Raw genomic sequence first — 72089 nt, 5'->3', positions numbered from 1 at the left:
AAACTGCGCAATGTGCAATTTTAGTCAACAATGACATGCAACTAGCAAATTGCATTGCGCAGTTTCTGGGGCCAATAGGACATTGCCTCCAAGAATCGCTCAATGCAAGCCTGGAGGTTGGTTCCTGGCTAGATTTGCACAATTTCTGGAGGGAAGGTAGAGCCTTTGGTTCCGGAATTGAATAGTGCTAACTGGGCAAGGCACAGTCCGAGCCAACGTAGCCTAGTCTGGGTGACGGGCGACTGAAAATATGAGAAATGTGAATGCATGAGGAGACGAGTGCAAACAAGAGTGAATGATCATTCGTGCAAACAAGAGTGGATGATTATTCATGCAAACAACATGAGTGATCAAGTGCAAAATTTAGGAAATGAGAAAGCATGTAAGTGTGTGAAGTGAGTCGCCGCAACGACGACCGTCCGTGAAAAAATAGTTCCGTGCATGCGACATCAGTGAGATGCAAACAAAAACTGAAAAGATGCTAGTACAAGCTAGTATGAATGTAAACAACAGTAAGCACTCACTGAACTCGAGCAGACAACACTAACACAAAGAAACACAAAAAGCGACAGAAACGCAGCGCAAGTAATGAACAACAAGCTTACCCCAAGAAAATTGAGTTGAATGTGCCGACGACTCCTAGATGCAATGTGGAATGCCAGAGCTACAAGGTCGATGTGAGGAATGAGCTTTGCAGAAACCAGTTGATGAGTTTTGATAAGACCGAGGTTGTGACGTGCATGCCACAAATCTAGAAAAATCGACACTTGGCGGGAGGTTTCTGAGATGATCCTTGCATGTAACCTCTATCTGCTAAAAATAGGTCCCAGAATTAAGGGATGCCTTTGCATGTTGCCTTGGGAGGAGCAGGCCATGCATGCAAATCAATTTTTCTCATTCCCGGGGGGAACCAATCAACTCAACTGCACATACAAGAGCCTTCTCAACTGCTGGGAGAAAATACGCATTTCTGGGAGGGAGTTGAGCTGGCTTCCTAGAAGATTTGCGTGATTTATGGGTAGAGCAACTGACTGCTGCCCAAGATTTGGAAATTCGTGTGCTGAACAACCCTGCTAGGAAGAATTGCACAATTTTCTCAATGAAGCTTGATTGGCATATTTGTGCAATTTTGGAGCCCAGCAGGCTACTAGACATAATTGCAGAATTTTTGGAGGGAAGGCTAGTTTCCCTCCAAAATTGCACAATTTCTTGAGGGAGTTGCTTAGCCTGTAGCTGGACCAAGTTTGGAAGAAAACCCTGTGAGGGGAATGGAACAAGCTTTGATGGATAGGCTATCAATCTGCAAGAAAATCATTGAAGTTTGTGTACTTGACCAAGCAAGACATGCTGTTGTGAAAGGTTGGTAGGGAGGCTCCAAAACAAATCTAAGGAAAAATTTTGGAGGGTGGTTATAGCCGCTACAACACTTGGCGACACACTGGTAGAACTCTAGTTCTCTGAATGGACCTTGTTTGTGAAAAACCTAACACCTTCGAAAGTATTGTTCAGTTCTTAGTTTGTCTTGGTTTCACACTAGCCTGATTGTAAGATGTAGCATCTACCAATATCTTGGCCTAATGAGACACATTCCAAGCAAAGGAAACATAGTTGTTTCGATTGGGGTTGAAGGGTATATTGGTGCACAAGCAGTATAGTCGTGAGAGTCTTAGTTTCATCTCTGGTGGTTCTCTACTACCAGCAGGCCTGAACAACACCCTGATAGAGTCACATAAGAACACAAGCATGGCTCCGGTGCCAGCGAGCCTGGTCAGTACCCCGACAGAGTTACTTGCATCACCTCTCTGCGTAGGATGCCTTTCTCTTCTTTTGCCTTATTCATTTTTCATTTTTTGAAATTTTCACTTTTCATTTTTTTTCATTTTTTCATTTTCACAACTATGCATAACACTTATTCATTTGAGAGGCAGAAGAGAGATCCAAACTTATTGAGAGCATAAGGGATTGTTCATGTAGAGAAGTAGTTTATTGTACCTCTAACATGCCTGTTAAGGTTTTCCCCCTCACCTTACTCTACTTGACTAAGCTGACAAGGGTTAACCCAAAAACAACCGACTAGAGTAGGTGACACTAGTTAGCGTGCAAGCGTTGTGTTTTCACCAAGGTTCACTTCGAACAGTACATATTTTCCATCGATGTATCATGGACTAAAAGTAATAAGTTCTTCATATAGAGGCAGAATGATAGATAACCAAGTAGTGATAGCTGTACAAGGCCTCTTGTACTTTACCTAGCTTGTTTCAAGAGTCATACATGGTTTCATGCGAAACTAACCTACGAACAAAACAAGCAAACAAACAACAAAGCAAAGTAGAAGCAGAAGAAAAAGCGAAAGCAAAGTGAGTAAGAAAACAAGCAAGAAGACAAACAAACAAATAAAACAAGTAAGAAAACAAGCATGCAAGCAAACCGATTGAAAGCAAACACTACTCCTACTCCTAAGCTAATGGTGCATGGGCCTGATCACATGAAGTGGTATTTCCAATGCAACCATCGGCACATTGGTTGACCCATGTTGGTGAAGTCTTGGTCCATGTGAAACCTGGTTGTGTGGACCAGCAAGCAAAAAAGATATAACAATGGATACAAACAAACTTCATGTTTAAAAGTGCCCACAGGATATAAGTGAGTGCAAGTACATGAAAAGCAGTCTGTGGACTTATCATGGTGCTGTGCGACACTGCGTGCAGCTGTGAAGCATACACACATTATTGATTATGACATGCAAGAAATGAAAGAAACAAAGACAACTTGCGTTGTGCACACGTGCTTGCAATGTAAGATTCCTCCAACGAATGAGCGATGGGATCATGCAGTTCGAGTGGAGGAAGCATGATTTGTGCGTGAGGTTGATCTTCAATGCATATATATGAGTGATTAGGAGCCTTGGGTGATTGAACAATTTCCTGATCAGAAGTGAAACTAACCCTAAGAGAATGAGGGCTTGACATAACCATCAGCTCGGGCTGAAGTGCCTCAACAGTCTTGGGTGTTTCGACTTCATCGTTAGATAGATCATCATAAATCGATGGCTTCGAAAAATCAACTACAATATAATCATGATCGTGATCGAATATGGAAGTAACTGGATCACGACAACCACGATCATAAAAATCAGTGTTTTCATCAGGATCCCCATGATCTGATGAATCAAACAGAAGGGTAGATGAGAAGTGAATAAATTCATCCTCTGTGTTTCTGGAAAAGGCATATGAAAAATCAAGTGGATTTTCAATGAATAACTTATCCTCTCCATTGTCAAATGTTAGACTGACATTCGACATGTCCTGCGAGTGACCAACAATGGGTGTAGCCATAGATGAAGATACACATGTGAAATCATGGATGGCAGGTTCAGCAAAGATGCCAGGGAAGAACATAGGAGGCTCAGATGGAAGGGAGTCATCCTTCACCGAGTGATGATGCTCAAGCTCCTAGTCATACTCTTCATAAATGACAACGCATGTTGGTTGTGAAACACCAACCCCGTCGATGGCTTGATCCTCATTCACAACAAGTGTAGAGTCTAGAATGGAAGAACACAAGACAATATCATCCATAGGATTATCCGAGTACGAAGACGGAGGTTGTGGAAAAAAATGCATGTGACAACTTGATGGACTCACAACCAAATCTACATGAAAATTAAGCGAATTGATGTTGGGAGGATGTGACAGCTAAACTGATGTGTGAGCATGATCTCCCACATCACTCTGTAGTGATGGAGTAGTTTGATGAGGGGATGATGGACAGTCACTTGTGACAGTAACCATATCCATCTGTGATTACGCAACTCCATCACTGAAGAATACTGAGCGAGGCTTGATTTCAAACTTCTTCTTGCGATGATCAGATTTCTTAAGGCAATACTCGAATTGGTCCCAACGATAGAAAAAACTTCATCTGGCTCTTCGGAGCTTGAAACTGCAAATCATGGAAGCACTGCCAAAAATCCATAGGCGATTCATGCGGAGCCTTCCATTGTTGTAGCATTTTTTGGTCAAGATGGTTTGGATCAAAATGATAGAAAGTGTCTTCAATAAGATCACATAAGTGCTCAAGCGAGTGCATGCTGTTAGCTGGTAGGCTGCACAACCATCGATGTGGAGATTCACGAAGTGTGTATGCAAGTAGAAAACTGGCATGTTCGTTAGAACATCCATCTTCCTCATGAAGCATGGAAAGAAAGTCATGTAGAAACTCAGGCCATGCCACTTCGCCTTCACCATCATAAATTTTAAGTGGACAAGTGATCAAAAAACTCCCTCGTGATGGTAACAGATTCAGAATTTGAAAAACATCACGGAGGGAGAAGAGTGCAAGAATCCATGATAGATATGAAAGGGTTCAAAGTGGGATGAGAGGATAGATCTTGTCATCTGGCCCTCCTTCTAGTGCCAGAAATGTTTACAATGATGGACCCGCCAACATGTCAGGGGATCTCCTCGGTAAGAAGTCCCAATTAGACCTCAGACCGTTTGGTGTAGGAGTCCCAGCAGTGGGTCGTACGGTAATCCCTTGACCGCGATTTCGCATAGAGGCAAGTAAGATAACTCTATTGGTAGAAAGGGAGTGACAGCTACAGTAAGACAAGGAAGATGCATGAACGATTCTAACACACGGAGAGTTGGGTGAGTGCACCCCTTGGAAACTTGTGGTAGCACGCAGCTTGGAAGGGAACACACGAGTGAAGATGCATCACAAACTGGAAAGCAAGTTAGCTAACAATCCAAAGTGATGGTTAAACCACTAAACACATTTCAGTAAGATTCATACATACTTATACAAAATAGTCCATACATGCATGTGTAAGAAAACATATACATATACCATTTAGAGTAAACAAGATAGCTTGAATACAATATGACATATGCATGAAACATTCTGGCTCTGTTATATTAAGAAGTGTAAGTTCCAGTCATAAAATACATCCATTTCCAACCACTAGTTTTGACAACGGAACGTTATGGACACAACCGCCTGCTCCTCCAAAGAGATGTACTAGCTCTGTGCAGTGGAGAAGCCAAGGCTCATTACAATACTGTCCAATCTCTCTCTAAAATAGTCTTATCAGAATCTTGGCTGACCAAAAGACTATACAATGAGTTATGAGGTGCTATTTATGGAAAAGGGTGGGGTGACCCTTGACATTCCCCTTTGAGACCGTTCAACTACCCACAAGACTCTTCAACTACTCTATGACTGTTACATTCAATGATGCTAGGATACTGACATCCTTTAAAAATCCCATGTGGACTTATGAGTTATGCCCACATAACCTCCAAAATGAAGCAAGGTTACACCCTTTCATAAATTCAGAATTAATACTAATTAAATCCCTGTTCACTTAATCTTAATAAACTCCCATCAAGTTATTGGAACCCAAAACAATAGAAAACCCGACTGTTCACCCTATCAATGAAAAACAAAGACATAACCTATCAACAAGTCCGATCCCACTTCGACCGCATCTGGCCGGATCTCAAATAGATTTAACCCACGTTGATAACATATTGGGTCTGACTTTTCCACCAACTTTGACCACTCTTACGGAGCCAATAAGTAATATAAATCCTTGATGTATAGATTTTCGGGTCTATTTTTGAAATTAAAGTTCGATCACTTTATGACACGATATTCATTGGATATGTTAGTGTCAGTATCTTCATCCCTCCATCAGTGATCAAAATTCTCTTTTTGCATGAATTTTTAGGTGTCTCATCTAATCAGATGCATTCCATTAGGATCATGGATCATCTAATGGTAGTGGCATATTATCACATTTCCCTCATGGTCTTTACTTGCTGGCCTATTTTCACAATTTCAGGTCATTTACAGTCAATTTTTATCTTTACATTTGCAAAAGCCATTTTTAGGGTTTTAAGTCTTATTAGGTCTAGGGTTTGTCATCATAGTCTTGTAAAAGCTCAATAATGGTCAACAGGCACATGAGGAGGTCTAATAAGGTCTGAACATCAAAATTTCAATAATGATATACTCAGTAATTGATTTATCCTCAAAACCCTTTTTTGAGGAAAAATAGAGTGTTATGTTATATGTATAAAAATTTCATGTAATTTTAATTTTCCTATATGTAATAAGTTCAGAGCCCTAGGTCACCTTGTCAAACTCCTGCACTCCAGATCCTGCAAAAGAGACAAGAAAATCTAAGCATTAGTCCATCAAATATAAAAAAGAGAGCCAAACTGCAAAATAGAGTTTTTAAAGAACAAAGTGAAAAAGAAAAGTTTAGAAAGTGGGTTTTCTAAATGAAAAATTAAAGTCAAAAGGTATATAAAGTGATCATTTGTGTTATAGGCTTCATTTGTGCCAAAATAAAGAGAGAACAAGAGAAAATCGCGATTTGAGGTGAAGAAAGGGAAATCGCATCAAAGTTTTGAAATTCCTGTTAGCGCGGCGCACCTAGGTGTTAGTGCGGTGCACCTGGGTGTTGGCGTGGCACACCTACTTATTGGTGCGATGCACCTGCTCAACGCGGCACACCAGGCGCAGAATTTACAAAGGGTTTTGAACTGGCACGACGCACCTTCTTAGCGCGACGCACATGGGTGTTGGTGCTTCGCACCAGTCTGCCAAGCTAAAAATCCATTCAAACGACTTTCTCAAGCTCCAAAATTTTGCAAACATCATTCCTCAAGTAAGTAAAACCTCCCATTTTGCCTTTGAAAAACATTTTATCCCCCTTGATGGTGTTTTAATAGGTGAAAAATCAAACCCTAATTTGCTGCACAGTTGCATTGCAAAACTGTCTAGAGTTTTGTAATTTTGTCATACTTGCTGTTTTTACTCCCCTGCATCATTTTCACATATCCCATTCCTCTCCATTGAATTTCCCTAATTTCATTTCCCTTTCCCTCTCTCATTGACACTTATCCTACCCTCTATCCCCAAAACCCTAAAACCCTAACACCTAATTCCCACTATTCCCAAAACCTAATCTTCATTCCCAAAACCCTATCACTCCCTAATAACCCTACAACCATCATCAAAATCTTCCACTCATTAGTCCCAATCCTCAAACTGTAGTCACCTATTCTTGAAATAAAATCTCTTCATACTCATCATTTTACACCATACAGTGGCAAATATGGAAACATATTCAGCTTATGAAAGGGATGTGGAAACTGTGAGTGATTCCTCCCAAGAGATTCATGCACCAATAAAACCACATAAGGGAGGAAAACACATCTGGGAGGAGCCCACTACACTCACAGAGTTACTAGCTTGCCCTCTTGTAGTAACATGCTTTAAACATCAGTCTTGCTACCAGCTTTGTGAGATGGTGGAAAGGGTGAAATATCACCATGAACTTCCTAGACTCTTTGCCCCTCATCTTCACAATGGCCAGGTCAACTTAGCAGGTGTTTCCTTCACTTTGACAGTTGAAACTATAACTGAAGCAACAGGGATTCCTAATGTGGGTGAACAGTGGAACAAAGGACAGCTTGTGGACAAAGAGCATTATGAGCCTTATATCAAGGCTAGTTATCAAAAGCAAATCAGTAGGGTCTTTCCTTTTAGATACCTACAAGACAATTATGCTCCATTCATGGAGCTCATTATCAAATACTTCAGCTGTGAAGGGAGATTTTCTCGCTTGTACACTTATCATGTTAGATTATTGATGCATTTCACTAGAGTGAGGATGATGAACCTCCCCTATTTCATATGCAGAAATATTGAGAAAATGACCACATTGGTGCAAAGAAAACCTCCTCATCAACAATACAACAACATTTATCACTTTGCATTGATCAAGATTGTTGTTTTGCATCAGCTGAGCTTGTTGAATGTTTCATGGGATGCTTTCATTTCACATGAGGTTTTCAAAAGCCCTCAAGTGACCCCATCAGTATTTCAAGAGGCAGGAGGGCCTTCAAATCAGCAAGAAGTTCATGAGACTCAAACTATAGGTGTGCCAGTATTTATCACTTATGAAAAGGGAACAAGGAGATCATTTGTAGCTGCTAAACGAGTACTATCTCCACCTGGGGTGGAAGGGGTCTCGTTTCCTTCATCAGACCATATGCAAATGGTATCTTCACCCAGAGTGAAAGGGGATTTTCCTCCTTCTTCAGCAAAGCAGGTACAGGATAAAGGGAAAAAACCATTGCATGATGAAGGGCCTTCTGAAGGTCAGGAGAGAGATTTCATTTTGATTCAGGATGAGGATACTGATTTAGGCTCCCAAAGCTCAAAACTCAAGGAGATCATAAAAGAACAAGAAGCTGGCATGCATGACTTATCTCTTAACCTTGAAAGAGCTAAGTGGATCATAAATTACCTTGAGCAATGGAACAAGCAGTTGGAGGATAAACAGACAATCATGGAGCTGCAAACCATAAGGGAAAACAAGCAAGCAACAAAAAGGAGGAAAGTCAAATTGACACCGCTTGAGCAAGAGATTGATGCTGACCAGGAATCTTGGCTAGAGAGGGAAAATATGCACTTGGAGAAGCTTCTTGAGAAAGCCAATAAGGAGAAAAAGATGTTGTGGCACATGGCTTATCACTATTTGGCACAAAACAAGATTTGCAAAGCAAGGATAAGGAGCCTAAAAGCCAAGTTGAGGAAAACTTTGAGGAGCAAGAAAGAGAAAGATAAGCTCAAGATCTTGGCTGAAGATTCATTGGCCCAACATAGTATTGATGCATATCACTCATGCTAAATTTCAAGAAATTTTGCACACTTTTGGGCAATTTTTAATTTTTCAAGGAAAAAACAGGTTTTTCCGGTAAGTGCATAGCGCCACCTTGCGCTCGCTTTTGATAGGGACCTCCTCTAGAGGAAAACTTTAAATTTTTGGATTCCTCATGAAAAATTATGCATAACCAGAAATTACTAGGAAGTTTTGACAAGTTTTGGGCCTCCAAAAGGGTCAAAAACACCTCAAAAATTCCCTCTCTGCCACTTTTTGGCCACACAGGAAGTAGTGTTGGGAGAATTGATTTTTGGAGGGGTAAATGGACACCAAATTCAAAAATTTTACTTGTCATAGAAATAAGACAGATAGACCTTTCCAACAAGCCTAGTTGGAGCAAATGTGGTGAAGGGGAAGGCCTCCAAAAGCATCCGGGAAAAAGTGCTACGCACAGAAAAAATGGTGCTACGCACAGGATGAAAAAGTGCCAATTTTGCTCAAAAAATTTGTTTTTCGCCTAGTTTTCTTCTAGTTTGACTTTTTATCTCTTATGGTCAAATTAATGAGCTGAAATGATGTAAATTGATGTACTATGATGTGAAAATGATGAAAATTGACTTGATAAGGTAGATACATCAGTTGTAGGTGGTTTAAAGTTGAATGAATCAGTTTCCTAGTTTTAGAGGCAAGTTATTCCATTGCCTATTTCTGTGTTCCTAGATTATATATGGTTGAAACCACCCCTTTTCTCATGGATTCGACCCCTGATGGATAGAAAAGGTGTTTTGGAGGTCTATGTCATGTGTTTTTCCAGTCATTTGTAAAGGTTGGACTCTTGTGAATGCTTTGAGCATTATTGTACATTCATCTATGCAGTTTGGCAAGGAAATAGACCAGGGTTGGCAGCATTTTGTGGGATTCTTGTGGCAAGGTGATTTAGTATTGTTTTTCCTTCTGTGATTCAAGTTATCATATGTTTATGTGTGCCATCATCTCTCTCTTTTTAGCTTAACTAAATGAATCAAGTATAAAGGAGGAATTCATTGATGTTGTAGTGCTCTACCTTAGGGTTTATTTGGTTTTACATGTTTTCAACTGTTTGAAGAGGATTCATGATACTTTCATGCCCTCTCCAACTCCTCACCAGTTTTAAAACTCTCCATTTCACTTAATTCAAAGTACTAAACCATTTTCCTACCTCGCCCCACAGAAACCTTTGCAAGACTAAGTCCATTTCCCGGACCCAAAACTGCCTTTCACTTTTGATCCAACAAATCAACCATTAAATTCAATCAAACTCCTCTGAGCATATACCTAGCCTAAAATTAGTCTTTACATCAGTCATCTCAAGCCTCACTTGATATATTTTCCTGAGATTGACAAGGATAGAGCCCTCTTCCGACCTGGTAGGGCTAGCTACCAGGCTAAGCATGGTTTGATGTTACCCTAGACCTACCTTCCTTTAGCCTGAGGTAGATCCAGGCCATAACATAGTGGCGACTCTGCTGGGGAAGAAAAGTTTGTTTGTTATTGTTGTTTGCTTTGTAGACTACAAATGGAGCCTAAAGTTAGCTAGGTAGCCTTCGAACTGCTCTTGCTTCGCAAGTGCATAAGTAGATGAATTCTGCGCCAGTCAATCTCTGGTTTAGTTTATAAACTGAACATATAAAACTAAAACTATTACCCCAATATCTTAAAGTGATTCTAGACTTTGGATGATGAGTTTAGATTTTTATAGGCTGAACAAATTGATAATGTCCATTTGATTTTTGGGAATAATTCAACACATTGGCTTCCAGACGATACACCAGGGCCAATCCTGATCCTGATCCTCCTCCTGTGTATGAAAACCCAAATATCATCCCAAGAATTCTCCGACAAGAAAGCTCTGTGATTCCCGTTTTCAGATCTCATTCATGTCCAATTGTTTTTGAATACCTTGAAGATCTTGAGTTTGATGAACATTTTGATCTATCGTTGTTTGAAACTAAATCTGAAAGTGCTGTTGGCTCTACTGTTCTAAATCCGGAGTTTGTCAAACATATTAAAACTGAAAAGGCTAATAGATCAATTGATGATTATATCTTGAATCTTCAAACTTCCATTGTGGCTACAGACATACCCGAGTTCTTAGAATATGCATCTGTAACTCTAGGTTCATCCGCTGTTGTGTTTGGTTTAGAAATTCCTACTGAAACTCCTTTCATTCCCACCATTCCCGTGCAGCCCACCATATCTTATCAGAGACCCCCTGTCTCTTCTCCCCCATCAACTCTTTCAACACCTCAAACATCTCATATTTCCTCCCCTCCTTCTACACCTCATACAACAATTACATCATTTTCTATTGTTGTTCTAACTCCTCCTACATCACCAAGCCTATTTTCAAATCCACCTAGAGCAATGGCTGCCCGATATGCACCTCTCGTTTTGCCACAGAACTTGGATGCTATGCCTGCTGATTACCAAAGAAAAATTCCATTGTTTGATGGTACCTGTTAGCTACCTATACCAATAGGTTTCATATTTCATGATTGGCAATGGAAAGGTCCAAATATGCTCTGCTTTGATGATGCAAAGATCACATATTTCCATAAGAATACAATCTATGCTTATAGCTTGATGGGGACTCAAATTTTGATGGATGGTCCAACAGTCTAAGCTGGATCATGTAATGTTTTAAATTTTCAGTTGTAGAATAGAGAAAGGAGTCTGTCCAAACTGTTTAATCTTGGCAGACAAGTAGTTCAGGTAGAGAAGAAAAGTCTCCCAACAGCTTAATCTGGGACCTTGGAAGAAATAAGGGTAGAAGTAGATAGAAAAACAAAAGAAAAAGCCAAAGAAAAGAAAAGGCAAGTAAGGGTCTGCAAGCCTAAATGCACCCTTCAAGAAGAAACAAAAAAAGCTAGGCAAAGTAGCTGGGTAAGTAGATGGGGTTGCAGAAGTGGTATTCATTTCAGATTTAACCTTGATGGTCAAGATGAGAAAAGAAAAACAAAGAAGCATGTCTAACTTCCCAATTATCCCTTTTCCCACTCATTACTAACATCCCCTCATCAATTGAATTGCTTAGAAAACTTGAGGTTTGATGGTGGTTTTATTCATTGAAAAGCCACATTTCTTGTCTAAAAATTCTTTTCATTTTGATCTACTCCCTAAAACTAAGTGAGTTTCAAATAAACTTAGTAATTCCCCCCCTCATTCACATTTCCCCCCATATTAACTCTAACTCTACTATGTAATTCCCCTATGTTACCTTTCCCCTACTATTATTAACACCATGGTGAATAAACCCCAAAATTTGTATAAATATCCCTCCCCTTGGCATTATAGCCAATAAATCCTCTGTCAGGGATCAAATTGGCATCTGGTCACTTTGATGAACCTAAACCTCACCCCTCTCCCTTCTTTGAAGTCATTCCACCCATTAAGCCTTTGTTTGTAAAGAAAAAACCTTGTAAAAAACCCTTCCTAGCCATAACCCCCTTTGAAATTATGAAATTACCCAAAAAACCCACCTTTTGGCACTTATCCAAAGTTTCGGGCGCTATATTGGTTTTATTGAAAATACATTGAAAAAACCTTACAAAGCACCATACCCCGATGGTCTTCCGCTAAGCGCGCATCCCAAAAAATATATTTTTTAAATCCCGCCCCCCTTCCGTATCGCTCGATCGTTTCATTAACCCGTCAACCGTCCGATCGAGCGCCTCTGATCGGACGGCCCTTATGCATATCGGGTTGGTCCCCACGCCCGACAGTTAGCGCCCGAGAAAATGACGAAGGGTTACGTCAGTCCTCGGCCACACGTCGCCTTCTCAAGTCTCTCGGAGCGGCCTCTGACAAAACCGGGGCCGTATTGTAAGCGGTCCGAGAAAACCATTACCACTATTGCACTTACCGCCCGGTTTGCTGGTCCCCTGTCACGCCCACGTCGGAGCCACGTCGCCGCCACCCCATCGTCGCATCACCTCATTCGTCCGTCCCTCCGCTGACATGTCCGCCACTTCAGCATATCCATGGACCAACCAGGACCTGCCACATCACCCGGTGACATCATGCTGACGTCATCCGACTCCGACCCCACCTGATGACGTCATGCTGACGTCATCCCAAAAACGCGCCAATATTGCCAAAAATCTATTTTAAGCCAAAATTTCGTGTTTTTTCTACTTTTGCCGAAAGAGACTGTTGTTGTTCCTGCATGAATTTAACGACCATACCAGCGCCAACCTGCACTGTTCGACTCCAAACCGCGGGCGCCTCCGTCGTACCTGCATCTGCAACTGTCAGTGGCAATCCGCAAGGTATTTCTCGAAATTATTCTCTGCACCTGGTTTTTATCCAAATTTCTGCAAACAAACTGTTAAGGGAGTGTTAAGACGCTGAATTCACCATCTAGTATCTAGTAACCTGCACCTATTTCCCTCTGGCAAGGCAACGAACAGTTTACGAAACCTGTATTTGACTGAAACAACCTGAATTCACAGGTAGCTCGCGCAATCGTGAGCTAGAAACCTCTGCTGGCTAAATTCACCTGAGAAAAGTTCTGGTCAGCCCTGCTATTTGTCTTTATCAATCTGTTAAACAGTATTTCAATTGCTGTATGCTCAATTAACCCTTTGGTCCCTAAAATTCATACTTTCATTGTAAGGAATCACCTCTGTGTTGTTCTGCTTATTTCAACCAGTTCACCTGCAAGTCAGAAGCTTGATAGACCATGGAAACTCCAATTGCACTGAACATCAAGCCTCTCAATACCCCTCACAGGGAGTTAGAATGGAAAGCTCTGGGGGATATGGATTATCAAATGTTAGACTATTTTCCATTAGGCTCCAAATATAATATTCAGTTGCTAAAATAAGTTGAAAGCCCAGCACCTTAGTGGAGCTGATATCCTAGGGATTTGGGACTCAAACTTGCCCATCTACAACCTCCCCCAGGTAAATCCTATGCCAGAATTGGTCCACAGATGCCAGGAGTGCTATGATCCATGCCAAAGAGCTGTCCTCAGCCCCACAGGCTCAATTCTGTTCCATATCACCCCAGAGAGCATAAATGAGATGCTGCATTTCCACACTGCAAAACCATTGACCCCCCTCTACATGCAGAACTTGATAAAGAAGGGGACTAAGTTGTCAAATGACCAGGTCATCAAAATCAATCAGCTGTTCATACAACCAGGCTCTGAAGCCATCAGAACTCCTCCTATTGGATATGCATACTTAAATGAATTGGGCAGAATGCTAGTGGATTTGATCAGCTATGTCCTAGGGTTCAGGGGAGTGGAGGATGTGGATGATAGTATAATGGCAATGCTGTCTATGTTCTCTCCTGGAAAGCCTCCAGCTGTACATTATGACTATGCCACATATATTGCAGATAGGATCCATGACCAGCTAATGAATCTGCAAAGGGAAAGACTGTTCAGATACACTTCGTACATTTACCATTTATTCTTGTTTTATCAACCAGGCAGCTTCCTCATTCCCCTGAAGCAAGTTAATGCCCAGGGGAATCCAAGGTCAGTTGTGTTTTGGACCTCTGTTTTTCATTGCACCTCTGTATCACCATACACATACTGTGAGTTCATAGACTTGTTCATTCATCCAGCTATGACATTATTGTATGGTGTTTCTCCTCCAAGGATAACTGATGACATGAGGAGAATTCTCCATCTAAACAAAACCTACAGCATTGGTAATTGGTACTTTTACCAACACCACACAGTGATCAGAGTTTATGGCTGTGAGTTGAAGCCTTATAGGCTGCCAAGGTATGTCCCCATGAGACTTTTTGCCCTAGAATACTTCAGGCAATTTGGGAATGCCGACTACCTCCACTTCCAAAGTAAGAACAAGAAGGCGCAGTTAAAGGTAAGGAGCCAGCTGGGCCGTTTCCTATATAACAAAAAAGAGGAGGGATGGAAAGAGGCAAATAGTATCCTAGAGGCCCTCAAACTGCAAACTAGTTTTGAGTGGATACCCTATGACCCCAATCATTTTGTTTCCCTCAGGAGGATAAAATACAAATTGGGTACCTATTCACATATGAGGCAGCCTGAGATTGAGCAGTATGCCAATGCATTGAGCTGGAAAAAGGGCACCCTAGAGGAGGAAATTACTAGTGAAGAGCTGCTAGAAAGAGAGGCTAGGAATATTCAAAAAGAAGCTGACTTGGAAACTTGTGGACAGGTCCCCCTCTCATATCAAAGACAACTTGGAGCAGCTGCCTCATCCTCAACAACACATCAGCAAGCTGCCATGAATACTCCACAGACATCCAACAAAGGCAAAGAAAAGCAGGTGGAACAGCCACCTCCTATGACTGAAGAGCAAATGGAAACACTAGTGCAACAACAAGAAGAAATGATGCAGCAGGAAGTGCAGCAACAAACACAACACCAACAGCAAGAAGAACAAAGACAGGAGCAGCCTGTCCAGCAAGAGCAAACAGTGGAAGTCCCTAAATCCACTGAACAAACTGTGCCTCCAAGGCAAGAAACTTCAGCTGAGGCATCAATCCTCCAAACTCCACAAAAGGAGGATACAAGCAGGAAGAGGGACAAAGAGACTCCCCTTACAACATCAACAACTCATGGGGAGAAAAGACAGAGAATCAATCCCTTCTCAGAGGAAGAAATGCCAATAGGACAGTCTTTTGGTATGGTCCCACCCAGCAGGGAAGCATCAGCAAGTTCCTTTCAACAGGAACAGGATAGAGCAATAGGAGGAAAAGTGAGTTCCTCAAATCAGCAAAGGGAAGGTGGACTCAGCATTAAACAGCAGTTCATCGACATTAAGAGGAGAAATGAGCCCATCAAGATACAGTTGTATAACCATCTGTTAAACATGGCTCCCACCAATCAACAAAGACTCATGTCTGCATATGATGTGCAGGAAGGCAAAATGATCATGAGTCATTTTATGCCAACAACAGTGCAGCCCCAATCTGCCTCTGACTACTTGAGGACCAACCTGGAGGTCCTTGCCAAGGATATCCACCCAATGGACAAAATAGAACTGCATAAGCAAACGGGTGAGATGGTCTATGCTTCCCTGGTAGACCAAACATTGGATAACTACAGACTACAAAATAGCCTTAACAACACAGCTGCTCAGCTTGAGTTGGAGAAGGCATCCTCTCAAACAAAGGACAACAGAATTAGTTCCTTAGAAGACATCATCATAGAGATTGGGCATGATCCCAAAGACATCAAGGGCATACAAGAGATATTAAAATTGAGGGATGCAGACATGGCAGCTTTGAGGAGAAAGATCAAACTCCCAGCCACAATTCACCCTCAAACAGATGATGTTGCCCAGCAAAGACATGATCAAGAGGCCACAACCTTGTTGATATCTCTGTACAAGCAGCTAATCCAAACCCAAGAAAAACTGGGAGAATCAGAGGCTGCACAGGCAGCATTACAGGCAACCTTGAAACAAAGAGAAGAAGGTCAGACTTCTCAGCCTCCTCCTCAAATCATTAATCTTGAGGAAACTGCTCCCATTGTTACTCCTCCTCCTCAGCAAACAGAACCTACAGCACCAACTACATCGACAGCTGCACCAACAACAGAGCAGACTCATAGTCTGGATATGCAGAAGCTTCAAAATGAAATTCAAGTCCTAGAAGCTCAAATGTTAGAGCTCAATCAAGCCAAAGAATCTTTGGCTAAAGTAAATGAAAGATATGATAAGAGCAAACAGAATGTGGCTGAGAAGGAAAGAGAGATAAAAGCTCTCAAAAAGAGAATAACTGAGCTTGAGAAAGAGCTCACACTAGATAAGGTGACAGCAGAGCTCAAAATAGTCCTATGGGCCAATATTGGCTAGTCCATTACTGATCAGTGGCAGTTCATTGAGACCATAGATGAACAGTCAGCACTTATTACAAAGGCAAATAGGGAGATACACAGAGCAAGAGCAAGCCTTGGCAACATGCCTGATGCTGCCAATAGAATGATCAACATACTAAATAATAGGACAAGCTCTCAACTGACCACCATGGGAATTGCTCACAGGACTGAGACAATCTCAATGGTTAAAAGGGTCCTGACATTAAGAAACCTGGTTGGAACATTAGAAAGGAGAACCCAAGACATGCAGACCGAAATCAACAAGTTCATGGACAGGTTTCAGGTGTTACAAAACAGAGGCCTCCCCAGCATACTAAGCAGTGTGGGAAGACTTCTTACCCATGAAAATTATGCTAAAAGGGTCAATGCCTTTGCTGCAGGTCAAATTGCAGGACAGCCCAGCACTTCAGCAGAATCAGGGCCAGCATCAGGGCAGACTCTATATAATAGGGTGGAAAACCTATTTTTCATCATGAACGAGATCAATCATCTGTTCGATGTGCCTCCAAATTTCTATAAATATACAAAAGCAGATGAAACCATAGAGGCAATTGTGAAGCACCAATTGCCCACACAGGAAGTCTGGAACAAATTGACACAGCTAATACTATCAAGCCAGAACCTGTAATGTTATGTTTTGTCAAATTTATAAGTGATCATACACACGGAAAATTTTGGTAGATAAGCATACAAAGGAAGGATGAAAGGCTGAGCCAACTCAGCAGGGCTATTCGGTCACCACAGCAGCAAACACAGTCACAGGTGGCAGGGCCGAGAAGATACAGCGCAGCAAACGTAAAGGCACATTTTCCAGCATTAAAGCCAAGCGTTCCAACCGACTCAGTGACCTCCAAAGGTCAAAATATCCTCTGACAAACTTAAAGAGCAGTTATGTTGCATTCAAAGCTGCAATAACTTCTTTTCTACTTTTCTGTACGAAGTAATGAAGATATTTCTCTCTCAGATGACTCAATGCCTGAGATATTTTGTATAAACATTTCTATAAAGTCCCCTTCGCATGAGTTTGCAAGGGTTGTTGTTGATTTCATTTCTATATTTCTGTTGCTGTACAACTCTCAGAGAAATAATACAAAAGGTGGATGGAATTTCCAAAGCTCTGTGTTCCTTGATGCACTGTGGTGGCTGGCTGATTGTTACAGGATTCCTGCGTATTTCATAGCACAATAAGTCTTCTTTAAAACTCTGTGTTATATGTTTTCTAGTCTTTCACCTTCTTTCATGTTTATGAGTTTTTACACTTAATGGCAAGGTAAAAGAATAGTTCCAGGATTTAATCACAGATTACCCTGAACTCAATCTAAGCTGTTATAAATGTTTTCTTCAGATAGAGTAAATAAGGTGTAATTCTTAAATGCTACACTTTTCAAGCTATATCTTTCACTGTGATAAATATTTTCAGGAATTCAAGTTTGCTCCTGAAGCATCTATCTCTTTCCCACACCCCAGCTTAGTGGAAAATTCTTGAATGCTTTTCACTGGTTGTTCACATGTCACCATCATAATCTAACTTTGTTATATGAAGTATTTAAATGGCCCTGTAATTTCAGCAAATCATCTCAAGGTTTCTAAACACTTGTAGCCACAGACTCCATTGCCCAATGAAATAAACTCATCTGCAGGTTGCACACTTCAAGTACAGAAAGATATCCCTCAACCAAAGCACAAAACTAAACACCATCATTTCATATCTAGCCTAAAATCTCCACAGAACAGAGACAAATTATAAAGAGAGAGCCCTCTCTGATTACAGTGTGGCTAGGCACTGTAATCCCAAGATTGGTTAGTGGTTACCCCGACCGTATTCCCTTGGGAGTCATAGGGAACAACCTGGGTGTTAACATAATTGGCGACTCCACTGGGGACTTCTTAGGATTTTCCAATTTCTATACATCCCTCAAAGCCTGAAATCAAGCCTGAAACAAGTCAGGAGGCCTTCAAAACTGTTTCTGTGTCACATTGACAGTTTTAGGGAAGAGCTCTTTCAGTGCATCTTCATCTCAGCTTTGAAATATATATAGCCATTCCAAAATCTTTATCCAGTCCTTGCAAATATAAAAAACTTCCTATAAAATCCAAAAACAGTTAGAAGCTGGCTCCCAAGAAAAATCCACGGCATACTAGGGCAAATCCTGACCCTAATCCACCCATCATTGTTGATAATCCAAATACCATCCCTAGAAACATTAGGAGGCAGCAAAGGCAGGAGCAGCCTGCTGATTTAACCTCAGATTCAGATCATCCCAGCCTCATCTCTACCCCATGCAAGGTCCTTTTCCGGTCTACCCCTAGTTCCCCTAGTTCACCATCCACATCTCAAAGTCCTCCTCTCACATCTTCGTCCACTGCACATATCCCCTTGACCAACAGTCTAGGTTCACCCTTACTTGTCACCCCTGTGGTACCCACTGTTCCTAATATCCCAGCTGCCCCTGTTAATCCTCTAAACCCTGTAAATATGGCTAACAGATATGCACCCTTGCAGATACCAGCTAATGCTGCAGCTCTACCCCAAGATTACCAAACCAAAATCTCATATTTTGACTCCAATGGCCCTCTGACAGCTGTCCAGCATGCTAAGAGGATGCAAGACCATTTTGAGACCTATGAAATAGATGATGACAGTGTCAGAATGAGGATGTTTGTTCAAAGCCTAACTGGGGATGTAAGAACTTGGTTTAGATCCCTGAATGCAAACTCCATCACAACTCCTGATGAACTGTATCAAGCCTTTACTAGTAGATGGGAGAAGAAGAAAGATCCTCTGCACATACTTGGGGAATATGACACTATCAAAAGAGGTCCCCAAGAGACTGTTTTGGAGTATTGTGCAAGATTTAACAATGTATATAATGCGATTCCACAAAATTTAAGACCTCCTCCTGATTTAGCCTTGTACAAATTCCCTGATGGTTTTGACCCTGACATGGCCTATCAGTTGAAGGAAAGAGATCCTTAATCCCTTGCAGAGGCCCAAAGGGTTGCTGTTACGGTGGAGGCCAACTTAATTGCCAAAAGGAACAGGGCAAGGTTGGAAAAGAGGACTGTTTTCAAAGAGGAACCCTCTGCCTTTGATCAAAAGCTAGATGCAATACTCAATGGAATGAAGAGATTAGGTGACAGAATGGAATTGGTTGAGAGAAAATCATCTTGGGAAGCACCACAAAACAACCCTCCTAGGAATCCAAATTTCAGGAGAACTCAGAACCCAAATGTTGGCAAGGCTAGTGCTGACCAAGACATAAGGCCCCCTTTTCAAGAAAATTATGCAGAAAATTCCACATCAATAGAGCCCAATGAAGATCCTGAGATTAACTTAATGGGTCTAGATGGTGAAAGTCAAGTTTTCTTAACACAAGAAGATCATAAGGACGATGAAGTCAAACTGTTCCAAACTAAATCAGGTGAATCCTTTGACTTTAAACAAGGCTATGACACTGCTGTTTATGAAGTCCATAAACAATACAAGCTGAGGAGCAGAACTGTGAATGTAAACCAGCCTGAAAAGATAAAGGATAATCAGCAGCCTGAAAGAGTCATAGTCACAGAGCCTAATGATAAAACAAATTCACCTGCAGAAGAAGTGATTATTGTAGAGATCACTGAACCACTGTCCTCAAAACAGCAGCCTGTGGCCACTTCACCTTCTCAGCCTAATTTGAATGATACTCCCCAAGAGATGAGTAAAAGAGGCAAGTCCCAAAGTCAAGATAGAAATCAAGAAGAAGATTTAATAAACAAGGAAAGGACTGTTATCCATAACCCCAAGACCCAATCTGAAAAACCCTTTGACCTAGAGACTGAAATTGGCAAACTAAAAATAGCAATTCCTCTCTCAGAACTAGCCAAGCATGACATCTATAAACTACAGATCAAAAAGTCCCTTCAATTCACTAGCAACAAAGATGATGTCAATGTGCTGGATGACACCCCAGAATTACTGTTTGGCCCAGAAGTGGATGGAAAAACGGTAGCCACAGGGGTATTACCTTTTTATGTTAGCTTACACATTCATGATAAAATACTACATAATGCAATGTTTGACTCAGGTGCCTCCCACAATCTTATGCCAAAAGCAGTCATGGAGAGATTGAATCTAGACATAACAAGACCATACAAGGACCTGTTTTCCTTTGACTCCAGCCAAGTCAAGTGTCTAGGTCTCATAAAAGATTTATGTGTGTCTCTGGTTCAATACCCAAACAAGACAATCCTAATGGATGTGGTAGTTGCTGATATTCCACCTAAGTATGGGATGCTGTTATCAAGATCTTGGGGAGCTAAACTCCAAGGTTCCCTGCAATTAGACATGTCATATGCCACCATCTCTATTTTTGGGCAACCAAAAAGACTGTACAGAGAAACACTCATGAAATACATGGTCAGCAGTGAAGAAAAGCCCCAAAACTTTCCCATATATGCTGTCCATTCAGACATAGACTCATACATTCTCTTCAATGACCGCACAACTCCCTCAAAAGGTGAGGTTGAAACCAAGATACTCATACAGGAGGAAGACTCCAATGAAACGACAGTCAACCAAACACTAGATGTTGCTGCTGCCCTAGTTGTCAAGAACATCCAATCAAACGATGAGACTGTCCTAGAAGACAAGCTAGAGGAAAAACCACAACTGCTACTCACATTGCCAGCCCATGAACAGATCATTAAATCTCCTTCCCAACAGGATATTCTATGGTTCCTTGAATTTGATGGCTCAGTCAACAAGTTAGGGGCAGGAGCTGGAGTTTGGGTACACAATAAAGAAAATAGTCATGCAGAAGGCAGAGCCTATAGATTAAACTTCAGATGTACTAATAATATGGCAGAATATGAAGCGCTTTTACTAGGCCTCAAGTTAGTAAAGTTCTTACAAGCTGCCAGGGTTTCAATCATGGGGGATTCGGATCTAGTTATTCAACAAGTGAAGGGAAACTTTGTCACCAATGACAAAAGACTAAGGACTTATAGGTCTGCTGTTGCTGAGGTACTAAACTTTTTCTCTGAATTCCAAATCACTAAAATTCCTAGAACCCACAATCTGCATGCTCATAGTTTAGCCACCTTTGCAAGTACCTGCAAACTGCCTTTTGAGCCCCATCATTGTTTTACAGCTGAGGTAAAACACAGACCCTCCATTCCAAACAATGTTAATGATTGGCAAGTATTTGAGGATGACAAGCAAATCAACCATTTTTTAACTCTGCAACAAGAATTTGCAGGATTAAATATTGACACTGATACAACAAGTCAATCACAAATACTTGATACAGCAAGTCAATCACAAATACTTGATACAGCAAGTCAATCACAAATACTTGATAGAGCAAGTCCATCACAAATACAGTTTCAACAGATTGCTCACCCAATATCACCTAGAACAACAAAACAAATACTAAATCCAACTATTTTCAACATAGACAACATTCAGCAAATTCAATCAATTAATTGTGAGGAAGTGGCCAATGCTGAAACTGAAATCATAGAGCTGAAAGACAATTTTCTACCAACAGGCCTAACTCCACTAGAAGACATCTTTGACTCAAATGATATCCCCAGAAAACCAAAAATGCAGCCCTTAAATACAGCCATTCAAGAATGCAACATAGGTACAATTGACAAACCCAAAATAATTAAATTGTCTGCTTCTCTACCTCCTGACCAAAAGCCTAAATACATTGACCTCTTTAAAGAGTTCCAGGATGTCTTTGCATGGAGTTATGAGGACCTAAAGTCCTATGACACCTCTGTTATCCAGCATACAATCCCTCTCAAACCTGATCAAAAGCCCTTTAAACAAAAATTGAGGAGAATCAATCCTATGCTTCTCCCAGCAATGGAACAAGAGGTACAGAAAATGTTCAAAATTGGCATCATAGCACCAATCAGATTCTCTGAATGGATCTCCAACTTAGTCCCTACAAGAAAGAAAACTGGGGAAATAAGGTTGTGTGTGGATTTGAGAAATCTGAACCAAGTATCCCTCAAAGACAACTATCCATTACCCAAGATGGATCACATTCTCCAAAGAGTGGTAGGGGCCTCAAGGATCTCATTACTGGATGGATTTTCAGGCTTCAATCAAATCCTGGTACACCCTGATGATCAAGACAAAACGGCATTCACTACCCCATGGGGAACTTTCAAATATGTAAAGATGCCTTTTGGATTAAAAAATGCAGGGGCAACTTTTCAAAGAGCCATGGATATTGCTTTTGCCAAGGAGATTCATGACTTTTTAGTCATTTACCTAGATGACCTTACACCTTTCTCAAAATCAGACCAAGAACATATAAAACATTTGAGGCAGATCTTCCTAAAATGCAGAAAATATGGAATTTCCTTGAATCCCAAGAAATCCCTGTTTGGTTTGGAGGAAGGTAAGCTATTAGGCCACATCATTTCTAAAGATGGCATCAGAATTGACCCAGATAGGATACAGGCTATCCTACAAATGCCCCACCCAAGAAATGTCAAAGAGTTGCAAGGATTCTTGGGAAAAATCAATTTCTTGAGAAGGTTTATCCCAAACTTAGCAGAACTAATCAGATTATTAAATAACATGCTAAAGAAAGATTCAAAAGTCAAATGGACTGTTGAAGCCAATCAAGCCTTTGAAGGTATAAAACTAGCCCTTACCCAAACCCCAGTGTTGACCAATCCTCAGTTTGACAGAGAATTTATCATTTTCTCTTTTGCTTCCCAACATACTATTGCTGCTGTTTTATTGCAAAAGGATGACCAAGGAAATGAGAAGCCAATTGCTTTCTTTAGCAAAGCTCTTAGAGATGCACCTTTAAAGTATCAAATCATGGAAAAGCAAGCTTATGCTTTGGTCAAAGCCATTAAAGACTTTAGGATTTATATCCTTTATTCCCATGTTATAGCATATGTGCCAAGTCCTATTGTCAAAGACATTCTCACCCAAGAAAATTTAGAAGGTAGAAGAGGAAAGTGGATTGCCAACATCTTGGAATTTGATATTGAGATAAAACCTACAAAACTAATAAAAGGGAAAGGCTTGGCCAAATTAATGACAGAAGCAAATTTCCAAGCCTTGGACATCAACCAGCTGGACAGTAAATCGGAGCTGGCGACTCCAAAGATCAATGTAGCCTTTGAACAATCCCCTTGGTACTCTGATATATGTTATGTATTGCAAAACCTGTGTGCTCCCCCAGGATTGTCCAGAACTAAATGTAGGTTTTAAAAAATGAAAGCTTCTAAATTTTGTGTTATGGATGGAAATTTATTGTGGAAAAACCATGAAGGAATATTGCTAAACTGCCTAATTGAGAATGAAACTGACAATATCATAAAGGAATTTCATGCAGGTGACTGTGGTGGACACCTGTACTGGAAGTCCACTGTGGATAAAATACTAAGGGCTGGGTACTATTGGCCCACCATGTTCTCTGATGTCAAGAAATTCACCACCTCATGTCATAAATGTCAAGTGTTTGAGGGAAAGAGACAGTTGCTGCCACTTCCCTTAAGGCCTATTGCAACAGAGAGACCTTTTCAACAATGGGGCTTGGATTTCATTGGGGAAATTCATCCCTCATCCTCAGGCCAACATAGATGGATCTTAACAGCCACAGACTACTTCACCAAGTGGATTGAAGCTGTTCCATGCAGACAAGCAAATGATTCCACTATCATTCAGTTCTTGGAGAACAACATATTGGCTAGATTTGGCTGTCCTGATAAAATAATAACAGACAATGCTGCTGCTTTCAGATCCAAGAAAATGGTGAACTTTTGCCATAAATTTCACATCACCTTGGGCCATTCTACTGCATACTATCCCCAAGGTAATGGCCTTGCTGAGTCATCAAATAAAAGTCTGGTAAACATCATAAAGAAAGTGCTAGAAGAGAACAAAAAGAATTGGCATAAGAAGCTTGTGAATGCCCTATGGGCAGATAGACTAACAACCAAAAGATCAATTGGGACCAGCCCATATGAGTTGGTTTATGGATTAGAGGCCAAATTTCCTTCATCACTAGGAGTGCCTGTTATGAAACTTCTTCAAGAAAGCCAAGCTGAACCAAATGATATGCAAAGAAGAATCAATCAAATCATATGTTTACAGCAAACTAGAGACCAAGTTTTCAGCAGAGTTCAAGTTCTACAAGAAAAATTAAAGAAGGCCTTTGATAGAAGAACTAAGGCAGAAGATTTCAACATTGGTGACAAAGTCCTCAAGTGGGATTCAAGAAGAGAGGATAAGGGAAAACATGGAAAATTTGATTCCCTTTGGAGAGGACCATTTGCTGTCCAAGCAGTACAAGGAAACAACACTTATTTCCTTAAGAGTCTAAATGAAACTGATTTGGATGAAGGTCCTGTGAATGGCAGGATGCTAAAGCACTATTTTGAATATCACCCATAAGTGCAGCCTGAGTTTTCCCTTGTACATATCCAGATGTATATATTATTCTCTGTCAACATGTAAAAATGCAATTTCTCAAAGTTTTCTTAAACTGCCAGCAAAAGGTGAATAGAATCAGAGGTCTACCAAGAAGAGAAGCACACAATTTTGGCATTTCAAAGCAGCAAACTTCAAGATTGGCAAGAGCAGTCAAGGTGCAAGGCAATCTGACCTGCTGTTCTTGGTCTTTCAAATGAAACACCACCCCCATGTGGAGCCACTGTTAGCTACCTATACCAATAGGTTTCATATTTCATGATTGGCAATGGAAAGGTCCAAATATGCTCTGCTTTGATGATGCAAAGATCACATATTTCCATAAGAATACAATCTGTGCTTATAGCTTGATGGGGACTCAAATTTTGATGGATGGTCCAACAGTCTAAGCTGGATCATGTCATGTTTTAAATTTTCAGTTGTAGAATAGAGAAAGGAGTCTATCCAAACTGTTTAATCTTGGCAGACAAGTAGTTTAGGTAGAGAAGAAAAGGCTCCCAACAGCTTAATCTGGGACCTTGGAAGAAATAAGGGTAGAAGTAGATAGAAAAACAAAAGAAAAAGCCAAAGAAAAGAAAAGGCAAGTAAGGGTTTGCAAGCCTAAAGGCACCCTTCAAGAAGAAACAAAAAATGCTAGGCAAAGTAGCTGGGTAAGTAGATGGGGTTGCAGAAGTGGTATTCATTTCAGATTTAACCTTGATGGTCAAGATGAGAAAAGAAAAACAAAGAAGCATGTCTAACTTCCCAATTATCCCTTTTCCCACTCATTACTAACATCCCCTCATCAATTGAATTGCTTAGAAAACTTGAGGTTTGATGGTGGTTTTATTCATTGAAAAGCCACATTTCTTGTCTAAAAATTCTTTTCATTTTGATCTACTCCCTAAAACTAAGTGAGTTTCAAATAAACTTAGTAATTCCCCCCCTCATTCACATTTCCCCCCATATTAACTCTAACTCTACTATGTAATTCCCCTATGTTACCTTTCCCCTACTATTATTAACACCATGGTGTATAAACCCCAAATTTTGTATAAATATCCCTCCCCTTGGCATTATAGCCAATAAATCCTCTGTCAGGGATCAAATTGGCATCTGGTCACTTTGATGAACCTAAACCTCACCCCTCTCCCTTCTTTGAAGTCATTCCACCCATTAAGCCTTTGTTTGTAAAGAAAAAACCTTGTAAAAAACCCTTCCTAGCCATAACCCCCTTTGAAATTATGAAATTACCCAAAAAACCCACCTTTTGGCACTTATCCAAAGTTTCGGGCGCTATATTGGTTTTATTGAAAATACATTGAAAAACCTTACAAAGCACCATACCCCGATGGTCTTCCGCTAAGCGCGCATCCCAAAAAATATATTTTTTAAATCCCGCCCCCCTTCCGTATCGCTCGATCGTTTCATTAACCCGTCAGCCGTCCGATCGAGCGCCTCTGATCGGACGGCCCTTATGCATATCGGGTTGGTCCCCACGCCCGACAGTTAGCGCCCGAGAAAATGACGAAGGGTTACGTCAGTCCTCGGCCACGCGTCGCCTTCTCAAGTCTCTCGGAGCGGCCTCTGACAAAACCGGGGCCGTATTGTAAGTGGTCCGAGAAAACCGTTACCACTATTGCACTTACCGCCCGGTTTGCTGGTCCCCTGTCACGCCCACGTCGGAGCCACGTCACCGCCAGCCCGCCGTCGCATCACCTCATTCGTCCGTCCCTCCGCTGACATGTCCGCCACTTCAGCATATCCATGGACCAACCAGGACCTGCCACATCACCCGGTGACGTCATGCTGACGTCATCCGACTCCGACCCCACCTGATGACGTCATGCTGACGTCATCCCAAAAACGCGCCAATATTGCCAAAAATCTATTTTAAGCCAAAATTTCGTGTTTTTTCTACTTTTGCCGAAAGAGACTGTTGTTGTTCCTGCATGAATTTAACGACCATACCAGCGCCAACCTGCACTGTTCGACTCCAAACCGCGAGCGCCTCCGTCGTACCTGCATCTACAACTGTCAGTGGCAATCCGCAAGGTATTTCTCGAAATTATTCTCTGCACCTGGTTTTTATCCAAATTTCTGCAAACAAACTGTTAAGGGAGTGTTAAGACGCTGAATTCACCGTCTAGTATCCAGTAACCTGCACCTATTTCCCTCTGGCAAGGCAACGAACAGTTTACGAAACCTGCATTTGACTGAAACAACCTGAATTCACAGGTAGCTCGCGCAATCGTGAGCTAGAAACCTCTGCTGGCTAAATTCACCTGAGAAAAGTTCTGGTCAGCCCTGCTATTTGTCTTTATCAATCTGTTAAACAGTATTTCAATTGCTGTATGCTCAATTAACCCTATGGTCCCTAAAATTCATACTTTCATTGTAAGGAATCACCTCTGTGTTGTTCTGCTTATTTCAACCAGTTCACCTGCAAGTCAGAAGCTTGATAGACCATGGAAACTCCAATTGCACTGAACATCAAGCCTCTTAATACCCCTCACAGGGAGTTAGAATGGAAAGCTCTGGGGGATATGGATTATCAAATGTTAGACTATTTTCCATTAGGCTCCAAATATAATATTCAGTTGCTAAATGAGTTGAAAGCCCAGCACCTTAGTGGAGCTGATATCCTAGGGATTTGGGACTCAAACTTGCCCATCTACAACCTCCCCCAGGTAAATCCTATGCCAGAATTGGTCCACAGATGCCAGGAGTGCTATGATCCATGCCAAAGAGCTGTCCTCAGCCCCACAGGCTCAATTCTATTCCATATCACCCCAGAGAGCATAAATGAGATGCTGCATTTCCACACTGCAAAACCATTGACCCCCCTCTACATGCAGAACTTGATAAAGAAGGGGACTAAGTTGTCAAATGAACAGGTCATCAAAATCAATCAGCTGTTCATACAACCAGGCTCTGAAGCCATCAGAACTCCTCCTATTGGATATGCATACTTAAATGAATTGGGCAGAATGCTAGTGGATTTGATCAGCTATGTCCTAGGGTTCAGGGGAGTGGAGGATGTGGATGATAGTATAATGGCAATGCTGTCTATGTTCTCTCCTGGAAAGCCTCCAGCTGTACATTATGACTATGCCACATATATTGCAGATAGGATCCATGACCAGCTAATGAATCTGCAAAGGGAAAGACTGTTCAGATACACTTCGTACATTTACCATTTATTCTTGTTTTATCAACCAGGCAGCTTCCTCATTCCCCTGAAGCAAGTTAATGCCCAGGGGAATCCAAGGTCAGTTGTGTTTTGGACCTCTGTTTTTCATTGCACCTCTGTATCACCATACACATACTGTGAGTTCATAGACTTGTTCATTCATCCAGCTATGACATTATTGTATGGTGTTTCTCCTCCAAGGCTAACTGATGACATGAGGAGAATTCTCCATCTAAACAAAACCTACAGCATTGGTAATTGGTACTTTTACCAACACCACACAGTGATCAGAGTTTATGGCTGTGAGTTGAAGCCTTATAGGCTGCCAAGGTATGTCCCCATGAGACTTTTTGCCCTAGAATACTTCAGGCAATTTGGGAATGCCGACTACCTCCACTTCCAAAGTAAGAACAAGAAGGCGTAGTTAAAGGTAAGGAGCCAGCTGGGCCCTTTCCTATATAACAAAAAAGAGGAGGGATGGAAAGAGGCAAATAGTATCCTAGAGGCCCTCAAACTGCAAACTAGTTTTGAGTGGATACCCTATGACCCCAATCATTTTGTTTCCCTCAGGAGGATAAAATACAAATTGGGTACCTATTCAAATATGAGGCAACCTGAGATTGAGCAGTATGCCAATGCATTGAGCTGGAAAAAGGGCACCCTAGAGGAGGAAATTACTAGTGAAGAGCTGCTAGAAAGAGAGGCTAGGAATATTCAAAAAGAAGCTGACTTGGAAACTTGTGGACAGGTCCCCCTCTCATATCAAAGACAACTTGGAGCAGCTGCCTCATCCTCAACAACACATCAGCAAGCTGCCATGAATACTCCACAGACATCCAACAAAGGCAAAGAAAAGCAGGTGGAACAGCCACCTCCTATGACTGAAGAGCAAATGGAAACACTAGTGCAACACCAAGAAGAAATGATGCAGCAGGAAGTGCAGCAACAAACACAACACCAACAGCAAGAAGAACAAAGACAGGAGCAGCCTGTCCAGCAAGAGCAAACAGTGGAAGTCCCTAAATCCACTGAACAAACTGTGCCTCCAAGGCAAGAAACTTCAGCTGAGGCATCAATCCTCCAAACTCCACAAAAGGAGGATACAAGCAGGAAGAGGGACAAAGAGACTCCCCTTACAACATCAACAACTCATGGGGAGAAAAGACAGAGAATCAATCCCTTCTCAGAGGAAGAAATGCCAATAGGACAGTCTTTTGGTATGGTCCCACCCAGCAGGGAAGCATCAGCAAGTTCCTTTCAACAGGAACAGGATAGAGCAATAGGAGGAGAAGTGAGTTCCTCAAATCAGCAAAGGGAAGGTGGACTCAGCATTAAACAACAGTTCATTGACATTAAGAGGAGAAATGAGCCCATCAAGATACAGTTGTATAACCATATGTTAAACATGGCTCCCACCAATCAACAAAGACTCATGTCTGCATATGATGTGCAGGAAGGCAAAATGATCATGAGTCATTTTATGCCAACAACAGTGCAACCCCAATCTGCCTCTGACTACTTGAGGACCAACCTGGAGGTCCTTGCCAAGGATATCCACCCAATGGACAAAATAGAACTGCATAAGCAAACGGGTGAGATGGTCTATGCTTCCCTGGCAGACCAAACATTGGATAACTACAGACTACAAAATAGCCTTAACAACACAGCTGCTCAGCTTGAGTTGGAGAAGGCATCCTCTCAAGCAAAGGACAACAGAATTAGGTCCTTAGAAGACATCATCATAGAGATTGGGCATGATCCCAAAGACATCAAGGGCATACAAGAGATATTAAAATTGAGGGATGCAGACATGGCAGCTTTGAGGAGAAAGATCAAACTCCCAGCCACAATTCACCCTCAAACAGATGATGTTGCCCAGCAAATACATGATCAAGAGGCCACAACCTTGTTGATATCTCTGTACAAGTAGCTAATCCAAACCCAAGAAAAACTGGGAGAATCAGAGGCTGCACAGGCAGCATTACAGGCAACCTTGAAACAAAGAGAAGAAGGTCAGACTTCTCAGCCTCCTCCTCAAATCATTAATCTTGAGGAAACTGCTCCCATTGTTACTCCTCCTCCTCAGCAAACAGAACCTACAGCACCAACTACATCGACAGCTGCACCAACAACAGAGCAGACTCATAGTCTGGATATGCAGAAGCTTCAAAATGAAATTCAAGTCCTGGAAACTCAAATGTTAGAGCTCAATCAAGCCAAAGAATCTTTGGCTAAAGTAAATGAAAGATATGATAAGAGCAAACAGAATGTGGCTGAGAAGGAAAGAGAGATAAAAGCTCTCAAAAAGAGAATAACTGAGCTTGAGAAAGAGCTCACACTAGATAAGGTGACAGAAGAGCTCAAAACAGTCCTATGGGCCAATATTGGCCAGTCCATTACTGATCAGTGGCAGTTCATTGAGACCATAGATGAACAGTCAGCACTTATTACAAAGGCAAATAGGGAGATACACAGAGCAAGAGCAAGCCTTGGCAACATGCCTGATGCTGCCAATAGAATGATCAACATACTAAATAATAGGACAAGCTCTCAACTGACCACCATGGGAATTGCTCACAGGACTGAGACAATCTCAATGGTTAAAAGGGTCCTGACATTAAGAAACCTGGTTGGAACATTAGAAAGGAGAACCCAAGACATGCAGACCGAAATCAACAAGTTCATGGACAGGTTTCAGGTGTTACAAAACAGAGGCCTCCCCAGCATACTAAGCAGTGTGGGAAGACTGCTTACCCATGAAAATTATGCTAAAAGGGTCAATGTCTTTGCTGCAGGTCAAATTGCAGGACAACCCAGCACTTCAGCAGAATCAGGGCCAGCATCAGGGCAGACTCTATATAATAGGGTGGAAAACCTGTTTTTCATCATGAACGAGATCAATCATCTGTTCGATGTGCCTCCAAATTTCTATAAATATAAAGAAGCAGATGAAACCATAGAGGCAATTGTGAAGCACCAATTGCCCACACAGGAAGTCTGGAACAAATTGACACAGCTAATACTATCAAGCCAGAACCTGTAATGTTATGTTTTGTCAAATTTATAAGTGATCATACACACGGAAAATTTTGGTAGATAAGCATACAAAGGAAGGATGAAAGGCTGAGCCAACTCAGCAGGGCTATTCGGTCACCACAGCAGCAAACACAGTCACAGGTGGCAGGGCCGAGAAGATACAGCGCAGCAAACGTAAAGGCACATTTTCCAGCATTAAAGCCAAGCGTTCCAACCGACTCAGTGACCTCCAAAGGTCAAAATATCCTCTGACAGACTTAAAGAGAAGTTATGTTGCATTCAAAGCTGCAATAACTTCTTTTCTACTTTTCTGTACGAAGTAATGAAGATATTTCTCTCTCAGATGACTCAATGCCTGAGATATTTTGTATAAACATTTCTATAAAGTCCCCTTCGCATGAGTTTGCAAGGGTTGTTGTTGATTTCATTTCTATATTTCTGTTGCTGTACAACTCTCAGAGAAATAATACAAAAGGTGGATGGAATTTCCAAAGCTCTGTGTTCCTTGATGCACTGTGGTGGCTGGCTGATTGTTACAGGATTCCTGCGTATTTCATAGCACAATAAGTCTTCTTTAAAACTCTATGTTATATGTTTTCTAGTCTTTCACCTTCTTTCATGTTTATGAGTTTTTACACTTAATGGCAAGGTAAAAGAATAGTTCCAGGATTTAATCACAGATTACCCTGAACTCAATCTAAGCTGTTATAAATGTTTTCTACAGATAGAGTAAATAAGGTGTAATTCTTAAATGCTACACTTTTCAAGCTATATCTTTCACTGTGATAAATATTTTCAGGAATTCAAGTTTGCTCCTGAAGCATCTATCTCTTTCCCACACCCCAGCTTAGTGGAAAATTCTTGAATGCTTTTCACTGGTTGTTCACATGTCACCATCATAATCTAACTTTGTTATATGAAGTATTTAAATGGCCCTGTAATTTCAGCAAATCATCTCAAGGTTTCTAAACACTTGTAGCCACAGACTCCATTGCCCAATGAAATAAACTCATCTGCAGGTTGCACACTTCAAGTACAGAAAGATATCCCTCAACCAAAGCACAAAACTAAACACCATCATTTCATATCTAGCCTAAAATCTCCACAGAACAGAGACAAATTATAAAGAGAGAGCCCTCTCTGATTACAGTGTGGCTAGGCACTGTAATCCCAAGATTAGTTAGTGGTTACCCTGGCCGTATTCCCTTGGGAGTCATAGGGAACAACCTGGGTGTTAACAGTACCCAAGGTATCAAAGCGCAACAACATGTGGATAAGATGACCGATTTCTTTGACCTTCATGAGATAGATGAAGAAAATGTGACCATGAGATTATTTGTGCAAACTTTTGGAGGCAAAGTGTGGAAGTGGTTTAGAGCATTACCAGCTGTGACTATCAATACATTGGTGGTTCTTCAAAGACAATTTTTGAATCGTTGGGAGGTAAAGAAAAATCCTCTCCAAATTCTTTCTGAATATGAAACATAAAGAGGAATGTTGGTGAAAGTGTCTAGGATTATTGTGTTAGATTCAATACTGTTTATAATGCAATTCCCACTGATATAAAGCCACCAATGGGGTTGGCTTTGATTAAATTTCCTGATGGCTTTGATCCCGATATGGCATATCAATTGAGAGAATGAGATTCGGCTACATTGGAGGATATGCAGAAAATTGCAGTCAGCGTAGAGGAAAATCTGTTGGCCAAGAGAGCTAGAACAAAGATCGAGAAGAAGGTGACCATAAAGGAGGAAGCTTCTTCCTCAGACCATTTTCTTCGCAAGATCGAGAAGATGTTTGATAGACTCATGATTGCAGATAAGCGTGAGACACAGATTAGAAATCCAAACTTCCGTGGTCAGCAACAACCATAGTTTAGAATCAAACAACGGGAACAAAGAGCACAAGACCATGCAGCACAACAGCAAGTTAAAACACCATTACAGTAGAATTTTGTACATTATTTGGAATCAGATGATGATGATAATATAATAGGAGAGGAGAATCATTTCTTTACACCTGATGGTTTGCCAATTTATATCACAGAGGATGAAGAGTATTCAGAAAGCCCAGCTATAAAAAGGATGAAGATTTTATCTTAGCAAATGAAACATTCCTAGAAGAAGAATCTAATGAATATTAGAGGAGATACATGAATGCCTTGATAGCCCAGCAACGATAATATTCACTCAGGAGTAGAGAGGTACCCATCAATCCAATTCAAAAGAAGAAGGAAACGACACCACCAAAGAATGATTCTCCAAATGTGCAGAAAAAGGGAAAGGAGGCAATAGATCATACCACCAGCAAAACAAAATCAGCAAATGAAAAGTCAAATCAGCAAAATGCATCAAAGGAGAAGACTGAAAAGAAAGATGCTTCAATCAAGGAGGTAGAGAAAACTACAACCTTTAGCTTATAGAATGAGATTTCTAAGTTAAAAGTGTCAATACCTTTGACTGAATTAATGAAGAATAGCAGCTATAAAGGTCATGTGTCAAATATTTTGAATTTAGATCTGTTATCTGATATGGTTAACGTGGAGGATGACCAGTCCGAGCTTATCTTTGGTCCGGCATTAGAAGGTCAATCTGAGGATAGTGATGTAGCTCCTTTTTACATCAGCCTTAGATTGCATGATTATGTCTTGCACAATGCCATGTTTGATTCAGGAGCATCTCATAATCTGATGCCAAAGGCAATTATGGAAAAACTGGGTTTAGATATCACTCGTAAGTACCATGATCTTTATTCCTTTGATTCTGGTAGGGTCAGATGTATTGGTCTCATTAAAGATTTGGTTGTCACTTTAGATCAAATTCCAGTGAAGAATGTTCTTATGGATGTGGTTGTGGCCGACATTCCCCCTAGATTTGGCATGCTTCTATCCAGATCGTGGGGAGAAAAACTCAAAGGGACATTGCAGCTAGATTTCTCCTATGCCACTATTCCCATGTTTGGTCAATTGAGGAAATTATATCGGGAGAAAAAGATGAAGTACATGATCACAAGCAAGGAGAAACCTTTAAATCATCAAATCAATTATGTACATACTGATTTAGAGTCTTTTGTTCTCTATTCTGATAGTTTTAATGATGTAAATAGTTAATTAGTTGAAGTAGAAGATATTCCAGAGATCACGAAAATTTTTAGAGCCGTACTTGATCAAGAAAGACAAAGGCTTGATAGTACCACTGAATAATCAACCTTCTGTTAGCAACAGAAAATTGATGGACATCAAGCAAAGGTAGAAGAGCGGGTAGAATTTCAGCACTTAGAGGACGAAGCTGGCTTGTGGAGTATGGACTTTGATGGAGTAGTAGGTAAGGATGGTGCTGGAATTGGTATTTGGATACGCAACCCTGTATTCCTACCAAAAAAAGTCCCGAGTAATGTAAGAGTTTGTTCGTATAAATTGGCTTTTGATTGTTCCAATAATGAAGCTGAATATGAGGCTTTAATTGTTGGTTTGAAAATCCTCAAGAAGTTGAATGCAAAAAGAATTTCAGTTTATGGTGACTCCAAATTAGTAATCAAGCAAGTCAAGGGTGAATACCAAGCCAAACATCCTCGAATGCGGGCTTACCGTAATGTGGTATTAGATATTTTGAGGTTGTTTCCAGATTATACTTTGACATGTGTCCCTCGTGTACAAAATGTTATTGCAGATTCCCTTGCAACAACTGCAAGTAACTTGAAAATCCCGATGAATTCAAACAATAAGTTTGAAATTCATGTGAAACATCACCCAGCTGTCCCTGATAATCAAAGATATTGGTAGGTGTTTCAAGATGACAAAGAGATTGAAGAATTTCTGCAAAATGAAGGCAAATACAAAGATACTTCTATCGATGGAGAGCAAGATGATGGTGAAACAGACATAGAGGTAAATCAGATGGAATTTTTGCAGCTGAAGGACAATGTCATTCCTAAAGGTCTAATACATTTAGAGGAGTTATTTGATTAAGATGATGTAGCCCAGAAACCAAGCTTGGTGCCGACCGAGAAGGGAGTTGAGGATGTGAATATTGGAACAGCAGAAAATCCAAATATGGTGAAGTTTTCAAAGGCGTTTCCTCCTCAGGTAAAGGCAAAATACATTAGTTTATTGTCTTCATTTACTGATGTATTTGCATGGGAATATTAAGATTTGAAGGCGTATGATAAGAGTATAATTCAACACACCATTCCAATCAAGCGAAACCAGAAGCCATTTCGACAAAAGTTAAGAAGGATAAATCCAAAGTTGCTGCCATCAATAGAAAAAGAGGTGAATCAATTGTACAAGGCTGGTATAATTGTTCCAATAAGATTTTCAGATTGGATTTCCAATTTGGTTCCCGTGCAGAAGAAAACAGGTGAGATTAGATTATGTATCGATTTCAAAAATCTTAATAAGGTGTCTTTGAAAGATAACTATCCATTGCCAAAAATGGACCACATACTTCAAAGAGTAGTTGGAGTATGTCGTATGTCGCTGCACGATGGGTATTCCATCTATAATAAAATTCTGGTCCATGAGGAGGACAGGGACAAAACAACATTCACCACTCCATGGGGAACTTTCCATTATGCCAAGATGCCATTCGGATTAAATAATGCTGGTGCAACTTTTCAGTGGGCTATGGATATCGCCTTTGCAAATGAGAAAGATGTAATTTTAGTAGTTTATCTTGATGATTTGATAGTTTTTTCAAATTCAGATGAGGAGCATCTTTACCATTTTAAGATTGATTTTCAGCGGTGTAGAAAGTATGGCATATCTCTTAATCCAAAAAAGAGCTTGTTTGCCATGGATGGAAGGAAGATTCTTGGTCACATCATATCCAAGGAGGGAATCCACATCGATCCTGCTTGAGTGGAATCCATTCAAAAGATTGATTTTCCATGAATTAAAAAGGAGATCCAAGCATTCAACAGTAAGATGAACTTCTTACGTCATTTTGTGCCAAATCTAGCTGAACATTTGAGGGAAATCACAAACATGTTAAAGAAAGATAGTGTAGTAAAGTGGACCGAAGAAGCTATCAAGTCTTTCAATTTGGTAAAGTTGGCTCTTTCTTCAGCTCCGATTTTAATCAGCCTGGATTATTCCCAAGATTTCATTTTGTTTTCATTTGCTTCGGATCATACTATGGCAGCGGTCTTAATGCAGAAAAGAGACCAGCTTGAGAAGCCAATTGCCTTTTTCAGCAGGACAATAAGAGATGCAGCCTTAAAGTATAACATTATTGAAAAGCAAGCTCTTGCCTTGGTAAAAGCTTTGAAATATTTTCGGGTATATATTCTACATTCTCATATTCTTGCTTATGTCCCTAACGCAGCCGTTAAAGATGTCTTAGTACAAATAGATCCGGAAGGGAGACGAGGTAAATGGATCGCAACTTTGTTAGAATATGATGTGGAGATAAAGCCAACAAAGCTCATCAAGGGCTAGGGGTTGGAAAAAATGATGGCGGAGTCTAATTTGCATGCCTTGGACATAAATCTGATTGCTGCTATGTCCGAAGAAGACGAAGAAAGTTTGCTTGTTTAGGTATCTGAAAATTTTCTTCTTTCTCGGTATTCAAATATTGTATATGTGCTCCAACATCTTTCATTGCCATCGGGGATGGCTAGAAATAAGAGTAGGACTCTGAAATTAAAGGCTGCCAAATTTTGTATTATGAATAATGCACTCTATTGGAAAGTTCCCGGCAGTGTCTTGCTGAATTGTTTGGTTGAGGAGGAAGCAAAACAGGTCATGGATGATTTTCACAAGGGAGATTGTGGAGGTCACCTATTTTGGAAGAAAACAACCAATAAGATTTTGAGAGAGGGATATTATTGGCCTACCCTCTTTGCTGATGTGTATAAAACTGTTACAAGCTATCACAAATGCGAGATTTTTCAAGGAAGGAGAAAGTTGCAACCTTTACCTCTCAAGCCAGTCGAAGTAAGTGCTCCGTTTCAGCAGTGGGATTTAGATTTAATTGGTGAGATTCATCCTACATATTCAACTCAACACAAGTGGATCCTCACAGCAACAAATTATTTCACAAAATGGATTGAAGCGATTCCCACTCGGCAGGCCACCGACTTGGTAATAATTCAGTTTCTTGAAAACAATATTTTGTCACGTTTTGGCTATCCTAACAAGTTGATTATAGATAATGTAACATCTTTCAAATCTAAAAAGATGATCGATTTTTGTAACAAATATCAAATTACCTTGGGGCACTCTACTGCATACTATTCGTAAGGTAATGGATTGGAAGAATCTTCAAATAAATCATTGGTTAACATCATCAAAAAGCTATTGGAAACAAACAAAAATATTTGGCATAAGAAATTGGTTAACGCACTATGGGCGGATATAGTAAGTGAGAAGAAATCAATAGGCCTGTCTCCTTTCGAGATCATATATGGTGTTTATACGATGTTCCCGACATCTCTCGCAGTCCTGATTGTGAAACTTCCACAGGAAGCTGGCAGCGAGGAAGATCATTTACAACAAAGAATGAACCAAATGATCCATTTACAATAGACAAGAGAGGAAGTTTTTCAGAATACCTTTAGGATGCAAGAGAATCAAGAAAATCTATGATTGGAAGGCAAAGGCGGACAAGTTTCAGATTGAAGACATAGTGCTGAAATGGGATGCTAGAAATGAGGACAAAGGAAAGCATGGTGAGTTCAAGAGTTTGTGGAAGGGACCATTCAGAATTGCTGCATATCGGGGTCAAAATGCTTTTTTGCTAAAAGAAATGAATGGAGAAGATTGTCCAGGTGGGCCAGTCAATAGTCGGCTGCTGAAATGGTATTATCTTTGAGATATTTTCTGCTATCACATATATCACTATACATACCATTTTATTTACTTCATTGCAACGTGTGTACTGTCGTCATTCATTCAGTTTGGGGCTCAAAGCGAAGGCTATAAAACTGAAGGTCTGATTTCAGTTTTTGATTATTTAGTGTGGATTGTTTGAGTCAATTTCCAATTTTGTAATTGAGTCAGTTTTGAGTCAAGATATTGGTTTTGGTTTGCTGAAGTTATTGACTCCATTTAGCCCAATGGAAGAGGCATTGTCTGCTTTCTAGAGATCTGTAGTTCTTGGCACCTCCCAAGAGCTACCATCCCCATTGGAGCCAATGTTATTGTCGGTATCTTCATCCCTTTATCAGTGATAAAAATTCTCTTTTTGCATGCATTTTTAGGTGTCTCATCTGATCAACTGCATTCCATTAGGATCATGGATCATCTGATGGTAGTGGCATATTATCACATTTCCCTCATGGTCTTTACCTGCTCGCCTATTTTCACAAGTTCAGGTCATTTACAGTCATTTTTTGTCTTTACATTTGCAAAAGCCATTTTTATGGTTTTAAGTCTTATTAGGTCTAGGGTTTTTCATCATAGTCTTGTAAAAGATCAATAATGGTCAGCAGGCGCATGAGGAGGTCTAATAAGGTCTCAGCATCAAAATTTCAATAATGATATACTCAGTAATTGATTTTTCCTCAAAACCCTGTTTTGAGGAAAAACAAAGTTTTATGTTCTGTGTATAAAAATTTCATGTAATTTTAATTTTCCTATATGTAATAGGTTCAAAACTGTAGCCCTAGGTCACCTTGCCAAACTCCTCCAGCTCCTGCAAAAGACACAAGAAAATCCAAGCATTAGTCCATCAAATGTCAAAAAGAGAGCCAAACTGAAAAACAGAGTTTTTAAAGAACAAAGTGAAAAAGAAAAGTTTAGAAAGTGGGTTTTCTAAATGAAAAATTAAAGTCAAAGGGTATATACAGTGATCATTTGTGTTATAGACTTCATTTGTGCCAAAAGAAAGAAAGAACAAGAGAAAATCACGATTTGAGGTGAAGAAAGGGAAATCGCAACAAAGTTTTGAAATTGCTGTTGGCGCGGCGCACCGGCGCACCGGGCACAGAATTTACAAAGGGTTTTTAACTGGCGCAGCGCACCAGTATGCCAAGCTGAAAATCCATTCAAACGACTTTCTCAAGCTCCAAAATTTTGCAAACATCATTCCTCAAGTAAGTGAAACCTCCCATTTTTCCTTTGCAAAACATTTTATCCCCCTTAATGATGTTTTAATAGGTGAAAAATCAAACCTTAATTTGCTGCACAGTTGCATTGCAAAACTGTCTAGGGTTTTGTAATTTTGTCATACTTTCTGTTTTTACTTCCCTGCATCATTTTCACATATCCCATTCCTCTCCACTGAATTTCCCTAATTTCATTTCCCTTTCCCTCTCTCATTGAAACTTATCCTACCTTCTATCCCCAAAACCCTAAAACCCTAACACCTAATTCCCACTATTCCCCAAACCCTAATCTTCATTTCCAAAACCCTATCACTCCCTAATAAACCTACATCCAGCATCAAAATCTTCCACTCATCAGTCCCACTCCTCAAACAACAGTCACCTATTCTTGAAATAACATCTCTTCATACTCATCATTTTACACCATACAATGGCAAATATGGAAACAGATTCAGCTTATGAAAGGGATGATGAAACTGTGAGTGATTCCTCCCAAGAGATTCATGCACCAAGAAAACGACGTAAGGGAGGAAAACACATCCGGGAGGAGCCCACTACACTCACAAAGTTACTAGCTTCCCTCTTGCAGTAACATGCTTTAAACATCAGTCTTGCTACCAGTTTTGTGTGATGGTGGAAACGGTGAAATATCACCATGGACTTCCTAGACTATTTGTCCTTCATCTTCACAATGGCCAGGTCAACTTAGTAGGTGTTTCCTTCACTTTGACACCTGAAACTATAGCTGAAGCAACAGGTATTCCTAATGTGGGTGAACAGTGGAACAAAGGACAGCTTGTGGACAAAGAGCATTATGAGCCTTATATCAAGGCTAGTTATTAAAAGTAAATCAGTAGGGTCTTTCCTTTTAGATACCTATAGGACACTTGTGCTCCATTCATGAAGCTCATTATCAAATACTTCAGCTGTGAAGGGAGATTTTCTCGCTTGTACACTTATCATGTTAGTATTGATGCATTTCACTAGAGTGAGGATGATGAACCTCCCCTATTTCATATGCAGAAATATTGAGAAAATGACCACATTGGTGCAAAGAAAACCTCCTCATCAACATTACAACAACATTTATCACTTTGCATTGATCAAGATTGTTGTTTTTCATCACTTGATCTTGTTGAATGTTTCATGGGATGCTTTCATTTCACATGAGGTTTTCAAAATCCCTCAAGTGACTCCATCAGTAGCTCAAGAGGCAAGAGGGCCTTCAAATCAGCAAGAAGTTCATGAGACTCAAACTACAGGTGTGCCAGTATTTATCACTTATGAAAAGGGCACAAGGAGATTATTTGCAGCTGCCAAACAAGTACTATCTCCACCTGGGGTGGAAGGGGTCTCATTTCCTTCATCAGACCATAGGCAAATGCTATCTTCACCTAGGGTGAAAGAGGCTTTTCCTTCTTTTTCAGCAAAGCAGGTACATGATAAAGGGAAACAACCATTGCACGATGAAGGGCCTTCTGAAGGTTAGGAGATAGATTTCATTTTGATTCAGGATGGGGATATTGATTTGGGCTCCTAAAGCTCAAAACTCAAGGAGATCATCAAATAACAAGAAGATGAAATCCATGAATTATCTCTTAACCTTGAAAGAGATAAGTGAGTCATAAATTACCTTGAGGAACGAAACAAGTAGTTGGAGGATAAGCAGACAATCATGGAGTTGCAAACCATACGGGAAAAAAAGCAAGCAGCAAAAAGGAGGAAAGTCAAATTGACACCGCTTGAGCAAGAGATTGATGCTGATCGGGAATCTTGGCTAGAGAGGGAAACTATGCACTTGGAGAAGCTACTTGAGAAAGATAATAAAGAGAAAAAGATGTTGTGGCACATGGCTTATCACTATTTGGCACGAAACAAGATTTGCAAAGCAAGGATAAGGAGCCTAAAAGCCAAGTTGAGGAAAACTTTGAGGAGAAAGAAAGAGCAAGATAAGCTCAAGATCTTGGCTGAAGCTTCATTGGCCCAACATAGTACTTGATGCAGATCACTCATGCCAAATTTCAAGGAATTTGGCAAACTTTTGGGCAATTTTTAATTTTTCAAGGAAAAAACATGTTTTTCCGGCAGGTGCGTAGCACCACCTGGCGCTCGCTTTTGATAGGGACCTCCTTTAGAGGAAACATTTAAATTTTTGGATTCCTCATGAAAAATTATGCATAACCAGAAATTATTAGGAAATTTTGACAAGTTTTAGGCCTCCAAAAGGGTCAAAAACACCTCAAAAATTCCCTCTCTGCCACTTTTTGGCCACACAGGAAGAAGTGTTGGGAGAACTGATTTTTGGAGGCTCAAATGGACACCAAATTAAAAAAATCCATTTTTCCTAGAAAGTAGATAGACATACCTTTCCAACAAGCTCACTTAGAGAAAATGTGGTGAAGGGGAACGCCTCCAAAAGTATCTAGGAAAAAGCGCTACGCACAGAAAAAGTGGCGCTACACACAGGATGAAAAAGTGCCAATTTTGCTCAAAAACTCCATTTTTCGCCTAGTTTTCTTCTATTTTGACTTTTTCTCTCTTATGGTCAAATTCATGAGTTGAAATGATGTAAATTGATGTACTATGATGTAAAAATGATGAAAATTGACTTGATAAGGTAGATACATCAGTCGTAGGTGGTTTAAAGTTGAATGAATCAGTTTCCTAGGTTTTAAAGGCAAGCTATTCTACTGCCTATTTTTGTGTTCCTAGATTAGATATGGTTGTGATTCCACCCTTGATGATAGCAAAGGTGTTTTAGAGGTCTATATCATGTGTTTTTCAGTCATTTGTAAAGGTTGGACTCTTATGAATGCTTTGAGCATTATTGTACATTCATCTCTGCAATTTGGCAAGGAAATAGACCAGGGTTTGCAGGATTTTTGGGATTCTTGTGGCAAGGTGATTTAGTATTGTTTTTCCTTCTGTGATTCAAGTTATCATATGTTTATATGTGCTATCATCTTTCTATTTTCAGATTAACTAAATGAATCAAGTATAAAGGTGGAATTCATTGATGTTGTAGTGCTCTACCTTAGGGTTTATTTGGTTTTACATGTTTTCAACTGTTTGAAGAGGATTCCTGATACTTTCATGCCCTATCCAACTCCTCACCAGTCTTAAGACTCTCCATTTCACTTAATTCAAAGTACTAAAGCATTTTCCTACCTCGCCCCACAGAAACCTCTGCAAGACTGAGTCCATTCCCCGGACCCAAAACTGCCTTTCACTTTTGATCCAACAAATCAACCATTAAATTCAATCAAACTCCTTTGAGCATATACCTAGCCTAAAATTAGTCTTTACATCAGTCATCTCAAGCCTCACTTGATATATTTTCCTGAGATTGACAAGGAGAGAGCCCTCTCCCAACTTGGTAGGGCTAGCTACTAGGTTAAGCATGGTTTGATGTTACCCTAGACCTGCCTTCCTTCAGCCTGAGGTAGATCCAGGCCATAAAAGGATATAAGATGCCATCAAATATATGTTTTGTGGGACTTAAAATAACACATGATTTAAAAATGGGCTTAACCCCTGCAATCGACTATGACCTAAGACATTGAATATGAGATTGACGGCTAGGAGCGAGTGTGGGGCTTCAACCACAATCAAGAAATCCATACACTCCTACCCCCCTGCAGTTGCTGATCACCATCGGATCTGCCAGCCAACGGATTGTCCTGAATTTTTTGGGGTTTCTTCACAAATTATCAGTCAACTCAGTATTTTGATGTTTTAGGTCTATTTCCTGTATTAAACCGCATGCACATTCATTAGAGAACACTTATGATCTTCTCACAAACAGATCATCATTGATCAAACCTGTGATCAATGGTGATTCGTTCCTTCATTCAATCTCTGTCTGCTAATCTGGTAGGGATAATCCACATCAACCAATTTTGTGCGTTATGTACAAAACACACACTCTTATCCTATATTCTGAGCATCAACAAACACAATAATTCTCAGATCCTCAATCCAGAGAATAAAAGTTATAAACACACTCAATACTAAGTTACACAAAGAAATACACAATCCACACTGTATTCATATTGATAAATATTTACAGAAGAAACAATCACACTCGACTGTTTCAGTTCTGCCCTTGGTCATAGATCCTATCTTTTCATCTGAATCTAACCCCCTCACTCATTCCAAAAGATTACAATTTATACAAAATGTGGATTCATGAACCCATTTAGTTTAGATCTAGAAATCTCTCATTCTTCCCTAAAGAATCTCATCACTCCACTCTTTTCTCAAACAAATGCTAATTTAAGCTTTCAAATCCCTCATATCCTATTCAAACCAGAAAAGCTAACTGCTTGGCCTGATCTCCACGCAGGGAGGATCAATCAGCTACTTATACCCTTTTCTGCTCAGATTTTGACAACAAATAAAAGACTCTCATACATTTAAATTAATAAAATTAATTAATCTCTTGTCTTCCAACCCTTTGTTAGCCACAACATGTGATCATACCATCACATTGCTGACTAGGTCTAAATTCTTCTGCATCAGATTCCCAATGTTGAAAGTTTTCATGATCTCCTGGTCATGTGTTTCTTCTACTAATCATCCAATATCCTAAACTTTACTTTGTAACTGGTCATCACTTCCATCATACTGCTGATTCATTTCTTCTACCACTGTCACTTATGTTCTTCCAGGATTCCAAATATTATGTTGTTGTTGTCCACTTTCCTTGCTGATACAAATTTCTTTTGTTAATTTCTCTTCCTTGCTGTCTCTCTTCTTAACTGACTTCATCTTCCACACTTTCTCAACTTCCTCTTTACAATTTTTTCTTAGTTGAATTCCACTGACATCTGTCTTCTGTACATTCTCCCTAATGATAGAAATTATGAAATTTCTGTCCAATTCTTCTTCACCTCTATCATTTACAAACTGTTGCTTGTACTCTACAGCTTCCCTTTCATTATCATTAAAGATAATCTTTCCTTTTATCTTATTAGGTTCATCTAATAACTTTTCCAATAATTTGAATCTTCCTTCATCTCCAATAAGCATATCATTTTCATATGACTCCTCTTTCTTGTATAAAACCAAATTTCTGCCACAATTATCACATTTAAAGTTACTATGGATTTCTGTCTCCACAGATAACTCTGCCATCAAGTTCTTATACTGATCGTCTGCAAAATTTATAAAACTGCCAATAAATTTCATTTGATCACTTTCCTGTTCATTATAGAATATTCCCTGTTTTGACACAAAAATGTCATTCAACAATTCAAGAATTAAAATCCCTTGAAATATATCATTGTGAAGTATCCTTTCACCTTCTGTACAACTAATTAATGTTGTTTCATCTTCACCTACAACAAAAACAAAATTATGGTTTTCTAAAGCTTCTTCATGGTTTACAGATTCATAAAAATAATCCACTTTAAAATCACAGAATTCCTGAACTTCTGTATTTGTCAACATCATCATACATTCCTTCACATTTTCCACACTGTCTGGATTTTCTACTGAAGATACTTCATTCTGGTTATCATCACAAATTTCCATTTGTTTGTATTCATCTTCCTTAATCGTGAAAATTTCCCTATCAATACCATCATTCTCAAAAATATTAAATACATGCTCAAAATATCCTTCTATTTCAACTATTTCCTCAAATAGTTTCACTTCTTCATCAACATGCATAAGCACATTGTCCAATTGCTGTTCATCACCTATCAAACCTGAAAATATACACATCATGTCAGTTTCAAAATACAAGGCTCTTCATCTGAACTCTCTTTGACCAAACCTTCATGCTCCTTTGAACAATTTGGATAGTTCACTAAGTTATTGAGAAATTCTTCCTCAACATCTCTGATTTCCTTTTCATCAAAGAAAACTTCTGGGACTACAGCTTCTCGACGTTGCTTGACAATTTCATCATAAGTCTACATAACATCCCCCTGTCCTTCACAATTTTCTCCAGCACTCAGTTTATCCAAATAAGACAACAATGTCTCCTTCTCTTCTATGATAAGACTTTGATCTTTCAAAGATTTCCTTGACTTAACTTCTTCAGCTGAGTTCTCTGTGTCAGCCTCACTTCTCTTCACTTCACAACCTTTCAATGCTTTAGCTTCTCTCTCTCTGTCCATTTTCCATTGGTTTTCTATCCATGTTAATATTCCTTCTAACATGATCCAATAAGTTTTCACTAAGAGAAGACACAACCATTTACTCATACCTTTTAATTTTCTCCACCAATCAAAGTCTTGAAAGTCTTCCTGCATCTCCTTTTCTATTTTTCTTGTCTCTACATCTTTCACAGAGTCAATTTCATTTGGATGCATACCTACAACTTTACATTCACACAAATAATTAATCCAAAAATTATGAGATTCTATTGCCTGTGAAGATGATACCAACACCTTTCTCTCATGCTGATCTGTATAGATCATCTCTTCGTCACTATCATCACTGTCTCCTTCCCCAAGGAGAGGCCCTTTCTCTAGTTCACAAATGTATTCTACTCCTTCATCCTCAACTTTTCAAAGCATTAATTTCTCAGAAAACAATTCTTTGACAGGCCACTTAACTCTTTTCCCCACATAAATTCCTTGTTCCAAATCTTCTATGATTCCTTTCTATACCAGCTTCTTTAAATGACTGAGTTCTGCCTTCATCTCAGGCAAATCTATGTCCATTTATTCTTTACTCATTCTTTTGAGCCCAACTGCTTTGGCACTTTTTTTTCTCTGTCCGTGACTTTCCTTTGTACCCCTGTTATGGCTATCAATAATCAATTCCATTTCTTCCTCTGGTGAAATTTCCTTGTTCACTGGTGAGTTGCAACTAGCCCTTTCTTTCATCTGTAACAAGTCTTCTTCATGCCTCACCAAACTTTTCTGAGTTTAGCCTTTTGGCATCTATTGGTTCTTTCCTCGAACCTTTCATTGACTAGCAATTCTACTGAGCACTCCTCTTGTTGGAATTGTTATCTTTAAGACAACTCTACCCACAATCACAGTTGTGGAGTTGCCTCAACAACTTCTACCCAACCGTAATTGGAAGTTGTTCTCAGCTTCTCTTGAACACTCCTTGTTCTAGGCTGCTGCATTTACTGTTGGGTACTGCCAACTTTACTCATCTTAGAGTTCTTCTTGCTTCATCTTCTTTAACATAGCTCATGTGCTATGATGCTGATACAATTCAGTCTACCTTCTAGCAATTTCGCTGCTTCCATTGACCTGTACAATATTATCTCAAGATACGTCAAAGTACCTTTCAAACCTGCTAATTTTCCTTCAAAGATGTCTTAAAACTAATTCCCATTCCATTAGTTAAATCTTTTCCAAATGATTCATTTGTTCACTATTTCATTTAAACTTATCCATTCAAAAGACTCCATACAAAAAGCAACTATTCTTCATCTTACAATTTAGATTCAATTTGAAATTCACCTATATTTACAAATTCACGACACACTACAAATTCCTTCTAATAATTTGTTGTAAGAAAATCCTGTCTTGCTTCTACAAAAAATCCATTCCTTGTAGTGGTTCTTCTTTCAGATCTATTAAACCTAATCTTCGTTCTTTCAACCATCAATATCATTGTCTTCAACAATACTTTAAGCAATCCTTAATAATTAAAATTCTTCAAATCATTTAAATGATTTCAGTCATAGCAATCCACTCTTCTATTTGACTTTAAATTCAAAACCTTCTACTTCAATTTTGCTTTCAAATGAAACCAATCATTCAATCAATTTACATGGAAATTTCATTTGTCTGAAATGAAATTTTCACTCCCTTGTTGTTCTTCAAACATCCAAACAAATCTCTCTGCTGATAGAGGATTCACCTTTTCCCTGTTCTGATCTCAGTGTCCTTTGCATTAAATTCTTTTGAGCTCTGATTTTTCTTTGATTGTTCTAACAGGCATATATCTCCAATATTTAACATTACTGTACTTTTATGGAGAATCCTTTTCTGCTCTGATACCAAAAATGATGCCAGGATACTGACATCCTTTAAAAATCCCATTTGGACCTATGAGTTATGCCCACATAACCTCCAAAGTGAAGCAAGGTTACACCTTTTCATAAATTCGGAATTAAAACTAATTAAATCCCTGTTCACTTAATCTTAATAAAGCCCCATCAAGTTATCGGAACCCAAAACAATAGAAAACCCAACTATTCACCCGATTAACAAAAAATGAAAACATAACCTGTCAACGAGTTGGTCCCACTTCCACCGCATCTGACCGGATCTCAAATAGATTTAACCCGCGTTGATAACATATCAGGTCCGACTTTTCCACCGAATTCGACCACTCTCACGGAGCTGATAAGGAATATAAATCCTTGATGTATAGATTTTCGAGTTCGTTTTTGAAATTAAAGTTCGATCACTTTATGATGCGATATTCGTTGGATATAAGAGGCCATCAAATCTACGGTTTGTGGGACTTCAAGTAGCACACGGTTGAAAAACAGGCTTAACTCCCGCAATCAACTGTGACCTAAGAGGTTGAATATGAGATTGACGGCTAGGAGTGAGTGTGGGGCTTCAGCCACGATCAAGAAATCCGTACGCTCCTACCCCCCTGCAGTTGTTGATCACCATCGGATTTTCCAACCAACAGATGGTCCCGACTTATTTGGGATTTCTTCACAAATTATCAGTGAACTCAGTGTTTTGATGTTTTGGGTCTGTTTCCTGTATTAAACTGCATGCAAATTCATTAGAGAACACTTATGATCTTCTCACAAATAGATCATCATTGATAAAACTTGTGATCAATGATGATTCATTCCTTCATTCAATCTCTATTTTCTAATCTGGTAGGGATAATCCACATCAATCAGCGTTCTGCATTATATATAGAACACACACTCTTATCCTATATTCTAAGCATCAACAAACACAGTAATTCTCATATCCTCAATCCAGAGACTAAAATTTATAAACACACTCAATACTAAGTTACATAAAGAAATACACAATCCACACTGTATTCATATTAATAAATATTTACAAAAGAAACAGTCACACTCGACTGTTTTAGTTCTGCCCTTGCCCATCCATCCTATCTTTTCATATGAATCTAACCCCCTCACTCATTCCAAAAGATTACAATTTATACAAAATGCAGATTCATGAACCAATTTAGTTCAAATCTAGAAATCTCTCATTTTTCCGTAAAGAATCTCTTCACTCCACTCTTTTCTCAAAAAAATGCTAATTTAAGCTTTCAAATCCCTCATATACTATTCAAACCAGACAATCTAACTACTTGGCCTAATCTCCACGCAGGGAGGATCAATCAACTATTTATACCCTTTTCTGCTCATATTTTGACAACAAATAAAACACTCTCATAAATTTAAATTAATAAAATTAATTAATCTCTTGTCTTCCAACCCTTTGTTAGCCACAACATGTGATCATACCATCACATTGCTGACTAGGTCTAAATGCTCCTGCATCATTCAACTATTGACACTTGAACTTCCACTTGACAAGACGTTACATTACAATGCACATGTGCCCATGAGAGACAAAATGGCTTGAGCAAGCCATGCAAGACATCATTGACACTCAGACTGTTGTGGTGAGACCAACTCTTTAACATGCTTGTGATGGTCGAAGGTGATGAGGTGATGCCAAGCTTGGTTGTCTTTGATGGTGTCCATGTGCTCAATGGTGACATCTTGCTGAAGCGAACTCTTGCCTTCGTTGCATCCGGGTGCACTGATATGGCTCCTCTGTCCAACTCATCTGACAGCATGCGCATGGTCATCCTAGCACGACCAGACCGACAACACGTTGATGCATAGTGTCTAAGCTACTCTCCAAGCATGTGCTAGTGGCCGTGCACATCAACTTGTTGAGGTACATGTTCAGATCTAGTCGGACTTGCTTCTTGTCTTCACCTTGGTGAGTGTGGTGAATGGGTGGGATCGCATGCGTGCACACAATGACATGCATGCTACTGTATTCCCTTACATGCGATCAACAACACTACTCACCTTGTCTGCATCGTGCCAGCTATTGGTATGGATCTATAACTTGTACAAACATAGTTTCATCTATGAGTGCATGTTGTGTCCCCTGCTATACATGTTCCTGATGAAAATAATTCTCTCGTCTATGAAGCTCATGTTCTTCCTTGAGTTGGTACTTCATCACATGCAACTCCTTCTTTGTTCTGTTCTTTGGCTTCACGCAATATTCATGTCATGTCATCACCTCATAGCCTGAGTCTCCAAAGTTTCTTTCATCACAAGTGGATCTTCTTGATCTTGCAACTTTGTTCTGCCTCTCTTTTGTCAACAACTTTCCTCTTGCATTTGTTGCATCCTGTATGTTGCCTTCAACTGCTATTGATGGAGTTGCTTGCTGTGATGTTGCTGCCATCACATCTTGATGTCCTTGTCTACGAATAAATTGATGTCTCTTTGGGTAGGCAATTTCATAGACACTTGATAGACTGCATCCCCAAGTGTACTCCGAACGATGTCTTCGACTGTGCTCTCCTGTAAACCATTGTACCTATGCTGCTGAGAGGCATATGAACACTTGCGATACCTGGGGACATGGAAACACTCATGGAAAGAAATATGTCAGTTGAAAACCAAAATGAACTTGAGAAATTACTTGCAACATCCTTGTGTGACTGATCATGAAGGTTGCAAAATTTCCATCGGGAGGTTGCGAGATTGACTGCCAAGACTATGCAAGGCACAGCTTAGGCTATCAAGAGGCTGACTGACTGCTAGAACTACGAAATGTACAGTCCATTCTAGCCTATTGGGGACTGAAACTGCGTAATGCGCAATTTCAATCAATAGTGACATGCAACCAACAAACTGCATTGCACAGTTTCTGGGGTCAACAGGACATTGCCTCCAAGAATTGCGTAATGCAAGCATGGAGGTTAGTGCCTAGCTAGATTTGAACAATTTTTGGAGGGAAGATAGAGCCTTCGCTTCCAGAAATGTGCAGTGCTAGTTGGGAAAGGCACAGGTCTGGGCCAAGGCAGCCCCGTTTGGCCGACGGGCGACTGAAAATATGAGAAGTGTGAATGCATGAGGAGATGAGTGCAAACAAGAGTGAATGATCATTCATGCAAAAAACAAGTGCAGGATTCAAGAAACGAGAAATCATGCAAGTGTTTGAAGCAAGTTGCCATAATGATGATTATCTGTGCAAAAACAGTTCCATGCATTCGACAACAGTGAGATGAAAACGAAAACTGAAACAATGCTACTACAAGCTAGTATGCATGTAAATGAAAGCAATCACTCATTGAACTCGAGCAGAAAAAACTCACACAAAGAAAAACACAAAAAGTGACAGAAACACAACAGAAGTCATAAACAAGGAGCTTACCCCAAGAAAACTGAGTTGAATGTGCCGACGAGTCCTAGATGTAATGTGGGATGCCAGAGCTGCAAGGTCGATTTGAGTAATGAGATCTGTAGCGTCTAGTTGATGAGTTTTGAGAAGATCGAGGTTGTGATGCACATGCCACAAATCTAGGAAAATCGACACTTGGCGGGAGGTTTTTGAGATGATCCTTGCATGTAACCTCCAACTGCTAAAAATAGGCCCCTGAATCAAGGGATGCCTTTGCATGTTTCCTTAGGAGAAGCCTCCCATGCATGCAAATCAAATTTTCTCGGTCCTGGGGGTAACTAGTCAACTCAACTGCACATGCAAGAGCCTGCTCAATTCTTGGGAGAAAATGCACATTTCTGGGAGAGAGCTGGGCTGACTGCTACCCAAGATTGCGCAATTCCTAGGCTGAGAAGCCCTGCTGGGAAAAATTGCACAATTTTCTCAGTGAAGCTTGACTCACAGATTTGTGCAATTTTGGAGCCCAACAAGCCGCTAGACAGAATTACACAATTTCTAGAGGGAAGGCTCGTTTCCCTCGAGAATTTCATAATTTCTTGAGGGAGTTGCTCAGCCTACAGTTGAACCAAGTCAAGAAGAACAACCTGTGAGGGGAATGGAACAAGCTCTAATGGAAAGGCTCCAAAACAAAGCTAAGGCAAAATTTTGGAGGGTTGTTGTAGCCACTTAAGAGGTCGATACTTGGCATCTCCTCATAGGTCCAGGCAAAGACATCTTAGAACTCACAAAAAAGGGCTCAATAAGTCTCGTTCTCAGATGGAGAATAAAATGCTACAATTTGTAGATTTTCGACAATACCTGGCTAGATGGAAATGTCAAGAGGTATCATCTCTTCGATATTCAAAAGGTTCCTTTCTGAATCGACCTCGTGAATATACATAATTTTTTTTAAAAATTTGACAGAATTGAGTAAGTATACATCATTGAGACTATCCTCAATGGAATCAAGTAAGGAGGAATGATGGTGATGTTCATCCCACGACACATTATCCGACATCATGATTTCCATGATTCTTTCATTGGTAGTGAATAAACACAAGAAAGGATTAGAAGACGTACCATAGTCTAGCAATATATCTACCCAATTAAGTGAATCAAAAGAGGAAACCACACAAGCCAAATAAATGGCTTCGTAATCTAGCTCAATGGGGCTTAGCAACATTCGGTCGCCAAAAAATTGGATGTCAGTTTCATCTGGTACAATCCATGGATTGGACAGGATAGTAGAAGATGATATCATGTTGATATAGGCCATCGAAGATGAGATGTCGGGAAGGAGAGGAGGAGGGAGTGAAAAGGTCCCCATAAGTGAAGAATCCTTCAACAATCCAACTCTGACATGCTAATATGACTGTAAAGTTTCCCCCACAAGAGGGACACTTCTAGTAACATGTGAATCAGAGGTGAAAAATGTGATTTGGTCTATGGCTACAATCCCGCCTTTATGAGGAAAGGTGATCATACAGAAGTAAGTCGAAATGATAGCAGCCATGGCATAAACCCATGTACATCCTAATAGAAGATTGTAATCGAGAGGTCCATCAATAAATTTGACTTCTATGGACACAATTTTGCCCCCTAATTCAACTTGTAGGGAGTTCAAAATCCCATAAGGTTTATATGTTCTCCTGTAAAAGGCTTTCAATGTAGTAGGTGACTGATTCAGTTGACGAGAACCAATTGCCTTTCGGCAAGACATGGACATAATGCAAGTCGAGGCTCCCTCATCCACGATAGAATGATGAATATTCTTACCATAGATGATGACTTGGATTATAAAATCTAACTGAGCTAGAAGTCAAGGGGTATAGTTTTCATGAGAGAAAACAACAAGGTTTGAATCCAATGGATCCACACATCCAATAGCTAAAAGTAAAGCCCTATTTTGGGCACGGAAGTTCTGCAACACCTTAAGAGTTGACATGACTGATGGAGACTGAGCCAAGTCTTCAACTACATTATAATTTCGAGTGGCTCTTGCACGAGGGTTGAAAGGTGACTTATGAATAATGCCCTTTGTAGGTTTAATAGTCAATTCGATAGGAATCAATGTCGGAGTGGGATATAATGAGGATGGTACCGAGCTAGCAAGTTGATCAATAGCTTGACCATTCAGTAGATTCACATTACCATAATCCTTGTTCTGAGTAGCTATGAAAACATCATATCTAAACTTTGAAGAGGAAAGCATCAAACCCGTTTTAGAGGAAGATGGGTCCTGAGCAACCATATGATTCTCTTAATTAAGAAACAAGTCGGTCAACACTGCAGGAGAAGTGGAAGACTTAAGAAATTGATTCACTTCAGTGTGGTGAGGACAATCACGTGTAAAGTGCTCCTCGTTGCAAATCAAGCAAGGATATCAAGGGTTTCATTTCTCATCAGAAGACTGATTTGTTTATTTATCTCGTGGAGAGAGATATTTATTTTTCTTACAGTTTCATTTCTTCTTACTTCTAGGTTACTGTTGAGACTTGCCTTTATCAGATGAAACAACATTTATCTCATAAGAAAAAGCCACAAGAGGGTGGGATTGAGGGTTTTGAGCAGATGTGGGTGGAGAAATAATAGATGGTTTACTCATCATCTACATGCTATTAGAACCAATAATTCCATCAGAAACATGACAATATTTACCAGGCATAAAAGGAGGAACAATATTCTAAGGTCTCAGAGTGTTTGTATCTTATCGTAGAGCATGATGGATTGGGTATAAACCAAATCCAAATATTGCGCATGAGCAATTACTTTCTCCTCAACTGCGACTCCACATTTGGACACATATTCTGTTATAGGTGCTGACAGAGATTTGGTGAACCATTCCGCGAGCAATTGATTGGGAACATAAGTTTTGACCAACAAACGATGATGAATCCACTCATGAATGTGATCCAAAATGTGAGTGGAATCAAATTGTTTTAAGTTGGTTAACAATTCCGTTCTAGTTTCATATCCGATGACCAACTAGAAATGCATGAGGAAGGTTGTGGTTAAGGTACTGAAATCATGGAATGAAGCTCTGGGTAACTCAAAACACCATTTAACAACGGTACCTGTAAGTGTTCTTTGAAAAAGATGAAGTCGAATAGAATCATCGTTAAGTGAGTTTGATGAACACCACTAATTATACGCCATGACATGCATCGACGGGTATTCTCCTAGATTCCCATTGAATTTAAGGATATCAGAAGGAAATTTAGTAGGAATAATAGGACACTAAGGTGAATGAGTGATGGGGTCATTGGTGAGCCGAATCAAATATGGAAACTCGAGAGTGGCCACAAAAGGCAACTGCTGATTAAAGTCTGACGTAGGATGACCTAGATATGAATGAATAGCCTGAGAAACAAGCACTTGCATTCTTGAATAAGGAGGGTTCAGGTAATAAGGAACCTGGTTACTAGAATAAGGAGGATTCTGATAGACAGAATACAAGTGACCTTATTGACTAGCCCCAGGATAACCATGAATTTTTTGGCCTTGAAAAGGCACGTAAGGAATACACTGATAAGGTCTATACTATTTCCAGATGGGTATTTGCATTGTCCCATGATAAAGAGGTTTGATTGATGCTGTTCCATACTGTAAACAGTCTATCCTACTAGAATTTGAGGAATACCTTGTGCAAGTGATTGATATTGTAAAGGAACTTGTAAAGGTTGAGTAAGTGGAACTTGAGAGGTACCAGATACTGAAGGAATGAGTTGAGATGCGATTACAGCTTGTACAGGTTGAATTACATGTATTTGATCTTGTTGAGTTAAAAATTTAGGAATAGGAACTTGAGATGATGGCACAAGTTGGGAAACAAACAATGAACCCAACATCGAATTGGGTTGAATGGGAAAAGTAGGTTGCCAAACACTAGCAGCCATCCCAAGATAAGGAGGACAATAATAAGGATGGTTACCAATCTGGGGTATACCAACAACAGGTTTCCCCTACCAAAGGAGAAGGGAATGATGGGGGCAACTGCCCCCCTTGTGGAGGGTACCCAACATAAGGATAGTTAGGATGTTGAAGAGGACCTTGCCCATTAACATAAGGGACAACCTCCTATTCAACTATCAATGTAGAAGGAGGAGAAGCAATAGGATGAGGACACTCATAATAATAATTCCAGATGGAATTCCCGAAGTGGATGGCATGGGGGATGCGCATAAACTGGAAGATGCACTAGAGAAGGTACCAAACAAGGACTAATAACTTGGTGGGATGGATGGGCCACCATAAAAATGTACCTCTGGTGACGTCGAAAACATAGATGTGGAAGCGACATTTGAAGGCTGGGAAGCCATATAGGTTTTAGTCATGGTCAATAATCCCAATGTGGATTACTGCGTGAAATTTGTGGGTAAGTCAAAAGAACCAGGTAAAGGAGTTTGTTTAGGAGGTGGAGGAGGAATAAGAGGATGGGTTGGATAAAGGAAAAGTCCCTCTAAATGAGTAGAAGGATGAGGCTCTTCTTGTGGGATCTCCTTGATACTCACAAGTCCAGGTGGAAATAGTTCACCGTCGAGGCCAAGATATATAGTAGGTGGATCTGTCTGAGACAATGAAAGACAATATGGAATACCTAAAGTAACATGCAAAGATGACTGAGGCTCCTCAGGTTCAATGACCTTAGGAAGTAAAGTTTCTGACTTAGGAAGGTCAAATTGTATAGCCTTAGGGAACAAAGTTCCAGGTAATTTAGTTGTTGGGTTGTGTTATATTCTTTCCACGACTAGCCCATGTAGTTAACAGAGGGGTTAGAGGGGGGGCAGAGCCCCCCTTTCGTTTCACTAATTGTGTAGTGGGGGGGGGGGGGTCACAGGGGGTTTGAGGTCTACGCATAACCCCACTTTATGGGGTCCAGGGCAGTGCCCCGAATTTTTTTGGTTTTGGACCCTATTTTAGGTTGGGCGGACCCACCTATGGTTTTGTGCATGATTTTCGCACATGTTTTTTGGACGCGATGGTGTTCGGTCCATGGTTTTAAACATGATGGTTTTCAGTCCATGGTATTGGATGCTTCGACATGTATAAATATGTATTGTAACATTGAAAGGAACATAATGAAAAATCAAGCTGGTAGTCCTGGTTTTGGGATCCAAGGGAAAATCTCTGTGTATATGTGTTTTATGTGTTATGCTCTCGCATTGTTTATTTTCTGTGTTTTAGAATTCATATGCAGGTAATTCCTGTACGGGGTTAAAACCTACATTTGGTATCAGAGGAGTTTTGGCTACAAGGGGATGCCTTTGTTGCTGAGGGGTTCACTCGGGCCTGTGGTAGACCCTGTTTAGTGGGAGATCTGCAAGATCGATTCTGGTGGCAAAAGAAGATGGCGAGCAGTGGAAAGATAAAGATCGAGAAATTTAATGGTCAGAATTTTGAGTTGTGGAAACTCAAGATGGAGGACCTGTTGGTGGATAAAGATCAGTGGATCACGGTAGATCCAGGTACTAAATCAACGGGAGTGTCTGATGAAGAATGGAAGAAGTTGGATCAGAAGGCAAAGAGCACAATACAATTATGTGTTTCAGATTCAGTATTGTTGAATGTATCAGGGGAAGCTATGACGAAGGCTTTGTGGGACAAGTTAGGGAATTTGTACCAATCTAAGTCTCTAGTGAATAAACTGTTCCTACGGAAAAAGCTGTATAACCTGAGGATGAAAGATTGAGACTCGGTGACAGAGCATCTGAATGCATTTAATACTGTGGTAAGTTAGTTATCATTTGTTGATATTAAAATTTCAGATGAAGATAAGTGCATCAGTTTGTTGTGTTCTCTACCAGATTCGTGGGATAGTCTGGTTATTGCAATAGGTAGCAATGCATTGCCTTGCAGTTTGATGAAATAGTCTTAGCCTTGCTGACGGAGGAGATGAGACGGAAAAATATGGAGAGCCAGAATGGTGATGCCTTGTCTGTACGAGGACGGTACCAGAACAAAAACAAAAATAATTCATCGAGTGGGAGATCTAAATATAGAGGGAGATTTAAATCTCTAGGAAAACCTGTAAAGGTGGTGTGCTGGAAATGCGGAAAGGAAGGCCACTTCAAAAGGGACTGTAAATCTAAAGCTCCTGACAAAGGAAAGGGATTTGATGAGGCTCCTTCTACAGAGGCAAAAACCACCTCAGATGAAAGTGGGGATGTGTACTTGGCTTCTTCAAGTACACATGTAGATCATGAGGCATGGTTGATTGACTCAGGCACATCCTTTCACTTCACTCCCCATAGTGAGTGGTTCTGCGAGTATGAGAAATATGATGGTGGTGATGTCTTCTTGGGGGATGATAGGAAGGCTAGAATCATTGGTTGCGGAAAAGTAAAGTTGAAGTTGCAAGGTGGAAGGGTTAGAACGCTTCCAGGTGTTCTACATATTCCTGCATTAGCCAGAAATTTGATTTTTATAAGCAAGCTGGATGATGCAAGTGTAAAAATAGTGTTCAAGAAGGATACATGCAAAATGGTTTGGCGAGCATTGGTATTGATGCGGGGAGTTCAAATTGGAACTCTGTACAAGATGCAAGGTAGCACTGTTATTGATGGGTGCAACAATTCTGTGGTTCCTAAAAGTGGAGCAAAGAATCTAGTGGTCTCTGGAGAGAAGACCATGTTGTGGCATCAAAGGCTTGGATATATTGGAGAGAAGGGCCTTCGAATACTTCATGGTAAAGGAATGGTAGAAGGTATGAGTAATAGCTCTCTGGATTTTGATTTCTGTGAAAATTGTGTATATGGGAAGCAGAATCGGGTGAGTTTCCCCTCTGGTAGTAAGAGGTCGAAACAGATATTAGAACTCGTGCACAATGATGTGTTTGGACCTGTGAAGGTTCCATCACCCGATAAGTCTGTCTACTATGTATCATTTATAGATGACTTCTCAAGGAATACATGGATATATTTCCTTAAGAAGAAATCTGAAGCCTTTGACAGGTTTAAAGAATTTAAGGCTCTTGTGGAAAATCAGACAGAAAAGAAGCTAAAGGTGCTGAGGACAGATAATGGTGGAGAGTTTTGTAGCAAGGAATTTGAAGAATTCTGTAATAAGTGTGGTATAGCACAACCTACTCCATATACACCTTAGCAAATGGAGTTGCAGAAAGAATGAATAAGACATTGATGGAAAGGGCAAGAAGCATGCTCAGTGGTGCCGGGTTAGGACATGAATTTTGGGTAGAGGCGATGGATACTGCATGTTACCTGGTCAACAGGTCACCTTCATCAGCGTTGGAGGATAAGACTCCACAAGAGGTATGGACTGGTAAGAAACCCTCTCTTTCACATCTGAGGGTATTTGGATGTGATGCATATGTACATGTTTCAAAGGAGAAATGAACCAAGTTGGATAGTAAATCTAAAAAGTGCATCTTTATTGGGTATAAGGATGGCTTAAAGGGTTATAAGCTTTGGAACCCAGTAACAAGGAGGGTTGTGTACAACCGAGATGTGGTGTTCAGAGAGGTGAAAGATGTTATTAAATATGAAGTCCAACCAAAGGAACTTAAGAAGATAGAGTTTGAGCTAAAGGAGGAAGAATCAGACTCTACAACAGAGGAGGAATCAAAAGATGAAGAGCCATAAACTCCAGGTGTGAGAAGACCAGTTCGAGAAAGAAGGCAGCCAGAAAGGTATAGTTCATCTGCTTTCTGTTCAAATTTTGCTTTATCTATTACTGATGATGATCCCAGAACTGTGAAGGAAGCAGTAGATTCAAAGGATGGAAAACTCTGGAAAGCGGCCATGGTTGATGAAATGGAATCTTTGCACAAAAATGAGGCTTGGGATCTGGTGGAGTTTTCGGCTGGAAGGGAACCCATTGGCAGCAAATGGGTGTTCAAGAAGAAGACAAATGCAAAAGGAAAGGTGGAGAAATACAAAGCTCGGTTGGTAGCAAAAGGTTATTCTCAGGTGTTGGGAAATGATTTTGGTGATATTATTTTTCCTGTTGCCAAGGTAACTTCTATTAGATTACTTTTATTTGTTGTTGTTGCTTTTGATTTTGAGGTAGAACAGATGGATGTGAAGATAGCATTTCTTCACGGGGATTTGGAAGAGGAAATATACATGAAGCAACCTGAAGGCTTTGCGGTGAAGGGAAAGAAAGAACTAGTATGCAAGTTAAAGAAGTCTCTGTATGGGTTAAAATAGTCACCAAGGATGTGGTGTCAGAAATTTGATACATTTATACGGGGACTTGGCTTCACCAAAAGAAAAGCAGATCACTTTGTGTATTTTAAATTGATTGGTGACCGTGTTATTTATCTAGTCTTGTATGTAGATGATATGCTGCTGGTTGGAAATGACAAAGAAATTATCCAGGATTTGAAGACCCAATTGTCCTCCAAATTTGACATGAAATATCTTGGTGCTGCAAACTATATTTTGGGCATGGAAATTAAAAGAGATCAGGAAAGAGGAAGCTCTAGTTAAACCAGAGGAAGTATGTCGAGACAATACTGTAGAGGTTTAATATGTAGGATAGTAAACCGGTGAAGGTTCCTATTCCTGTAGGTGTGAGGTTATCTACTGAACAGTGTCCCAAGACACAAGAAGAGGAAGAGGACATGTACTGTGTTCCATATGCAAGTGCAATCGGTAGCTTGATGTATGCAATAGTTTGTACTAGACCAAACATTGCACATGCAGTGGGAGTATTGAGCAGATTTATGTCAAAACCAGGGAAGGAGCATTGTACAACAATGAAGTGGGTTTTCAGGTATTTGCGTGGCACTAGTGATTATGGTTTGTGCTACCAAGGAAGATCAAGATTGGACAGAATGTTGGATATTCACAGCTTTGTTGATGCAGACTGGGCTGGAGATCTGGATTAGAGAAGATCTACAAGTGGGTATGTGTTTAATCTATTTGGAGGTGCAGTCAGTTGGATGAGTAAGAAAAAATCTGTAGTGGCACTATCAACTATAGAGGCAGAATACATGGTAGCCACTCATGCAAGCAAGGAATCAATTTGGTTGCAAAGATTGTGTCAAGTATGGGGTTAGTACAATGAGCTATAAGGATAGACTGTGATAGCCAAAGAGCAATTTTCTTGGCAAAGAACCCTGCATATCATTCAAAGACAAAGCACACTGATGTTCAGTATCACTTTGTAAGGGATATGATAGAAGACAAAAAGGTGTTGCTGGTAAAGGTGGACACTTTGAAGAATACCACAGATGCATTGACAAAATCTGTGAGCTCTGAGAAGTTCTCTTGGTGTAGAGAGACAATGGGCATTTCAAGGTTGGAAAAATGACCAAGCTGTCTTGTGACCCCTTGTGGAAAGAAAACAACAAGTGGGAGAATTTTGGGTTGTGTTATATTCTTTCCACGACTAGCCCATGTAGTTAACCCGGGGGGGGGGTCATAGGGGGTTTGAGGCGTACCCATAACCCCACTTTATGGGGTCCGGGGTAGCACCCTGGAAAATTTTGGTTTTGGACCCTATGTTAGGTTGGGCGGACCCACCTATGGTTTTGTGCATGATTTTCGCACATGTTTTTTGGACGTGATGGTTTTCGGTCCATGGTTTTGGAAGTGATGGTTTTCGGTCCATGGTATTGGATGCTTCGACGTGTATAAATATGTATTGTAACATTGAATGGAACATAATGAAAAATCAAGCTGGTAGTCCTGGTTTTGGGATCCAGGGGAAATCTCTGTGTATATGTGTTTTATGTGTTATGCTCTCGCATTGTTTATTTTCTGTGTTTTAGGATTCGTATGCAGGTAATTTCTGTATGGGGTTAAAACCTACATTAGTATTGTTTGTGCTAGTTTCACAGACAAAAGTAGATGTAATCTCAGGTTCAGTACTCAAGGGGACAAACGATTTTGGTTGATTAGATTCAAGAGGAGGACCATAAGTAGTTCCCGAGTTTCTTGATTAAGTATTTTGCATTCTTTTATGCTTTTGACGATGGCCAAGAGTAGCCTCTTGTAGAAGAGGAGAATTTTTTTGCATTCTATGTGAACAACATAGCGGGTGATCTTGTTGTTCCACATTGGATAGTAAATTCTATTAACAAAAAAATAAATAAATAAAAAAGAGGGTAATCTAGGCATAAAGTATTACCAAGCAACCATGAACTGCAATATACACCTTGGCGAACCAAGGACTTAATGTACAACAACCAATCTTCTCGAATGTTGTGTTTGGTGTATCACAGTTTACAAGGTAGCAGACTCGGTTACCTATGGATGGATAAAAAGCCATTGAGGACTCCTAAAATATACATGAGAGTACGTGGGAGTGCAGTCCATAGTAGTGTTGTCTAATGCGTAACCATTTGATGAGAGCATTCCCATATACTTTACGTGCGTGGATCACCACCAATATACCTGAAGGTACATGGAGTACGATCCTATACACTTAGACACGTGGAATGAGATTTCACCCCCGGGATGAAACGATGGAAAACAATGACAACTCCTATGTTTAATGACGCCGAAACACGTCTCTAGCCTAGACCTCTATGTTTTTGCATTAATGTTACAAATAATCCTTAGGTTGATTTAGTAAATTTTAAGTTGATATTGAATTAAGTTTCAGTTTTATGGTTCACCACAGATTCCCCTGAATTCCCTAAAATGAAAATCTAGCATGAGGAAATGAAATATTTCTCTTTAATGAAAATCTAGCTAAGAAAGGGAAGATACAAACAATATGTAACATGGAAAATGCAGCAAACAAGATGCTCAATGCAATTTGATTTTCATGCAACTATTCCTAAATCAATATAGATGAAAAAACCCTAAATTCCAATGCAAAATTTTTTCTTTTCACCATAATGAATTTTTGAAAATGAGGAAAACTAAGATGTAAAGTCTAATCACTGATTCAAGTGCACTTTTCATAATGAGCACTAGAACAACAATTCATCCAAGTGATCAATGATCAAATGAAACAAGTTTGCAAGCAACCAAATGATGAGAACAAGGAAAAATTGAAACCAATTCTTACCAAATGAAATAAAACACAAATGAAAACCAAATGGAGGCTTAAAAGAGACCACAAGACACTCAAGAATCAGGGAAGGTAACTGGAAGTAGGCTGATCAAATAAACAATGAGAAAACAAGGGAAAATTTGTGCAAAAACAGGGATCAATGCAGGTGCAGAAGAGGCACCACTGCTCTGCAATGCAGGTACAGAGAGGGCCCAAGTGGGGTGCAACGCAAGCACAAAGAAGGCCTAGGTGGGGTGCAACGCTCTATCAGTAGACCAAAGGGCGCGTTGGTCCTAGGAAAGAGTATTCTGACACAAAAATTGCAAACAAGAATCAATGCACTCACTTCTTAGGTCCGTTCTTTGCTGGTTAAAGAAACAAAGGTCTATGAAAGGGGTAAATCAAACAAAATGGACAAAGAAACCACCAAGGGAGTACACCATTCACTAATATGTTTTCTAATTTTTTATGTGAGATTTATGATTGCAGAAAAAAATATCTCCCATAGGTTTGGTGGCTAACCTAGAACAATATAATGAAAAAGGAACCAATGTTTTCCTTAAAGTAAGTAGATGAGGGGAAGGTTCCTACCTGGAATCTGTCATATGTTTCACTCCTTCTTTGGCTTGAATGCTCCAATCCTAGCTCCAGTTTCCAAAATTAGAACCTTCACAAACAAACAACACAAGCCAAGAAAATACGAGACCTATGTAGCATCATCTATCTACTTCATTCAACAGATCCATATGGTATTGAAATATAAGAAATAAGGAAATTTGTATTGATATAAATGGAGTGATTTACAACCATAAATAGGTTTCGATCTTGTAGAAGAGCTCCTCCAAGTTGTTGACTTGTCCTTATTTTGTCACAAAGTGTACCTCCAATCACCTTAAATGCATGAAAGGATTACTTTGACCACAACAACATAAGGGTAGAATCACTCTCCAAAAGCCCACCCTTTGCATATGAAAGGCTGTAAATACATAGAGGAGTGAGGTAAGTTGGGATTTCTTATCCTTTTACCAATATTGGGATTGAGATCCACTCTTGATGGGAGGATGAAATCTAAAGATAAGGGATGGAAACTCCAAGGTAGGATAGGATAGGATTTGAAAGTTTTATCTAAGGTTAACTGGTTACAAAAGATCTTGGAAGTTTCTGGAAATTGATGCTTCAGGATTCTCTCTCTTTTTCTTGGATTTCGAGAACCAACACAGGTGCAAGGAGAGTAACCTGTAGGTGATCAACACAGGCCATAGTCGAGAAACCTGTAGGTGAACCCTGTCCAGCAACAGGACAGGGTGCGTTGGTCCTAAAACTGGCTCAGATGATGCAATTTAGGGCATAAACTCTAGGGAATGAGAGAGTCATGCATAAGTATTTATGCAATGATGATGTAAAGGGGGAATATGATGTTGATTGATAACATTAAGAGGTTGATTGATCAAGTGTGAAAAAATAGCCTATAACAAAGTCCCCACCAATTTTCCATGGTTTGTACAATTCTTTACTTGATTTACTTGATGACTTGTTGTATTGGAAGGCGAGGGGATGCATTGGATCTTATGCAGGATTGCAGGTGGTATCCATCTTAGGTTTGGTCTCCCTATATGGGGTCCTGACCCTCTAGAGGGCTACATTGAAACATTTAGGATGTGTGTTGAGAGACATGGGTCTCCACAAAAATATAAAAAACTCCATGGATCCCCATAAATTTTCAGAGATTGCTCGAGATTCACCTATTGGATGAGGAAGATTCACCTAGTTCACCTTTGACTAGACAACCCCATATTTATACCATGCACCTCGAAGATGACCCAGAACTTGTATACTGATGTGGCATCACTTACAACATCACTTGAGCCCTTACATATGATCTACATGCATCTTCAACTTACTTGGAGACCCATGAGATCACTTGTGTGCCGTCACACCCATTGGGAGCACCACATGTTTATTATGTGGAGAACACGGGGCCAACCCCTTGTCCATTAATTTTGGAAGTACTATTCATCATTATGGAACATATGGACTTCATATGGATTCTTAGAGAGCCCAATGATATGTATTATTGATCACTCGATCTCTTGAGAGGATTGTTATTTTGTTTATGAGCTATTTTGGTGGGCTTATCACCAAAAGTTAGTTATTTGCACATTATTTCTATTTTAGGGGTTAATGTAGGCTCAAATAGCTAAATCAAATTCCTTAAAGGTGTATAAATACAAACGATGAGAGTTAATTTCTCATCATCACTTGGTTTGGGACTTCTATCTCTCTTTACATTTTCGCTATTCCTTCTCAATGGATGAAATTTTGTAGCATGGATTGTCTTTTCTTATCTTGGAGCTTCTTGTTTGGAAATTTTATTAGTGGTTGGATATATTATCGTACATGTAAGTACAAATTTAATGCTATTTATTCTTTTACTTTGTCACATACATTGATAATGAGATTTTCGCTATACTAGGGCTAGTTTCTGCATGCATTTACTGTGAAATTGTGGAATTATTTTTCTCTATAGCATATCTCTATGTATGGGACATGTATGTTGAAAAAATTATCCTAGGGATAATTCTATGGTTGAATTTATCTTGATAAGCCACTTCACCTTACAAAACGAAGTATAAAATCTTTTAAGGTCACTCTCCTTTGCCTTAATGACAAGTGAGTTGATCTTAGAGCCTCCTTGACCTATAAATGAAGTCCATCTTCATATTATTCTTGAATCCAATCTCCCAAACGATTAGGCACTGGTCTACAATAAGGTGATCACTTAAAGAAACATTTTTCTTCACCTCTCCTTCTTTATTCTAGGTATAGCCACATCAGGGCTCCTAGGGCATAATTTTTCCAACAAACCACCCATAGAAAAACTTCGATCTCTTGGCCTCAACTGCATTAATGTCTCTCCTAGGCCTCCTCCAAATTTCAGGAAATTCTGACAGTGGGGTTGCGATATGTCCCAATACCTAGCCTTGAGATTGGTTTTTGCCCTAAGTTTCTCTAGGCTAGCTCCTCATAGGGAACATTTTGCACCTTCAAATGAAATTCAATTCTTTGATTCCTTTCTCCTCCTTGTTTAGGTGAAGTCTATCATTGGTTACTAAACTTCTTCCTCTTGACCTAACCTGGGTCCACTTGGTCTTGTGTGGTCCCATACCTTTGAAAAGTTAACTCTTCAAAAACCACTTGGAAAACTAAGTTCAACAAGGATTTTAGGGTTTTGGAAGCTCCTTTACAATTTACACTCCTCAAGCCTAGCCCTTAAATCCTTATCCCCTTCTCCTAGAAAGCCTTGTACCTTGCTTAAAAGGCAAGTAAGACCCATTATTGAGCCTCCACTAAGAAAGGGCCCCCGAGATCACTTCAAACCCATTTTAGTTGATATATCCTTAATAAGTGATTCTCTATATATAAGATCTCCTCCCATCGGTGAAAGTACATAAAGAGTAGGAATATTTAGCTATGGTGACAATGGGATTTAGCTTCATTGTTGCTCTTAACCTAGCAAGTTCCCCTCTAGGACCAACCCTGCTAATTTGACCAGTAACATTTTGGCGCCATTGACGAGGAGGAAGAAGGTCTATCTACCTAGTGAATCACTGAGGAATTGATTCATTAACAAATCTATAAGCACTCCTTCGGCGACTCCATTCATTGTCCAAACCTTTGGCTTACTTGAAGGCGACAACAATCCTCCTTTAAATAGGGCTGCTGAAAAAACGGGAGAATGAACTCCATCACCTATTAGAACCACCCTTCTCCCAAAATTTGAGAAATTTAGTGATCCTTACCCAAATATGGCATCTAGTTCTAACACTGACCCAAAACAAGACCAATCCAAGATGACCAAAAGTGAAAGAAACTTGGATATTGTGTTTTCCCCTTTGAAATTGAGTGATGATCCCAAACCATTACCTGAAAATATAATCGATGGTTACCCAAGTTCAAAGGGGATGCTACTTGGACTGCCTGTGACTTTGTAGAGGAATTATATTGGTAGAAGTCCCCCTAGGATGATCTTCGATGAAGATAGGCTCATGATGCTTTTTTCTCTATCACTTGAAGGAAAAGTAAGAGAATGGTACCTTAGCCTTCCCCAACATTCATCTCTGATGACTTTGAAGACTTATTGATGAAGAGATGGTCATGAAATGCCTAAGGTGTTGGAAATAATACTGAGAGGGGGGGGGGATGAATCAATATTATCAAACTAATAATTTTTCATTTCCATAATCAGATTCATATACGCTACTTCAGTTAAGGGAACTCGCGTGTACACGCAACTGTGTTTAGAGAAACTAGCGTATATCCAACAACCTTATGATTCAGTGAATTAATCATATATTGATCTTTAATTAGTGCATCAGAACCATATAAACAGTAACCAGGTGTAAAAAATAGAACAGATCATAAGAAACACACATGAACACCAAGATATAAGGTGGAAACCCAATGTGGGTGAAAACCACCTACTGCAATCGTCTCTGACTTCTTTTAATAATAAGAGAATTTTGTTTACAATTTTTGTACTCGTGCAATCTTATACCAATACGTAGGCTTCTACATGCAGAAGGATACAACCTTCTCTCATTCTCCAGCTTCTACTGGAAGGGAGCTACAACCACCTAGCTCTTGTACTAGCTGATATGTTTACTAATACATAGGTGCCAGCCTATAGAAGGTTACAACCTTCTCTTTTCTTCCAAGGACCACGTTTCATAAATTTTCAGACTGGATCCATCAACAATATCATTCAATTATCAAATATATCTGCATCAACCAATCTCCTTTTGAACCAACCACAACCGAATCAATCAATCACTCCATCAATCTGATCATTCAGAATGCTGTCACCAGAATATAGTAACAATAACCCAGAACACTGCAACAACAAACAGAAGAAACTAAAACATATTTTATAAGGTATACACTACTTCCATGTGTCGAACCTGCGTGCATACACGCTTTCCTCGAAGCGAACCAGCGTACAGATCTATAAATCAAATTTATGATGTATACGCTGTTTTGATATGCAGAACCAGCGTGTATACGCTTCTTTGATAAAGTGAACCTGTGTAAGATCTATAAAAGATGATTTAAACATAACAACAGTTCTAGACTTCAATCATACCCAGATCATCATATTTACATACTACTACATGTGCCAGTTATTCAGATACATGATCAAACCACATAAAGATAATTCACTTCAAGCCTTAAGATCCTGATACATCATTAGATCTTATCCTTCATCAAGCGCTAAGGTTCTTCCTCAGTTTAGATCAAACACAACACCATAAGCCAATAACCTGCATATTAGATCTCACACTATATCAGATATTCGACACTTGCAAACCTGGCCTAATGATCTTCTCCTCCTTTTATAGTTTTAGGCCTTTCTCAATACCATGGTCCAAAACCACTTAGGACTAATACCTTGGACCAAATACCTAGGGTCAATACCTCAGACCCGATACCTTGGACCAATACCATGGATCAAAATACCATGGACCAAATACTTCGGACCAAACATTTATTTTTCCAAGGTATACACGCTTTTCCTTTTGTGAAAGTGCGTGTGTACGTATACGCGACTTGTATACAGAAAACCTGTGTGTATACGTGGCTTGGTCAATGGTGAACCTGCGTATACCTCTCTTTCTTGATTCTGTGGAGTCTGATTTGTAACTCCGTGTTGTTAACCTGTAGTACTGTGATCTGACATCTGAGTGAGTTTCTTTTTGAATTGATTCCTTGAAGCTGCCCTACACATCTGATATCTCTTCTGTAGATTCATCTAGTTACCATATACAAGAGAGTTGTTCTGCTACAAGTGGGTTGCCATCAAGTTCAATACATACATCATAATGCCAACAATCTCCCCCTTTGGACTTGATGGCAACAACCACACCAAGTCACTCTCCCCCTTTGACATCAAGGGCAAAGGGTCATGCTCCCCCTAAGCACATGCTGAATTCTCTGATATGCTGAAGTGCTGATTGAGCTCCCATTATCAAGTCCATGCTCCCACTGAGCATAAGCAAAGTCTGCAAAAAGATGTTCTAAAGAAGAACATGACTCTATACATACATGAAAAATGACCTTCCTATCACCATTGTCTCATACATGCATCCATCTCCCAACCAAGTGGGGATATACCAAATTTGACTCATCAACCCAACCAAGTGGGGATATACCAAATGTTTATACATGACTAAAATAGACATTATTACATCATCTTCCCATGCATAGTGGGGGTAAAAATTAGGTCTTTTCATGAACTTTACATCAAATGATATACATGACTTTTATAACAAGGACCAACAATCTAAATAAGACCATGATAGTCATCAACAACTATCATACACCATATATGATCTGCACCATAAGCATCTGTCCACAACATCCAAACCTATAACCTACAATACCATTCTCTTGACCAACCAACAATCAGTAGCAAGATGTATCATTTAGCCACATAAGCATCATCACCAAGGAATTCTAACCATAATGCCAACAATGCATTATTCAAAGCATATGCTCCCCCTGAACCTGTTCCATCTGTTCACTGTCAGATCTGATCATGCATATATCAGCAAGAAGTATCAAGGCATCATCATCAATCAGATATACATCAAGTTAATTTGTGAGGATCAAAAGCACTTCTAAATAACATCTTATGAGTACCAAGACATTTCCATACATCATCAGCAGATTGTAACCATCATCAAACAGAGCAAATAATGAACCATATTAGTTCCATTTTCTTGAGTCTGGTCCACTATTTTTCTTCAAACCAACATATACGCGACTCTGTCCACAGAAACTTGAGTATGTACGCGACTACACTTCATGAAACTTGCGTTTAACCACCTTTATCTGAAAAATAGGATTTAACAATAGGATGATGCAGAAACTACTCCCAACTTTTGTCTGAGATATTCAAATGTCTCTTTGGGCAGTGGTTTAGTGAATATATCAACGACCTGTTCTTTGGAGGGAACATACTCCAATTTGGCTTTTTGTTCAAGCACTTATTAAATGATATTTGATGGGTGTGTGCTTGGTCTTGGAGTGCATGACTGGATTCTTTGAAATACTTATGGCACTTGTATTAGCACATAGAATGGAGATGGGTGGAGTACATGTGATCTGAATATCTTGCAAGGTTTGGATCATCCAAAGTATTTGTGTGCAGCAAGATGCAGTAGCCACGTATTCTACTTCAGCTGTAGATAATGCAATTGAGCTTTGTTTTTTGCTGAACCAAGACATTAACCTAGAACCCATATAGAATGCACCACCACTAGTTGTCATCAACACTTCCTGCCCATTCTACATCTGTATATGCATGAAGTGGAAGATCTGTATCTCTAGGATACCATAAGCCAAAGTTATGTGTTCCTTGACGATATTTGAAAATTCTTTTGACTGCCTGAAGATGTGATTCCTTTGGATTTGCTTGGAATCTTCCAACTATTCCCACTGCATGCACGATGTCTGGTCAGGTACCTGTTAGATAAAGCAGACTGCAAATCATGGATCTGTAAGTTGGTTGATGTACTGTTGCTGATTCATCATTTGAGCTGAGACTACATCCTGTTACCATTGGAGTACATACTGGTTTAGAATCTTCCATGCCATACTTTTTCAGGATCTGTTTGAGATATTTGGTTTGTGAGAGAAAAATACCATCTTTATCTTGCACTTGTAGACCAAGAAAGTAGGTAATCTCACCAAGCGAGAACATTTCAAATTCTTGCTGCATTACTGAAGCAAAATTCTGACTCATGGATTCTTCATTGCTACCAAAAATGATATCATCAACATACACAACAATTATTAGCAATTTATCAGTGTCCATCTTTGTATATAGATTGCTATCTGTTGACCCCTTTGAAAAACCTTGTTGATGGAGATATTTGTCAAGACGGTAATACCATGCCCTTGGAGCCTGTTTTAAACCATAGAGAGTTTTTTTGAGTTTGCATACAAGTTTTGCATCATTTCCAAGAATGAATCCTTCTGGTCGTTCAATATAGAATTCTTCTTCTAAGTCTCCATTAAGAAAGGCAGATTTTACATCCATTTGGTATACTTTTAATTTCTGAAAAATAGAAAGAGAAAGAAACATTCTAATGGCTTCAAGTCTAGCAATAGGTGCAAAAGTTTCTCCAAAATCTATACCTTCTTGTTGAGCATATCCTTTACAAACAAGTCTAGCCTTGTTTCTAATAACTTCTCCATTTTCGTTCAGCTTGTTTTTGAATATCCATTTAGTTCCTATGATATTCTTATCATGAGGTCTAGGAACTAATTCCCAAGTATTATTCTTTTCAATTTGCTCAAGGTCTTCATTCATGGCCTTGACCCAACATTCATCTCTGCATGCTTCATTTACATTTTAAGGTTCAGTGGAAGATAGTAATACTAGAGAGCTTGAAGCTTCGGCAATGGTTCTTCTAGTTTTCACACCTGCTCCTCTTTCTCCTAAAATGTGAGCTTTTAGATGATTTTTCTGAACAAAACTGGACAAAGTCTTTTCTTCTATCGTTATCTCTTCTTCTGGTGCTTCATTAGTTTCTTCTTCAGAATCAATGTGATTTGATGTGGGAAAATGATCCTCATCTTCTTCATAATCTTCGGTTTTTATCTATTTTGAATTTTTGCATGCTTCATCAACCACAACATCAATACTTTCAATCATTTTCCCAAGTCTTTTATTGTAACATTTATATCCTTTACTTCGGGAAGAGTAGCCAAGTAGAATACCTTCATCTGCTCTGGGTTCAAACTTACCAAGTTTTTCATCAGTCCTTTTGATATAACATTTGCTTCCAAAAACTTTGAAGTATTTTATAGTAGGAGTCTTACCATACCAAAGTTCATAAGGAGTTTGAGTGCTGTTTACCCGAACATTTGCTTGGTTGAGAATAGTGATGACAGTGAATGCAGCTTCTTCCCAGAAGGTTGTAGGAGTTTCAGATTCATCTAGCATAGCATGAGCCATTTGTTGAACAATTCTGTTCATCCTTTATACCACTCCATTTTGTTGAGGAGTCCTTGCAGTGGAGAACTGCCTTTTTATTCCATGTTGTTCAAAAAAGTTAAAGAATTCGTCTGAGGTAAATTCCCCTCCTCGATCAGATCTGAGGCATTTGATTTTGTGATCTGATTCATTTTCAACCAAAGCTTTGAAGGCTTTGAACATTTCAAATGCTTCATCTTTATGCTTTAGAAGACCTATCCAACAAATTCTAGAAAAATCATTAATGAACAATATAAAGTATTCTTCTCCACGAGGTGACCTTTTCCTTGATGGACCACATAAATCAGTATGAACAAGTTCAAGAGGCTTACTAGCTGACCCTTCCTTTTCAATGAATTGAGATATGGTTTTCTTACCAAATTGACATGATTTTCATATAGTATTTTTAGGAATTTTGATATTTGGAAGATCACGAATAGCCTGGAATTTGCATGATTTTCATAGTTGAGAAAAGCTTAGATGTCCCAATCTTCTGTGCCATAGCCAGTTTTCATCATTTTTGCTTAGATAGCACTGTTGTTGACCTCCCTTGAGTATGTATAGGTTGTTTAGAGTTCTTGTCCCTTTAATCATGGTTTCTCCTGTATCAAGCTCACGAACAACACAACCATTTGATTGAAACACTACTTCATTTCCTTGATCACACATTTGACTCACACTCAACAGATTATGCTTTAAGCCATCAACATACATAACATTCCCAGCTTTAACTTTTTCTTTTAAGAAAACAAATCCTTTACCTTTTATGACAACAGGAGTGTAGTTTCCAAATGAGACACTCTTTTCCTTTTCTAAGGCATTATATGAGTGTAGTTTTTCTCTGTCACCTATCATGTGTTTTGAGCATCCACTGTCGATATACCACTAGTTTTCTTGTCCTTCTGCATACAAGGCTATACCACATCTTTCTATTTGCGGTTCTTTCTTTCTTCATATTTTGGGATTTAATGGAGTTTTCTCTTTTTGAGCTATTTGCCGAAAATTACTCCTGCATTTAGATTCTTCATGGCCAAAGTTGTTACAGATTGAGCATTCTATTTCATTTTCAAGAAGAGAAAAGTTATTATAGGAACTTTTCTTGATCCCTGTCACATTTGTTTGATTTCATGCTTCTCTAGTCATGATAGTTTTGTAAGCAACACATTGAGCAACTTTGTGTCCAAAATTATTACATGAGAAACATTGACCATTAAAAAAGTTCCTGTGATTATCGAATCTACTGACCTGTTGATTGTAGTTGAAGTTCCTCCTATTGACCTGTTGATTGATATTCTTTGAAGCAAATTGAGTACGATTTACTTGAGGTTGATTGTGGCTTCTGTTCATCCTTGAAGTAAATTGAGCCTGATTCACCTGGTGATCTGCTTTATGCCTTTGCTGACGATTGTTGGATTGTTCACTGCTCTTTACTGCATCACAATAGCTTTTAGTGGAGGCTGACGGCTTC

The sequence above is a fragment of the Pinus tabuliformis genome, chromosome 5_1 (genome assembly GCF_031772625.1).
Source record: "Pinus tabuliformis cultivar Carrire ecotype Pingquan chromosome 5_1, CPIR1, whole genome shotgun sequence".
Classification (NCBI taxonomy): domain Eukaryota; kingdom Viridiplantae; phylum Streptophyta; class Pinopsida; order Pinales; family Pinaceae; genus Pinus; species Pinus tabuliformis.
Note: the sequence above shows the minus strand (reverse complement) of the source record.